The sequence below is a fragment of the Pteronotus mesoamericanus genome, unplaced genomic scaffold (assembly GCF_021234165.1).
Source record: "Pteronotus mesoamericanus isolate MK-2021 breed Mesoamerican mustached bat unplaced genomic scaffold, CSHL_Meso_final scaffold_85, whole genome shotgun sequence".
Taxonomy (NCBI): Eukaryota; Metazoa; Chordata; class Mammalia; order Chiroptera; family Mormoopidae; genus Pteronotus; species Pteronotus mesoamericanus.
This window is the reverse complement of record NW_026555329.1, coordinates 66644580-66705527: the sequence shown is the minus strand read 5'-3', so window position 1 is coordinate 66705527 and position 60948 is coordinate 66644580. Positions and strand designations below refer to the sequence as shown.

General features: G+C 40.4%; 1 protein-coding gene and 1 non-coding gene across 3 annotated transcripts; one reads left to right on the top strand and one right to left on the bottom strand.

The window, feature by feature from the left end:
• Positions 1 to 10446: 10446 nt before the first annotated feature.
• Positions 10447 to 10550, bottom strand: LOC129063563 (U6 spliceosomal RNA). Its single transcript, XR_008528355.1, has one exon. It is a non-coding gene; the product is annotated as a U6 spliceosomal RNA (small nuclear RNA).
• Positions 10551 to 16035: 5485 nt separating this feature from the next.
• On the top strand, positions 16036 to 55628 carry CEP41 (centrosomal protein 41). 2 transcript variants are annotated; one of them, XM_054564579.1, is made up of 12 exons: positions 16042 to 16132; positions 23025 to 23159; positions 26854 to 26917; positions 39296 to 39343; positions 43549 to 43610; positions 44575 to 44644; positions 49981 to 50125; positions 51591 to 51742; positions 52127 to 52194; positions 53264 to 53378; positions 54014 to 54229; positions 54886 to 55628. In XM_054564579.1, the coding sequence occupies exons 2-12, from the start codon at positions 23145 to 23147 to the stop codon at positions 55020 to 55022; spliced, it is 1092 nt and encodes a 363-aa protein (XP_054420554.1). In that variant the 5' UTR covers positions 16042 to 16132; positions 23025 to 23144; the 3' UTR covers positions 55023 to 55628. The 2 variants fall into 2 exon arrangements, with proteins under 2 accessions (XP_054420552.1, XP_054420554.1); XM_054564577.1 differs by lacking the exon at positions 23025 to 23159 and having other exon boundaries at positions 16036 to 16132.
• Positions 55629 to 60948: the final 5320 nt, after the last annotated feature.

Sequence of the window (60948 nt, the reverse complement as noted above, 5' to 3'; positions counted from 1 at the left end):
ACAATATTCAAGACTGTGATTCTGCTAAAAGGATAAATACATATGTGAATAGAATGGAATTGAAAATGCAGAAAAATCAATTGTGATTAATTGATTTTTGACAATGGTGTCGAGGCAATTCAGTGAAAAAAATATATAGTCCTTTCAACTAATGTTGGTGGGATAACTGTATACCCACCTACTAAAGAATGAAGTTGGACCCTTACTTCATACTATATACATAATACCTACTCACATACATATTGCATGCTATATACAAAATGGACCAAAAGCCTAACTGTATGAACTAAAACTATAAAACACTTAGAAGAAAATATAGGGGTAAATCTTCATGAATTTAGGTTAGGCGTAATTTCTTGGACATGACACCAAAGGCACAAGCAACCAAAGGAAAAAACAGGTCAGTTGAACTTCATCAAAATAAAAAACTTCTGTGCTTCATAGTATACTGTTTTTAAGAAAGTAAACACATACATACACACACACACACACACACACACACACAGAAAGGGAGAAAGAATTTGCAAATCACAAAGGTCTAGTATCTAGAATATATAAACTAACACTTGCAGCTCAGCAATAAGAAGACAAATAACCTAATTTTTACATTGGCAAGGGACTTTAGTACATACTTCTATAAAGATTTTCAAATGACCCATAAGCACATGAAAAGAGGCTCAACATCATTAGCTATCAAGGAAATGAAAATCAGCAGCCACGATGAGACCCCATTTCACACACAGTATGATAGCACTAATACAAAGTGCAGGGTAACTAGCATCAGCAAGGATGTGGAGGAGGTGGAATCCTCCTACATTGCTGGTGGGAATGTCAAATGGTACAGCCCCTTTGGAAAACAGTTTGGCAGTTCCTCAAAGAGTTCAATGTAAAGTTACCATGTAACCAACCATTCTACCCCTAGGTATATATCAAAAAGAACTGAAAACATGTTCACAAAAAAACTTATACACCAATGTTCATACCAGCATTATTGATAATAGCCAGAAGGTTTTTAAAAACCCAAGTATCCATCAACTGATGAATAGATAAACAAAATGGGGCATACCCATCCAATGGAATACTATTCTGCCATAAAAAGAGATGAAGCACTGATGCATGCCACAATATGGATGAACTTTAAAAACATTATGTTAAGCGAATGAAGCTAGACACAAAAAGTGGCATGTGGTATGATTCCATGTATATGCATGGAATATGCAATATTCATAACAGGCAAATTCAGAGACAAAAAGCAGATTATTGTTTACCAGGGGTGGGGTAGGAGGGATATAGGAGTGGCTACTGATGCATATGGGGCTTCTTTTTGGGGTGATGAAGTGTTTTGGAATTATACAGTGATAGTGGCACATGCTTGTGCTTATACTAAAATCCTCTGAATTGTACACCCCAAAAGGATGAATTTTATGATATGTGAATTGTATCTCAAAAAAGAGATACACTACTGATAATATTCACATTAATACTTTTTTGGATCTCTCTACATTTATATGTAATATGTGATATTTTAAGCAAAATGACATATTACTAAACATACTCTTTGAAACCTTTTTGAGTCGCCTTGCCATTTCTTTAAGTTTCATTTCATCTAATACTCAATCCATATTCAAATTTCTCCATTGGTTTAAAAATGTTTTTTTACACTTATTTTGCCCAAATCAATATCCAGTCCAGGATCATATATTACATCTTGTTTTCTGCTGCTGCTGTTGGGGTTTTTGCTTATTTTTTATTTTTCTTAAAAAAAAAATAATGTGTAGCTGACATACAATATTACATTAGTTTCAGATGCACAACTTAGTGCTTTGACATTTACATACCTTGCAATGCGATCACCACAGTAAGTCCAGTTATACATCTTGCTTTGGTGTCCCTTAAGTCTCATTTTTAGTTTAAGTATAGTTTCCATACAATCATATATTAGCTATATTAGTTTCAGGTGTACAATATGGTAATTTAACATTTTTATACCTTACAATGTGACCACTCCACTAATTCTAGTGTCATCTATCACCGTGCGAACTTATCTATGTAATATCGTTGACCATGTTGCCCTTCACCTTTTTATCTGCCCATCCCCGTCTTGACTGGTGACCATCCCTTTGATCTCTGTTTCTATGAGCCTATTTTTCTTTTGTTTGTTTGTTTTTCCCTTTTTTCCATAACACTGACTTTCAAAGAAGCCAGGTCAGTTGTCTTGCAGAATATGTTGCCCTCTGAATTTGGATGCTTCCTCATGATACTGTTTAGTTCATTACTCTACCTCTTAATTTTCCTATAAAATAAAGTTATATCTAAACCATTGAATACATATTCAAGTTAAATATATTTAACGAGGGCATGTCACTGGTGAAAGAACAAAGCCAGGCCCATTTGCTCTTGTGGCACCATTGGCCCAGCAGGCCGATGACCTTGTTAAACACGGCTGTCATTTTACTCTTCTGAGCATGTCCTCAGGACTGGAAATTACTGGAAGCAAGGACAGAACTAACCGCTCCCTAGAGCCGCAGGCAGAAGACGACAGGGAGCAAACTGCAGCCTGTGTTACACGCCCCAACTGCCCAGGGGCCTCACAGCAGCAGCCCCCACCCGGACCCTGTTTTAATCCAATTATAATCCAATAAAAGCTTTAAGCCCCCACCCCTCCTTGCCAGTGTATCGCTCCACACCATGCCCCTCTCCTTCCTTGGAGAGTGAATAAAAACTTTATTCTCTATATTTCTTCTTTTTGTCACTAACCACCTGAACGATAGCTTGTACTGTATATACTATATTGCGTCACAACAGGGGACATATGATGTCTGGTTGACTCTCTCTAAGTAACACTAAGATCGATCCCAGGATATGAGACACAGCGGCCTGACCCTTGTATGGTTTTCTACCTTGTCACTGGGAAGCTACCTGAGGTGTGCTGCTTTGGCACTATCAAGTATCAGCTCCCTGACAACCGTTCATCAAACATTCATCAAAATACACAGTTTTTAAACCAACCGAAGCACCTTGTCTGGAGAAGTATTTTCTTTAGTTTCCAAATGATTGTTTTCCTCATTGTATAATTCTTTCTACCTTTATTTGCTGGTGTTCTCCTGGCAGAGTTTTTTCAACAACTAGGGCTATTTGCTTCCCCTGAAATACAATTCCCGCTAGAAAGGGAGGATAAGAAATTCCTCTTATTGAGTTACAAATTTTCAGGGCTTTTTTTTTTTTTTTTTTTAAGAGTTCACCAATGCTGTCTTCACTCTCTCTACTTTCTGTGGATCTTCCTTTCAGCCTGAAAATTGTGGTCAAGGCTTTTTTCCAGCCCAGGATGGATCCATTCCCATTTAATTTAGCCCTGAACTTTTTCTAAAACTCAGAAACAGCCCATTAAGACAAAGCACCCCACAGAACACTCATAGGACTACCAGAATCATTAGTTGAGGCCTTAAACGGAAATTGTTTAAGCAATCATTTCAAAAAGACTAATGCAACCAAGTGGAGGCTGGTCTCCTCCTCCTTCCATTCTAATTGAAGCCAAGCCTTTGTCAGACTCACCTCAACTCTGACCTTGTTCTCTGAAAGGAATGTTCCTAGTCCCTGACCTTTGGATGTGATTACTAAGGTAAAGAAGCATGTCAACAAAGAATCATGGTACGGGAAGATGAGAACTGTGTCCAGAGCAGAGTCCAGATTCCTGAAAAAGAAGGTAAGTCCCGAGGAACAAACCGCACGACAGCACCAACTGTGGGCCCAAGGTTCTTTTCCTCTACAAGGAAGGCATAAGCCTGAAGCAAGATGGGCTCAAATCAGGAGGAGCTGTGGCTTTGTCTCAGCCCTGCTGAGGGAGGGTGCAAACAGAGGGGATCAGAACCTCGGGGCAGGCTCAGTGAGAGCTGGGAGAATGAGCACCTCAGCATCCCCTGGGGTGTATGAACTGACTGATGTATAAACCAGAACACCATGCATTCATATACAAAGAGGACACTCCTTGCCAAATGGACCAGATGTTCATGTTGACTGGTCAGCGCATTCTCTCCTGTTGGAAAATCTACATGGAAAGCCAAATTATAATCAAGAGGTTGTTTGTGAGCATAAAATCAGAACAAAGGGAGGGAATTGGATGAGCTCTGTGGCATCCATAGGGATATAGGGTGGACTGCATATTTGTGTCGATGGTCAAAAAAAACAACTCCTTCCCTCGACAGGCCTGAAGACATAATGACAAATGTTTGTTCCTTGGCTCCCCTTTTCAGCACTCCCTGCAGACCACCCTCCCCCCATCCTGCTCACATATTCTTTCTTCAGCTGTTAAGGCCATTGATTTGGTTACAGCTTTCCTCCACATTCCGTCATGCCTTGATTACATTTCCAGGCACTGCTACATCCTGTTTCTTAGGATGACATTTGCAGACATTTAATCCCATCTACTGAGTGTAGATTTCACTAGTTTAACAATCACAAGATAATATTTCTTTATCAGTTGGAGGGATACCTCACCATTGTACCCTGTGACCTGATACATTAGGTAGAAGGAGGGGGGAATAGTTGAAATGACCGGTGTGATCAAGGGAAAGATTCCCACTGTTTTGGTCTCCCATGTGCCTTCATGAGCACCGTCACAGAATTAGATTCATCTGACAAATATTTATTGTGCGTATCCCATATGCCAGGCCCTAGGCACTAGGAACACAAAGAGTGAGATACAGTAGTGAAGGAAGCAGGCGAGGGGATCAGCCCGCACAGCACAGCATGGTAGCCCCAGGGGGCTGTGGACACACGTAGAAAAAACACCCCCCAGAAGTCTGGGATGGGGGTAGGGGCTGGTTAGGGAAGGCTCCCAAAAGGGGTGATTTTCATCTTTACTTCAAAGGGTGAGTAGAAGGCAGCCAGGTGAAGAGCAGGAAGACAACTTTCCTCACAGAAAGGAGAGCAGGCACAGAGACACGGAGGCAAGAGGCAACATGGCTTCCGCACTGTGTTTCAGAATGTCCAGAGACGTAGCTGAGACGGTAGGCAAAGAACAGAATTTCAAAGGTTTTGTGTGTCATGCTAAAGAATATAGATTTTGACCAGAAGACTATGGAGAATCACTGAAGAGTTCTAAAGTCTACTTTGTCTAAAATTAATATAGCCAGTCCAGCTTTTGCTTAGTTTTTATTGTGGTAAAATATACATAACATGAATGTATGTATTCATGTTTTAAACATTTCTTAGGATATGTATACCATATTTTGTTTATTCATTCATCAGTTGATGAACACTTGGGGTATTTCTACCTTTTAGCTAGTGTGAATAATGCTGCTATGAATATTGGTATACAAGTTTCTGTTTGAGTTCCTGTTTTCAATTCTCATGGATATACTCATATTTAGGAATGGTAAGTCAATGATTATGTTTTTTGAGAAACCACTAAACCGTTTTCCATAGCATCAGCGCCATTTACATCCCTGCTAGCAATGTACAAGGGTTCCAGTTTCTCCATATCTTCACCAATACTTTGTTTCTGTTTTTACATAACAGCCATTCTACTGTGTATGGAATGGTTGCTTATTGTAGTTTTGATTTGCATTTCTCTAGTGAGCATCTATTCGTGGGATTATTGGCCATTTGTATATCTTCTTTGGAAAACTTACTATTTAAGTCCTTTGCAAGTTATTCAAATTAGGTTTTTAGTTGTTGGATTTTAGGAGTTCTATATATAGTCTTGATATCAATTCCATATCAGATATATGATTTACAAATATTTTCTCCCATTCTGCAGGTTATGTTTTCATTCTCTTGATAGTGTCCCTCAAAACACAAATGTTTTTAATTTTGATGAAGTCCAATTTATTATTATTTGAGCTTTGATGTTACATTTAAGAAATAACTGCCGAGCAGGATGTCTGCTTCTAGGGGTTTGTTTAAATCACACTTTCTTCCCCTTTAAGGCTCTTTAGTTGATACAACACTTACTCTGAGCTGATGCTTCGGAGGGGCAGCGGCAAGCTCCAAAGAGGGTGCCCTGTATTTTTCACAAAGTCGGGCTAATACAACTTTTATAAGTTTACAAATTTCAGGACGGCCTGCTCTGGTTTTCCTTCATTGAAACCTTAGCACCCCAGTTGGATGAAGACCCAGGTGTGGATTCTGAACCCCATTTGCCACTAAAGAGGAAACAGCACCGGAGCTGAGCCACCTTCACAGCAGAGCAGCTTGAGGAACTGGAACGTGCTTTTGAGAGAACCCACTACCCTGACATTTATACCAGGGAGGAATTGGCACCGGGGGCAAAGCTCATCGAGGCGCCAGCACAGCTCTGGTTTAGCAACTGCTCTACGAGATGGAGGCAGCAAGCTGGGGCCAAGCAACTGATGGGTTTCAACCCTCTCAGTATGGGTGGGGAGGGGACTCCCTCCCACTTGCCAACATACCAGCTGTTGGAGACCTGGTACCCGTCCACCTCTACCCTATGAAGTATGGAGGAAAGAAGCCATGATGACATTGTTGCTGTTTGTATGTTAATGACATGACATCAGGTTGTCATGAACGTACCAGTCACATTTCAGAAACATAGTTTGTTCTGGGACATATCTGAATCTCTCTAGATAAATTGTGTTGTAATATGATCTTATTTCAGGATTTGAAAACAAAACAATGAAGCCAAACAACCTTTGTTTTAAAAAAATTTGTGATTTGCTTTTCTTTTGTTAACATTTTACTTCTACATTTGTACCCCAGTGTGCAATTTACTGAAGTTCTATGATGGGTGCTAAGTGCAGTAATAATTGAGGGAAGGTAAACTTTGATAAAGTCCCTGTTGGTTGGCACAGAGAGGTGAATGGGATAAATAAGACAAATCATTTTGGTTTATAAAAGATTGCATTCCAGGCCTTTGAAACTATGCTACTGCACTAATATTTAGGTGCTTTGAAAGTGTATTTACTAAAGAAATTTGAGACCTGCAACTCTTACATCAGTTAATTCTTACATTCATAAATAACATTCACTACCCACATAGATTTGTCAGCATTGTTAATGTGATTTATGAATTTCTATTTTGGGTGAGTTTGCCATGAAAGGATATAAGTTATGTACTTGCACACACATGCAGAAATATTCGCATGTTAAGAAATGCAGTTGGAGATGAACATTTGGTCTGATCTGTAGATACTCCTGATGGCTTGGTGATTGTGGACTTTTGCACTGAACTTCCTGTGCTGGTCTGCAAAGGAGCTTGATGGTTGACCACCTTCTTCATTGCAGCCGTGTCAGATCACGGCCGCACTGCTGTTGACAGACCTCGGCCGCTTCCCCGGAGGCCTTCACACCGAAGCACTCCTTCTTTGAGCCGGAAAGCAGCTCTGCCCGCTGTGTCCCCGGCACCAGGCATGGATTTGCCAGCTATACAGTTTTGGGCCTCCCTCTGGGCCCTCCAACCCCATGAACCCCACCGTTGGCAGTGGCCTTCACCTCAGTCAGTCCCATGTTTCCGGACAGATGATTTGCTGTGTACCAGGCCAAGTAGTCAATTCCCTGGAGCAGTGGTATAATGAATTGCCAAGTTTAAACCATAATGTATTCTTCTATATAAGCCCCATGACTTCAGTTTCCTAGTTTCCTTTCTCTCCAAACTTCTATGGACTGTATCAAAAGTTGTACCTTAGACTTGAAATTCAAGTGATTTGTCATGTAATCATGAAGATTTTATGTTGATACACAGTTGTCAAGGTGTTTGTCATCTCTACACGTAGTTCTGGAATTTGGGTAAGAAACACGCATTTTTTTTTGTTAAAGGTATTAGGTGAGCTGAGAGGGTTGTGAGCAAAAACAACCAATAAAACACCAGATTTTATAAAACAATTGACAGGAAGCAAACAAATTGTGTGGGGGAAGGCCCAGCCAATGACTACAGAACTCTAGGATAAATCAGTCATAAATGCAAGAATACGGAGAATTACTGCTCTTTGGGAATGTAGAGATATTTGAGTGTTGTAATTGTTTTTCTGATTTGCACTGGACTATGAGATTTTCTTGAGAGATGAATAAATTGCCTTGATAATTGCAAAAAAAGGAAGAAAGAAAGAAAGCATTGCCAGTTTCAATATCATGAAGTTTTCCCCCTACATTTTTTCTAAGAGTTCCACAGTTTTCTCTCTTACATTTAGGTTTTTGATCCACTTTGAGTTCATGTAGTGTATGAACTCAAACACTATATTTTGAATATAATGTAATGTTCAACCTCATTATTTCATGTGTGTATATCCAGTTTTCCCAACACCATTTGTTGAACAGAATTTCCTCTCCCTCACCCAGCTCTCTTTCATTTAGTGTTTGCAGTTTTTTACATTCATTTACTTTAAACCAATCAGTAGTTTTATGTGTAAAGTATATTTCTTATAGATAACAAATAGTTGTTTTTTTCTTTATCCAGTCTGACAATTGTTAACTTCTAATTGAGGTGTTTATATTGGGAGTTGGTGAAATTTTTCCATAAAGGAACAGATAGTAAACATTTTAGGTTTTGTAAGTCACCCAGCCTCTGTGGCCCTGCTCAGTTCCACCACCGGAGTGAGAAAGAAGCCACAGACAATGCATACATTAACGGGTACGGCTATGTTCCAATAAAACTTTTTTTTAGCTTAAAACAACTATTCTAGCCCTGGCCAGTGTGGCTCAGTTGGCTGGAGCGTTATCCCACAACCAAAAGACGCAGATTCAATCCCTGGTCCGGGCACATATGGGAGGTAACCAAATGGCACTTCTTGCTTGCATTGATGCTTTTCTCTCTCCCTTCCTCTCCCTCTAGAAAAGCAATGAAAAATGTCCTTGGGTGAGGATTTGAAAAATATGTATTTCATTATTTTTCACAATTCTTTCAATTGAGACTCAGCTGGCTGCTCCCTTACTTTGTTTTTTCTTTTTCTAAAATTGAGATAAAATCGATATATAACATTATATTAGTTTCATATGTATACATAATGATTCAGTTCCAATAAAACTTACTTTACAAAAACCGACTGCAGTCTAGATTTGAGCTGAGAGCCATAATTTATGCCCCTGGTTTAGACCATTTATATTTGACTATTGATATGGTTTAATTTAACCTGAACATCTTGCTATTCATTTTCTATTTGTCCTATTTAGTCTTTATTCCTTTTTTCCCCTGCCTTGTTGGAATAACTGAGTATTTCTATTAATCCATTTTATCTCTGCTATTTGCTTATTAGTTATGACTCTTTCTTAAAGTGGTGGCTCTAGGGTTTATGATATACATACTAAATTTATTATAGTCTACCTTGAAATAATTTTCCACTTCATATATGGTTTAGAAACCTTACAACAGTCACCTCAATTTCCTCTCCTAACCTTTGTGATCCTGTTGTCATGCATTTTAATTCTATGTGTTATAAATTCCATAACACATTATTATTATTTGTACTGACACAGTATATTTTCTTTTAAAGAGAATAAAATAAAAAGAAAATATCTCTTATATTTGCCCTCATTTTATCATTTTCATTGCTCTTCATTTGTATATGTCAAAATTTCCACTGGTATCATACTTTTTCTGCCATAAAGAACTTCCTTTAACATTTTGTGTACTGAGGACTTATTGGCAGTGAATTCCTTCCATCTCTGTTTATTTGAAAAAGCCTGTATAACGATCATTTTTAAAGGATATTTACGCTCTGAGGGTGGAGGGATGCAGCCAAAAAAGAGAGAGAGGAAGAACTCATGGACATGGACAACAGTGTGGCGACTGGCAGGAAGGGGAATGGGTGAAGATGGAAGAGGGTAATGGGGGGGGGAAGGTAATGGAAAAAAATACAATTAAACAATAACGTAGCCCAGGCCAGCACGGCTCAGGAAAGCGAAAGGGCATCGTCCCGCAAAGCAAAAGGTTGCCGGCTCAATTCCCGCTTCCCGGACAGGGCCTATGCCTGGGGTGCAGGTTGAATCCCCGTTGGGGCACATGTGAGAGGCAACCAATCGAGGTTTCTTTCTCACATCAATGTTTGTCTCCCTTTCTTTCTCCCTCCCTCCCCCTCTCTCTAAAAACAAATAATTTTTAAAAATAATGTGGAAAAATTTTAAAAATAAAATATAAAAAGAAGAAAAAGATATTTACACTGACTATAAAATTCTTTTTTTATATATATAGCTGTCTGACAATGTAATATATGATTAAGTTGATATTTCAAATAAATGGGTAAAATAAGGTTTATTCAACAAATAAGGTGCATGGACCACTCTTACTTGAAATAAAACCAATATAGAACCCTATTTCACACATTATACAAGGAATATTCAGATGAGTTAAAAATCAGTATGTAGAATCTAAGGAGTTTTAGAAAAAACTAAAATTAATATTTTTCATGACCTCAGGTAAAATATTCAAAGCCAGAAGCTATAAAGTAAATATTGACAATATGACTATATTAAACATTTAACTATATAGGAATATACAAAAACATGGAACGCGTCACGAATTTGCGTGTCATCCTCGCACAGGGTCCCTGCGCATCTCTGTGTCGTCCCAATTTTAGTGTATGTGCTGTGGAAGCGGGCGCTGGCTATAAAATTCTTAAGGTGACATATCCTTTCCTTTCCACACGTAAAAAGTGTCCCTTCATTGTCTTCTGCTTTGTACAGTTATTGTCAAAAAGTTTGCTGTAACTTTCTTCTTGCATATATAATGTTTCTTTTTTCTTTGTCTGCTTTCATGATTTTTCTCAAAAAAGAGAAATTCTTGGTTTTCAGCCGATTGACTATGATGAATGCATAGGTATCTTTTATTTTGATTTTCTTTGGATTTGGTTATTTAAGCTATTTGAAGTTCTCTGAACTTCTCAGATCTGTAGTTTGCTGTCATTCATTAATTTTGGAAAATTCTTGGTCATTATATCTTTCAGTGTTTCTTCTGCCCCATTCTCTGTCTTCTCCTTAATTATTTCCCCATGGTTTAAAATTCTAGCTTCTGTTCCCTTCTCCCCCACCCTTTTCCTTTTGGGTTTCATTTTGGATAATGTCTAATGCACCTTCTCCAATTTCACAGATATTTCATTAGCAGAAGCTAGTCTTCTGGTGATTCTATTACAAGGATTCCTCTTCTTTGACATTGTATTTTTAAAATCACCTTTCCTTTTTATAGTTTCCCATCTATCCTCCAAAAATGCTCCATATATTCATGCATACCTTTCCACTAGATCTTTTAATATATTAGTCATAATTATTTAGAAGTCCCTACCTGACGTGTCCTTACTGCTGAGATACAGTCCTATTCATTGCTTTGTCTCTTCATAATAAGCCACCCTCCGCTCCCTCTCATTTTTCTTTCTTTTTCTATTGTCGTAATTTTTTAGTGAATCCTGGACATTCTGAGTAGAAGCCAATGGAGACTGAGGTAAACAATATATATGCCTGGAAACAGTTATGCCTCTTCTTCTGCTAGGCTATTATTCCTTTAGGAATTAGTGAAATTTTAGCTGACTTTTTTCTTACCCACTTCGACGGTATTTGCCTTTCCTTCTGTGCTCTGCCATACGCAAAACAGTTTGTGTGTCTCTACCCCCCTCAGTAGGGCTTGACCCTTTTTGTGACTTGGTTACGTCCTCTCAGCTCTCTGAAGGATTCAAGAAAACTTAGGATTTTGTAGACTACCCATTTTTCCTAATTGGCAGGATGGGAGTAATCTCTCTTGCAGCTTGCTACGTCCCAAGTGGAAGCAGAGTTCCCGTTGCTTTTACCATGGGTGTGATCTTGATTATTTAAAAGTCACAAAGGACAGGAATTATAGTTGCAGAATCTAGCACAGGACTTGCAAGTTAGGGGCCTACAGATTTCACATGAAAACCTACATTTCTAGATTATTTTGAGAAAAGCGAGCATCTGCCACACTTGAGCCACATGCACTGGCCTTTTCACAGGGCAAGGGCTCTTCCGCTGTCCAGTGCGCCCAGAATGACACAGTTGCCTCCCAACACTGGCTCCCCCTCCATCCCCCTGGGGCAGACCCAGGTTGGCTACTCAGTGTCTCCTTGAAACTGGGTCTGTGACAGCACTGTTCTACGCCAGAAGCAGAATGTGGCATGTGACAATAGAATGCCCTGGGCTCGATCGTAGATGGTCAAGGACATCTCTGATCTCTCTGGGAGGGAACATCATACGCCTTTTCTACCACAGCGAGGAGTCCCATGTGGCTCTCAAAAGTGGCTGCAGAACCGCACATGTGGGTATTACAACCCCATTCACTAAGCAACCAGAACACGATTCCTTTGTTTCACCAGAAAGCAGTGTGCCCTGTGATAGTCCCAAAGAAATCCTGCGAGGTAGGTGTTAGTCCCCTGGGAAGGGCTGCAGGGACTGCTGGGGCCGTGGGCCCAGGCCCCGTACTTCACGTCTGGCCTGAGCCAGCCGCGGGCGGACGAGGGTCAGCCCTCTGCTCACAGGCTGGCGTGCTCCTCCCCCGGCCACATTCCACCACCAGGTAGAAAGCCACCAAATTGTTACCAGAACTGCAGGGACTTTATCACAGGATGAGGCCTGTGGATCCGTGGGTTCACTGCCTCAGCTGCTGTTCCATTTCTGGGGTATAGAGGAAGGACCCCAGGATTGAACTGAATCAGGTAGAATTGTTTCCTTAAGCGCCTGGAAGTGTATGTCATTTAGGGAACGAAGGTAAATGAAACCAAGGAAGGGGGCCGAGGCCCATATTCCTGAAGCATCTTGAGGCAGGTCTGAGGGGAGAGTCCTGGGCTCTGATCGGGAAACCAGGCTGAGAGCTAAGCACGGGGGATGGAGAGCCCACTGGATGACTGCTGGACAAGGAGATGGATTCAGGGTAAAGAAGGGGCCGAAGGGTTTTAGGCTCAGAAGACCAGACGACTTAACACCTTACTGCCCACTGACAAAGCTCAGCAGCACCTAAAACACTAACTACCCTTAAACCAGTCACACTTACCTATCTGGGATACCCACCAACTCTGCCAAAACTAAAAGCTTTTGGAACATGTACAGAGTTAAAACGAAGACATCAAGCAAATGGAAGTTCACAAGAGCACTTCTAACTTCACGAACAATAAGATTAATCAGTGGAAGTAGGAACTTTGAAAGAAAAGAATCAGAACTTCTTCTCTTACAAACAAAGCTTGAACCTCTTAGCAATTACAACTCTGATTGCAATGATCTTACTCAAGTGCTTGGAGAGTCATTTACTGCCAAGAACAGGCGAACTGCACTTCAAATAGTGAAATTACACAGAATCCAGCTCAGGTCTAAATCGGCCCAGACAAATGCCACACACAATTTTCAGGCTTAAGTCAGAATCAGGTTTTTTATTTCTTAGGGGGTGAATGTTTTTATTAAGGTGTAAAATTAATTCATAGTCACTGAAGAAAATCTGCAAAACACACAAAGTGTAAAGAATAAAACAAATATTCATATTGTGTAATCCAGAGATGGTTTACATTTTAAATATTTTTAAAACTCTTTTTTGTATGGATACCTGCTTTTCCCTCACAAATCAGGATTTTGTTAAATTAAAAATTGTTTCCAGCCCTTTCCATTTACTGTATCAGGAACAGTTCTCCATTGCCTTAATTATTCCTTAAAACACACTTCTTAATATTATGTCATAATAGTGCATTGTATGGATATGCCATCATTTATTTTAATCATTTTTAAACTGATGGTCAATTAAGTTGTTTCAACTTTTTATCATTTTAAATAAAATTCTAGTAAATGTCTGGCTGTAATCTTTATGCATGTCTCTGATTATTTCCTTAGGAGAAACCCTCAGAATATTAAGATATGAGAGCTGCTCCATACTCACTTTCAAATTACTTTTCAAAATGGTCACACTTCTTTTTATTCACATTAACAATGTATGAGCATGGCACTGAGCATTATCATTAAAAAAAGAGAGAAAACAAAAAACCTTTGTCCATTTGTTAATTGAAAAATGGGATCCAGCTGTTTGGTTTTGTATTTCTTTCATTTTTAGTTGGACATTCCTTCATATGCGTATCGAGTGTTTTTCTTCTATAAATTATCTTTTTGTGCCATTTACTGTTTTTCATATTTGGGGTAAGCAACTTGCTTTAATTTTGATGCAGTTTTGCTCTAGCAGGACCCAAAGGGAGTCCTAAAAAGAAACTCATGATGCTAAAAAGCCTTTTGATTTAGAGCTCTAAGCTTTCCAAAGTTTCCATTGAGGCAAAATGTAAAGGAAATGTAGGGCGATTTCTCTAGAGCACAGTCTCTAAAGGTGTGGCCTTTGGACTCTGTGCTTCCAGAGGCAAGGGATGGGGGCTGGGGACCATGTGTTTACAGATTTCGAAACCCCACCCCAGGCAACAGAGTGGACATCTCTGACAGCTGTACCCAAGGACCCATATTTCTGTCATCTCCACGTATGTTTCATTGTTCTTGAACTTGATTAATGAATTATCACTCATCTACTCCATCCCCCAAGATAGAAAAATTATTGTGATTCCATTCCTTACATCCCTACCTTTTCTCATGAATACAATAACTTAATTTTACCAACAAATGTCTTTAAATCTCTTTTCCTCTCCTCACCACCTCTTAGTTCCTTATTATCTTCCTCTCTGCTTTCCCTTTCTCCTGTTTATTCTACCCATAACCTCTATCATCACCCCATCCTCACAGTGCACAGGATAAGGGTAAACATACATTCTAAGCTGTAATGTGCCTGGAAGTTTCTGCTTGCTATGCAAAATGTTCTAGATAAAATCCTCCCCACCGCTCCCTCCCCAGTTTTTGGCAGCCTCGAAACTATTCTTTATTCTAGTGGAGGGGTGAGAAACTAGAGATTTTTAGAGAAGACTGGCGAACACTACTAGGGAAGTTCAGGCAAAACTCAGTGAGCAGCCTCGAAAGTGCAAGAGATAGCTGTGTCCAGCATAAGATCCTGGAGGTCAACCAGCTCTGACAACCCTCAGGGTGCACTGCTGAAATGAAATGTCTGAGAAGACAGGGCCTGCGAGGCCATGTTGCCGAACGGGTCATCTGCACATACTCTCAAATATGTATGCTGTTATTCACAAGCAGAGAGCCAGGAATACCAGCGAGTAACCTTTCTTAGTCCCTGGAAAAACAACTTAGAGCAAAGAACAAAGGGTTACTGTGTTGTTCCTCCCATGTAAAAGGAAACAATAATTTTGATGGATTTGGTGGGACATTTTGGAGCCAAGTCAAACTGTGTGTGTGATTGTTTTGTAAAGGTGCTAGGACTTAATTTTCAGATCTGGAATAAGAACAGGTGGTGGCTGATGGCAGGAGTCACAATGGTTGCCATGACAACGGGATTGGGTTTTAGTCATCCTCCCATCCTCCACAAAACCTTCTGCAGCTTTTCCCATAAGGTGCTTATTAAATATTTGTTAAATGAATGATGAATCACGGAATGGTGTACGCACTTTGCAATTAAGGCTGCCGTTCTCTAGCTAGCTAAAAGCTTTTAAGGCAACGCTAATGACTGTATTTACACACGATATTTTGCATAATTTGCATATTAACTTAACCTGAAAATAATAAATTACAGATTCCCATCCCTGCTGAAAAATCCTCTCCCATGTCTGTTCCCTATGGTGGAAGAAGTAGTCCAGATGTTTAAAATAGTCTTAAGGGGTGGGGGTAGTAGTGTTTGTGTGTGCGCGCGCTCCCTGTATCGTATTTGTTCCTCTACATTTGCTAGAACACTTGTTTGCCGAACCGCCACCACCACCCCCCTCCCAGCTTTCCAGCCCCTTCCCCCTTCGGGGATCTGCGCAGCTGTCCACGCGCAGGCGCCAGTCTGCCCCTCCCCCGCGCCCCTCTTCCCGCGCTCAAGTTAGAGCCAGTGGGGCCCAGCGGAGAGCACAAAAGGCCTCGTCCGCCAGCGTCCCGCGTTGCCCTTGGCAACCATTGAGCCGACTCGCACTCTACCGTGACCCTGCGAAGAGGGAGTAAACGGGGCCTCCATTGGCTGGCCGGAGAAGGCAGGCCAATCGGAGAAGAGGTTGTAGGGAGGCGACTGAGCGAAATTGTGGGGGTAGGAAGCTAGGGTTAGAGGCAGCCGGTGAGGCTAGAACCTTGAGCGTGGTCGGTTGGAGCAAATATGTCTGTCCGGAGGCACATTGGGAATCCTGAGGTGAGGGTCAGGTCCGGATCGGAGAGGCGGAGGGGGCGGGCGAACCGGAAAAGGCTCCACGTGGGCAGGGAAGAGCAGCCGGCCACTTCCGCCGCCCGGAAGGCGGGAAGCGGCCGACGTGAGGAGGGGTCTGGCGGGAGGAAGGAGGAGGGGCGGGCCTGGGGGATGCGGAGCGCTGTCTGCCATCCTGTGCTGAGGGGCCACCGGCGCCCACGTACACACTGTACGGCGGAATTTGTCGCCCAGAGGAGCGAAGTGCATAAAGACACAGTCCCTTCCCACAAACGGCTTATAGTCTAGGAGTGGCAGATACGAAATAAGTAACATACTACTGAAGTCCCCAAACACTAAAGGAACCAAACAGAAAAGAGCCATCATTTCTTAGTATGGGGGTACAGAAAAAAACAGGAATAAGCAGACCAAGCCTTTGGGAAAGGACGCAAAATATGACATTAGTTTTATTCCCTCCCCATTGGACTGTTTCCTTTATTGTATGTTCCTCACCCCCAGTGTCCTGCTGCATTTGTGTTTATTTAATTTCCTCTAGTGCTTATAGCCCGCCCCCCTACCCTGCCACCTTGGAGTAGATGCAAGAAACAAAGAAAGCCAAGGCCTTTGCCCTTCAATAAGTTCAGTCTAGTGAGGAAAACTTGTGGACAGAATTGGAATGCAGTGTGGTCGGGAACACGACGTTAAGAGGGTACAGAGGAAAAAGAGGAGTCAACTTAGGGAGAGGATGGCCCTGGAGGTGACCTGAAATGGCAAGTCTAGGAGCCACACAAAGAAGCACCATGGACAGGACAGCCGGAGTCACGCTAGGGAGGTGTGAAAGGCAGGAGCGAAGTCTGGAAGGGCCTTTTGAGCCTTGCCCAAACTCCCGGCTTCTCTCCCGAACAGGAGGTGCACACTGTTTCGGCTCATGACGGATGCCTGGGAGCCGTGTTGAGGACATTGTGAGGCCGAGTTTAGGCTCTGCGGCAGAGTGCCCCGGGGGGTAACGGTCTCTACCGTGGACGGGTGGAGCGTGGCAAACTGCCTCGTCTTTATCTTGGCTGCTCTTCAGAACTCAAGAAACGTTTGAGGAGGTTTATTAAGTCAGAAGTGACATGGTCAGATTTGCATGTTAGGCACATGGTTGAGACACTTTGTGGAGAACGGGTTTGAGGAGCCCAAGACGGGGGATAGGGAAATTGGTTGGGTGGTTATTATGTTGCAGACCTAGACTGAGCCCACAGAACAGGGTTAGAATTGAGAACTCTTTAGCGGGTAAAATCATCAAGACTTCAGGATTAGCTTGGAGAAGTGAGAGAGTGATGGGTGACTTAGATTCCCAGCTTGGGTTACTAGTCGCTAGTGCTGATGCCATGCTAATGAAATCAGGAATATGGGTGAAAGAACTGGGAGGAGCAGGGGTGTGTGGTTATACATTTGTCTCCTAAATGAAGGTGTCCAGCTTATGCTCTTGTTTTACTGGAGCACAGTTTCCTGAGTGTCTTGAGAAAGAGTGCATAAAAAATAAATAAATAAATAAATATTTTTATGTATGTTGAAAATGCTAGGCATGTCTAAAAATATTATTACTTTACCTTCATATTTAGTTGCCTGAGTGTTTGGTTGAGTATAGAATTCTTGGATGGAAATCATTAGCATTTTAGAAACATTGTTTTGTAGTCTTCTGGTACCCAGTGCTGCTGTGGAAAAGTCCAAAGCCATTCTGTTCCTTCGTATGTGACTTAATTTTTCCTTCCTGGAAGCTTGTAGAATCTTCTCTCTGTCCCAAGTGTTAAGATCTTTCACAAAGATAGCCCTTGCTCTGAGTCTATCTTCACCTATGTGGGTGGGCGCAAAGAACTCAAGTTTTTTTTGTTCTGTAATATTTTCTTGAATTATTTTGTTGTTGAGTTTCCTCCCTTCCATTTTCTCCATCCTCTTTTTTAAATTCATTGTCCTGATGTTGCATCTATATAACTGGCTCTCTAATTTTTTAAAAGTTTATCTCCTGTTTGCCACATCTTTGTCATTTTGCTTTTTGGGGGAGATTTGTGTAACTTTATCTTCCAATCTTCCTACTGAGCTTTTAATTTCTGCCATCATGTTTTTAATTTGCAAGAGCTCTGCTGTAGACTCTGATGTCCTTTTTAAAAACTTTTATTCTGAAATAAATATAGATTCTCAGGAATTTGCAAAAATAGTACAAAGTAGTCCCATATCCAGTTTCATCCAGTTTCTCCCAATCATAATATTTTACATAAGTATAGTATAATATCAAACCAGAAAAGTGGCATTTATACTTTGTATGTATAGTTCTAGGCCTTTTTATCATGTGTAGATTTCATATAATCAAGATTTGCACATGTGTAGTTTTTGCAATCAAGATACAGAACTATTCTATCACTACAATATCCCCTGGCAACCACTAATGTGTTCTCCATTTCTGCAATTTTGTTATTTTGAGAATATTACATAAATGGAATCAAGCAGTATGTGACCTTTTGAGATTGGCTTTTCCTCACCAGGATAATGCATCCAAGTTGTTGCCTGTAGCAATAGTTCATTCCTTTTCGTTGCTGATCAGTGTTTTGTGGTATGGATATATAACAGTTTGTTTAACCATTCAACTGTTGTGGCATATTTGATTGCTTTCAGTTTTGGGCTATTACAAATAAAGATATGAACTTTGGGGTACAGTTATTTGTGTGATGTTAATTTTCACTTCTCTGGGATAGATGCCTAGGATTACAGGTGCTAGGTCGAATGTTAAGTTTACACTTAGGTTTTTTAGAAATTGTCTCAATATATACAAAAACAGTATATACTACATACCATAGTCTAACTATGGAGTAGGCTATATCATCTAGGTTTGTGTAGGTACACTGTACAATGTTTGCACAATGATGGAATCACCTAACTATGCATTTCTCAGAATATACACTCGTCGTTAAATGCATGTGCCTGTACAAATTTTTGTGTGGATGTGTGTTTTCATTTCTCTAATAGTGTTTCTAAATATTTTTTCCCCTACATAGTCTCCATTTTCCCCAAATTGCTGTTTTTCTTTTTGATTTGTTAGAGATATTTGTATTAGAAAGCTTGAGCTGCCATAACAAAATAACACAAATTGGATGGCTTACACAACAGACATTTTTTCTCATAGTTTGAGAGACTGGAAAGGTCAATATCAAAGCGCCAGGCAGTTCGGTTTCTGGTGAGAGCTCTCTCCTGGCTTACAGATGTGTGCACATAACCTCTTCTTTCTGTGCAGGTGTGGAAAAGGAACAGGCCCTTTGGTGTCTCTTTTTATAAGAACACTAATCCTATTGGACTTGTGCCCCACCCTTATGACCTCATTTAACTTTAATTACCTCCTAAAGGCCCTGTCTCCAAATACGGTAACCTTGGGGATCGGGGCTTCAATATATGACTTTTGGGGGACATAATTCAGTCTATAGCAATGTTCTCAGGCTTCTTTTATTTCTGAATTGTTAGTTTATGTTTTCATGTAGGAGACTTAAAAATGTGATTGGGATCTTCACATGCTTGGGAGGGGCTTGGCGATGATGAGCTTAATGGCAGAAAGCTTTCACTGAGCCACGATTGGAGGCCTCCCTCCCCCGGGGCCCCTCCATCTCTTTTCTCTCAGGGTGTCCCTGTACCTCAGAGCAGCCCGCTCTCCTGAGAGTAAAAGCCTGGTTGAATTCCTGGAGGAATCAGGACCAGGGGCCAAATCTCAACACTAGTATGCATCATTTACTTAATCCCCCCACTTTCAGAAATGTCTTTCAACCTTTCCCTGTGCCTGGAGCCCCCCTCCCCCCCGCCCCCGCAAGCCAGAAATCCTTTCCAGGGAATAGATGTATAGATATGTGCCATGGTGGGGGAGAGGCAGTCACCCCACGGCAGAGCAGGGAGAAGGTTTTAGAGATTCAGTTGCTTCTTACTCAGTTTTCAACCAGCCTTCCTTGTTTCAGCTACTGTTCTGTCCTCCTTTGGAGGTGCCAGGGGCTGTCAATTCCTAAGCCTTTTAAGAATTGTTTTTGGCTTTCCGTTTGACTTTGAGTCCATTGAGTCATTTTCACTTGTTGGTGTGCTTTCTAGATTTCAGAAATCTATTGCTGTCACTTCTCCCATTCTCTTGTGTTTTGGGCATTAGGTCCTTAAAATAATGTCCTTCCAATGGGGTTTTACTGAGGCTCTGGGAGTAAGTGAAATTAGACATACTTGTTCAATGTGCTGTCTTCAGCCAGTAGATAATGGTCTGTAATTCTTTTATTTGCTTGTTTATTTCTGGCACACTTACAGGAACAGAAGAGGGTCCTTGTTTGCATTGTCACACTGCCTGGCACACCGCAGTTGTTCCTTAAATATTTGTTGAATGAGTAAATGAATATATATCTGAGCTGGGAGAGCCGGGAGATGTCAAGGATGGTGTTCACTATTGAGAAATCAGCAGCCTATAAATGGAATTAAACCTAAATGTTTGGTCCACAGAGAACCTATAGATTAAAAATCCTGGGCAACCCAGGATCCTGGGTCAGGGTTGTTTTTTGAAATCAGTAGAATTGGACCAGATTAAAACGCCCATTAAAGAAAAATGTTCTCCTTTAAAAGATCTATTTTAAATGTGAGATTGCCTTAAATGAGGCTTTCAAAATTCACACCCATTCCCTTCATTTTATGGACTTCCTCTCTATAAGGGAAGTGAGTAGAAAAATTCTGAACAAAATGTATAATAGTATTTTTTTAAAATCTTTTAAATGTAAATCTTACCACACATGTTGCAATGGAAATGTGAACAACTGTGTGAGTTCCATTTTAAGAAAGGTGGGAAGTCAGAAAAGCTCGTTCATTTTTTTAGTGATTTGTGATTCAATCTCATTTTTTTGGTGATTTTCTTTTAGAAAAATCCCACTGTCGACTTCCCATTTTCTCCTTTCTTCTCCCACAGCCGTGTAATCACAGACCCAGTCTTACTTGCGCATGTTAGCACTCTGCTAAAATACTCCTTTGATTGTATGGCTCACAGCTCAGTATTTTCATGGCTCATTGTCTTCAGGGCCTAGTCCCTTCAGGGTTCTGCACTTGGAGTCTTCCTATCCACGTGGTCTTACCACGGGGTTCCATGCACCCGTGGTTCTTTTCAGGAGGTTATAAGCTCCTTTGAAAGTGTGGTGAAAGCCAAGGACCCTTCCCCCAGAAATTTGTATGTTAGTTTCATAGGACCCATGGACCTCCTAAAACCCATCTGTGGACCCCATATTCAGAACTCTTGCCCAAATGAGGCTGCAATGGAGTGTTTAAGAGTTGAAGTTCTGAGCCAAACTGCCCATTTTAAATCCGGCTTCCACCACTCTTAGAAGCTCAGTAACCTCGGTAAGTCATTCTCCCTCCCTTTTCCTCCATTTCCTAATATGTAAGATGAAGATAATAATATTTACCTCACAGGTGGTTATGAAGATTAAATAAGATAATGGAGGTAAATGCTTAGAGAGTGCCTGACAACATAGTTAAGTGCTCAGTAAATGTTAGCAGCAATTACCTTTGTTATTGTTGCTGTTGTTCTTGGACTTTCTCCAGCAAATAGAACAGCAAATTTGCTGTTCTTTACACATGCTTTTAAAGATGTTTTGCTATTAAAATTTTCTCCATGTGGAATACTTTTCCCATCCTTTTCCCCCATCTTTTTCTCCATAGAAGTTCAACCCTTAAAACACAGCCCCAGTGCTATTTCCTGCATGAATTCGCCCTTTTCACCCCCAAGTGTGTGAGCTCTTTCTTTGTTCCACATTCCTGGAGTCCTCAGCGTCTGTGCTGCTCACGCGGCACTAGCAGGCACCCTGCATGTGTGTGGCTCAGGCCTCAGAACCACCTTCCCACTTAGCAGCCCTTACTGCTGTCACACTAGGGCAAGGCCTGGTAACAGCTACAGACGTCTCGTAGGAGGAGTGAGGAGTGTGAAAGGTGCAAAGTGCTGGGACAGTCCGGCCGGAGAGCGATTTCTATCAGCCTGGAGCCTCCGGAGGGGTCTTCCTGGAAGATGAGTTTGTGCTGGGGCGTGAAAGCCGAGCGGAAGTTAAGGAGCTGGGAGGGAGTGGCTGATCAGGGCATTGCCTTTTGACCGTCCTGAGGTGGAAGCTCTCACAGGGGTCTTTGGCATTTTTGGTTGCCCTCAAAGAGCCTGTAACAATACCACGAACATGAACCACACCTTCTCTCTCCTGATGAGAACTTGGTCTGGTCCCCCTATCTTCTATCTTTATCTTAAATACAGTGTTTCCAAAGCTGGCCCTTCCACCTGGGCTCTGGGCCTCACCCTCTCCCACTCCCTGTTTCCATCCATACTTTCCTGCCTCATTTTCAAACCCCTCTTACCTAGTCCATGAGCCTATAAACATCTTCAAACCTCTCCTTTCTTACAAAACAGAAATAACAACAAAAACCATTCCTTAGCAACCCTCATGGGGAAAGAAAAAGAAGAGACCATCTGGCTACTGTCGACTTCTTCCCCGCGTCCCCTCGGGTCTCCTCAACCTGCTCTCTCCGCTTCTGCTCCTGTCAGTTTCTGTATCCGCATCCACCAGGGTCATCGGCAGCGTCCCGCTTTACGCAGTCCAGCTCCGTGTTTCCATTGTTCTCTTACTGGACCTGCATTTTTGTTCGCTGAGTTGGCAGCACCTATCTCCGATGACCACTCCTTTCTTCCTGAAACTCTAATTTTCATGACCCACTTTCTCCTGGCCTCTTGTGAGTCTCATCCATGACACCTTTCTCCACCTGACCTTAAATGGTGGGGTTTTCCTTCTGAGGCTACACACTCTCTGGCAGCGGTTTGTCCATTCCAGTGGCTTCCCCTGCTGCCCCTTTGCTGACAGCCCCCAATTCTTGTTTTTTCCAGCCCAGGCCTCTCCTGATCTCCAGACCCAAATAGCCAGCGCACCGCTTCCATTTTGGATAACCCACAGCCAGCTCAAATTCAGCCTGCTCCACACCCTCCTGGGACACATCCTGTTTTTCCATGTATGCTTCCTCTGTAAGTCCCTTTTGGGGGGAATGGTACCACTGTCCTCCCCCTGTTCCACTAGTCAGTTTCAAATCATTGATTTTACTTCTTAAAGATTTCTTGAAACTGTCTCTTCCTCCTCACCTCCACTGCTGCTTCCTTAGAACCGCAGATCCTCTTAGCACAACTACCTCTTCTCTTTGTATCTCCATTCTTTTTTTTTTATTATTGATTTGAAAGAGAGAAAGAAACAGCAATGTGTTGCTCCACTTATTTATGCATTTGTGCATCCATTGGTTGATTCTCTTATGTGTCCTGATCTGTGGTCACCTCACAGTCTTGGCTTGTGGGTGGGACACTCAATCAGTGAAGCTACACAGCCAAGGTACATGCGTCCATTCTTGACTATGATCCTAAAAGCTCCCCTGAGTGCTGCCAGAGCGATCTTTCTAAAACAGAAACATAATCCCATCACTCCTCCTGAAACTGTCTTCAGTGGCTTCCCATCACCCACACTAGGGTTTTTCAACTTCAGTACTATTGACATTTGGGGCCAGCTAATTCTTTGTTATGAGGACTTTCCTGTCATTGTAGGATGTTTAGTAGCATCCCTCACCTCTACTCACTAAGTGCCAGTAGCCCACCTACCACCCAGTTCTGACAACCTAAAATATCTCCAAACATTGACAATTGTCCCTTGGAGCGGGGAGGGGGGAAAAGTTGCCCTTGTTTGAGAACCAGTTATCTATACGATAAAATCCAGAGTTCTTAGCATGGATACAACACTGTTTAGCACCTCCTCCTCTCTGTCTCTCCAACCATATTGCCCCCTATGGTTGCCCTCAAAGAGCCTGTAATAATGCCACAGAAATGAACCTTCTCAGCTTCTCTGTCTAGCAGTTAGCAGGGACCTTGTGGCTCCCACCCACTACTCCTCTAGCTTGGCTAACTAGCCCGGGTCTCAGATTTCAGCTTAGAAGTCGCCCTCAGGAAATGGTTCTTGACTTTTTTCTTTGGTCTGATTTAGGGGCCAATCTTACAGGCCTCTGTTGTTGTATCCTCTGCTTCCCTCTCCTTGTTTATTGTGCAGCGTGTCTTCTCTCTGTTCACTCGTCTTCCTTTCCAGCATCAGTGAGAGCTGGATGGCTAAGACTTTTGTACCTCTGTGTTCTCAGCACAGTGGCTTGCTCCTAGAAGGCACCAATAAATGTCCCCTGAATGAATGGCTGGTGCCCAATAAGGCTTTGTTGAATGAATGGTTTTCCTTGAAACAGCTTCTTTTTCAGCTCTTTCACTTTCCACCATCCCATCGTGTTTATGTAATTGAAAAAAAAAAAAAGCCAGTTGGTCAGTAGGTCAAGAAACAGTCACCCCAAAGCAAGAATTTTAATGAAAAAAGTATGGCAGTTCCATAAAACCTACGGCGCTTTGCTCAGAGTAGAGCACAAATAATTTTACACTGTGGTTGGTACTAGAAAGTCAGGAACGAGAAGTTGGACCAAAATGGGAAAGAAACACTGCATTTTCCTACTGCGGCATATGGATTTCTCATTAGTCGGTGTAAGGGAAAACCAGGGCGGGGAGGGCTCCGTGGCTGCAGCTGTCCACACTCCCCCCATCATTCTGCTGCCACCACACCTGGTCCCCAGGGACGCCCTCACTTCTCAGCTATGTTGGCTTAGGTATGGACAAATCCCCTTGGTTCAGCGGAGACTAGCCTGGAATTTTTCAAAAGAAGCTTTGCTAGGCAACTATGGGAAAAACAAAATAAAAGTGAAAACAGGAAATAGCATATAGAAATTATAAAAATACAGAGAGCAAAATAGAAAAAAAGAAACTTTCTAGCCTAAGATAACTGAATTCTAGTATTAGCTGTTCCTGGCTCAATTTGCCAGACACGTGTTTTCCCTGTTTTTTGTGTTTTTTTTGTTTGTTTGTTTTATTTTTGCTGCAGTGTTATCTTGCTCTGGAGAAGACTTTGAATTAGTTTTTTTAATCTTTGAATATTTCCTTTCACTTAAGAATCTTAATCTTCATCTACATCTAGGAGGGAATTGAAATTGGCTTTAGAATCACTTTCTCTTCTAGGCAGCAGGTTACTGATCAGATGGAGAAACCTTTCTCTCGGGATAAAAAGACCCAGGGGTCCCCGACATACGTCTGAGGATCAGTGCTAAGCATCCATGGTGAAGGCTTTACTTACCTGGCATGAAATAAAAAGCATAAGTAATGTCAGTGAGTTTTTAAATAATACTAAAGGACCAACCTTTTTATTTTGAGATAGTTTTTTTCCTTTCTTTTTAGACATTAAAATAGCAGATGGCAGTTGTGAGTGGTTGACTAAGTGCCGTAGTTTCCTATGTTCTTCAAGAGCAAGTGATACAGTTTTCATGTTTGATGTTCTCATCTAAGGGACCACCAGGCAGTTGCTGTAATTCACTCCTCATTCTAGATATGCATTTCTTGAGTGAATATCAGTCAAGTTACCTACCTAGTACTAAGTCCTAGGTAAATACAAATTTGAGTAGGTTATTGTTCCTGCCTTCAAGGAAATCCTAGACTAGAAAAGAAGGTGGAGGTATAAACGATAGTACAGGGTGTCCATATTCTGGGAGCCAAGAAAGAAAAGAAACTACCTAATTCCACCTGGGACAGCTTATAGAGGAAGTGAAGTTTTGCCCAAAGACAGGCTGAGAAAAGGCATTGTAGGCAGACATTTGCTATGACTGAAGATCTGAATAAATGTGGCGCATTTTGGGGAACATTCAGGCAACTTCAGCCTGGGAACCTGTGGGTGAGTGGCAGAAGATGAAGCTGGAAAGTTGTTATCCAGTTTTAATTTGGTATACCTGTCACTGAACGTAAGGTTCTCATACTTGTAGGCCAGAAGACAGCCTACAGCTGTATTTTGTAGTGTCTTTATTCAGTAGCCTTCCCTCGCTTAATGGCTTTTGAAAATGCCACTAAAATTTCATATGGGTAAGTTGGATTGAGAATTCACTGCCAGAGTCCAGGACAAGGAAGACCCAACGCAGGCATTTTTGCTGACCATAAACTTACCCCAAACCCGTGATGTGCCCCAGCTGCACCGAGAGCCGAGCCGTCCTAACAGTGTCTGTGGAGCCTCAGACCCCCAGCCAGCAGCGGGGGAGGCGCACCAGTCCAGGCCCTGGCCTGACAACGTTCGGGCCCTGTGCTCAGGTCTGCGTCCATGCGCCACTTTTCTGTGGGAGAAGTGGATAAAAATCTAGAGGGACTCTAGAGAAGAGGGCCTGCACTCCACCATACAAAGTGAACCTGAAAGGGAGAACGAGAGAGCTGCCTTTAGCTATTTTAACTGATTTCTTGGGGCAGAGTAGGGGTGTCTATTTGGGTTTGCAGCAGTGGACTGGATGGAAATTAGTGACAAATTTTAGCTGAATGTCAGAAATAATTTTAAGAGCTTTTTTCCCAGTCCTTTTTTTTATACACTACTATGAAATTATTTTGACAAAAGATGGAAATGCTTTGAAAGAAACAAGATACCCATCTCCACCTGTAGAGATGCTATAGCAAACAATCCTATTTTGAAGGGATTGTTGGACTTTTTGAGGTCTCTCCATCTTAAAATTCAGTGAAATTTTAGCATTTGCTCAACTTTTTTAAGTGTCTGACCCTTTCCCCACTTTGCTACCCTTATTCTTACATTAACCCAATTTATTGTGAATTTCTAATTTTTTTTTAGTATCTGACCAAAAGGATACCACAAAACCCAAAATATCAGCATATCAAGTCAAGACTGGACACTGGTGAGTAAAGATTAGAAAATTAAACGTTTAAAATTCCATTAGCTAATATCGACAAGAAGCAGCATGTCATGTGTGGTAGAAATCACAGCTAAAACTTTCTCACCATCTTGGCTGATGTCTTTCTGGGCTCAGGGACTTATCTTTGAAACCTCTCTTCTGGATTATCAGTTAAAACTTCCATTCACATAATTAGCTTATTATAAATTAAGACAGTGATTATAACATTGTTCAATAAATTGCAGGGCTAAAGCTAATAAATAACAAGTGGTCAACCTCTATTTGGGGACACCTTAAGTATAGTCCTTTAAACTGGGAGTTATAGATTATACTTGTACATGTTTGTTCAATTTGGTATTTGCTGAATTCTGGCTACATGCAAAGTTATGGCCTATGGGACTGTACAGATGAGTGTGAATTGTGATTTTTGCAATCGAAGTGCTTAGATTCAAGTGGAGGCAGACAGACTTGAATGAGTAACTGAAATACCAGACAAAATTAAATTAGTGCTGCAATTCAGGTAAAATGAAATTTGAGTGCATTACTGCTGATTTCTATGCTGTTAACATTTTTCACCAGGCCCCTAGTGGATCTGCGGCCTTATGAGATTTTGGTTATTTATTTGTTTAGTTTTTTTCAAACTTTTAAAGCCTGCTGTGGAAAATCCATCCTATTAAGATGGCTTCACTAGTACGCTGGGGTACTGCATGCCTTTAGCAATACTGAATAATCCACCAGTTACCTGAAGACAACTAAGAAAATAAACTGGGATGTTGACTTCGTTTAAATCTTACTCATTTTGTCTTTGTCTTTCTCCAGGCTTCTTCAAAATAGTAATCTTCCACTATCAATGTTTCCTCACATGAAATAGCCTTATAAATGTTTTAAATGAACCACATTTGCAGATAATATTTCTGGGGACCTTTCTTTCAAACATTCCCATGCTGTACAGGTATTTATTCCCTTGCAAATATCCTGTTTGATGGGAGGTAAAAATATTACCTGTTTTTGAGCAGGAGGAAATTGTGGCGCAGAGATTATGTGATTTACTTGAAGTTAAGTAAAGAAGATAGAGCTAGGATTTTTATGCAGGATGAGGAAGTCCACGTCAAGAGGCCAGGTAAAAACGCCTGTGTACGTACATCTCCCGGTTCTGTGTACTGTCCTAATGCTTCCCGAGCCTCGCCCACCACAAACAACGTCAGCTCCTCAGACTCTACCTATGCCCCCTTTAATTGCGGCTGTGACCTGCCCTTCTGAAATAAGCTACTCTGTGAGGGAAGCGCTCTGATGACCAATGCCATATTTTCTCTGAGGAACCCAGATAACATTTTTAAAACTATTATAAAGGAATATATTTTTCTGGTACCTTCTTAAAGTTTTTAAAGTATATAGATTTGTCTATAGCTTCATAGTTTTGTCTCCTGGAAATTGAATTGGGATTTGTGAATGAAAATCCATTTCTCTTCCATTTCTCAATTCATAACCAAAGTTTGACTCAGTAAAATGGGACCTGAAATTAATTTCAGTTTTTTAAATTGAGATACTTATATCTTTTTTTTAATAATACATAGCAATTACCCATATCCTTTTATAACCTGACATTTTTAAGGCAGTGTTTTGCCAATTACACTCTTTTATTTTTTTAATTTTTAAAAAGATTTTATTTATTTATTTTTAGAGAGAGGGGAAGGGAGAAGGGGGGTGAGAAACATCGATGTGAGAGAGAAACGTTCATCGGCTGCCTCTCACCCGGATTAGGGACCGAACCCACAACCCAGGCATGTGCCCTGACTAGGAATCTAACTGGCAACCTTTCACTTTGGGGGATGATGCCCAACCAACTGAGCCACACTGGTCAGGGCTAAACTTTTTATTTTGAGATTATTATAGATTCACATGGTATTGTAAGAAATAATACGGAGAGATTCCATTTATGCTTTACCCAGTTTCCCACGATAACATCTTATGAAACAATACTGCAAAATCACAACCATGATATTGACATTGATGCATAGAGTCTAGATACCGAATATTTCCATCATCACAAGGATCCCGCCTGCTGCTCTTTTAAAGCCGTATCCTCTTTCTGCCCTCATCCCCCCCGTAACCCTGGCAATAACGAATCTGTTCTCCATGTCTATAATTCTGTCATTTCATAAATGTTATATAAATGGAATCAATCATATAGTATGCAACTTTCTGGAGTGACTTTTTCGCTCAGCATAATTCTCTGGAGATCGAACCAAGTTGTTGCATGGATTGGTAGTCTGTTCCTTTCCATTACTGAGTAGTTATGCCCTGGTATGCTACAGTCTAACCGGAGCTAGTTGAAGGGCATCTGGATTGTCGCCGCTTTTTGACTATTACAAGGAAAATTGCTGTATACATTTGTGTACAGATTTTTGTGGGAATATAAGTCTTTACTTCTCAGGGATAAATGCCCAGAAATACAGTTGCTGGGCCGTATGGTAGTTGCATTTGTGTTTTTTTAAGAAGCTGCCAAACTGTTTTCCGGAGAGGTTGGACCATTTTGTAGTCCCACCAGCAATGGGTGAGTGATCCCATTCCTCCGCATCCTCACCAGCATTTATTTGGTGGTATGGCCATTTTTTATTTTAGCCACTCTGACAAATACGTAGTAGCGTGTCATGCAGTTGTGATTTGCATTTCCCTAATGGCTAATGATCTTGAACATCTCTTCATGTGTTTATTTGCCATTTGTATATCTTCAGTGAAATAATCTGTTTCTGTCTTTTGTTCTAACTGAATTGTTTGCTTTTTCAATTGTTGAGTTTTGCATGTTCCTTATATATCCTAACCACTAGTCCTTTCTTGGATACATGGTTTGCAAATATTTTCTCCCACTCTGTAGCCTGTCTTTTCATCCTCCTATCAGGGTCTTTCAAAAAGCAAAAAATTTTAATTTTGATTAAGTCCAGTTTTAGTGTTTCCTCTTATGGATCGTGCTTTGTTGTCAAGTCTAAAAACTTTGTGCCTGGTCTATATCCCAAAGATCTTCTATCATAGTTTTTTTTGAAAAGTTTTATAGTTTTAAGTTTTACATTTAAGTCCATGATACATTTTGAGGTAATTTCTGTGTCAGATATGCGACTTACGTTGAGATTAACTTTTTGCTTATGGGTGTTCAGTTGCTCAAGCACCACTTGTGAAAAGATGACCCTTCCTCCATTGAACTGCATGTTCAACTTTGTCAAAAACCAGTTGGGCATATTTATGTGGATCTACTTCTGGGTTCTCCTTTCTGTTTCATTGATCTGTGTGTCTGTCCGTCTGCCAGCACCACACAGTCTTACTTACTGTAGCTGTATAGTAAATGGGATGCTTCAACTTGGTTAGACTGATTGCTCCCACTTTAGTTTTCTATCCATTTGGGGAGCATTAACATGTTATTACTGTGTCAAGTCTTCCAATTCATAAACATACTACGTCTCTCCATTTATTTAGATCTTTGTAGGTTTGTTTCATCGGCATTGTATAGTTTTCAGGATATAAGAACTGTACATTTTCTGTTAGATTTATACCTAAGTATTTCATTTTTTTGAGCAATTCTAAATAGCACTATATTTTAAATTTTGGTTTTGCTATTATATAGAAGCACAGCTTATTTTTGTATGTTTATTTTGTACCATGGACCTTGCTAAACTCACTTTTTAGGTACAGGAGGCATTTTGGCTTTGGGGAAGGGGTTTTTTGTAGGTTTCTTGGGCTTTCCTGTGTAGAGCTATGTAGACACCCATGCCATCAACAAAAAGGAACAGTTTTATTTCTTCCTTTTCAGGTTGTATGCCTTTTATTTTCTTTTATTGCCTTATTGTTTTGGCCAGAACTTCCAGAACTATGTCAAATGAAAGTAGAGAGTGAACATCCTTGTCTTTTTCCCAGCCTTAGCGGGAAAGTATTTACTCTTTCACCATTAAGTATAATATTAGCTATTATATCAGGTTGAGGAGGTCTCCTCCTATGGCTATTTTTCTGAGAGTTTCTAACATGAATGACTGTTGAATTTTATTAAATGCTTTTACTGCCTCAATTAATATAATCATGTGGGTTTTTTTCCTTTAACTTGTTAATATAGTGGATTTTCAAATACTGTACTAGTTTTGTATCTATGGAATAAACCTGACTTAGTCATGGTATATAATTCTTGTTATGTATCGCTAAATTCTATTTATTATTTCATGAAAGGTTTTTGTGTCTGTATTCATGAGAGTCACTGGTTTCAGGGGCGTCCATCTGTGTGGCCTGCAGACCACATGCAGCCCCGAATGGCTGTGAATGCAGCCCAGCACAAAATCATAAATTTACTTAAACATTATGAGATTTGTGTGTGTGTGTGTGTATATGATTATGTGTCACAACATATGTAATGTGTGGCCCAAGACAACTCTCCTTCTTCCAGTGTGGCCCAGAGACGCCAAAAGGCTGGACGCCCTGGATGGGTTTTTTTTATTTTGTTTGTTTGATTGACTTTATCTGGTTTTTGTATTAGGGTAATACTGGCCTCATGAAATTAATTGGGAAGTGTTTTTTCCTTTTCTATTTTTCTGGAAGAGTTGTGTATTATTGGTGTTAATTCTTTTCTTAAATGTTTGGAAGCATTCTCCAGTAAAACTATCTGAACCTGGAGATTTCTTTTTTGAGAGTTTTAAAATTTTGAATTCAATTTTTTAATAGTTATGGGGATATTTTAATTATTTGTCTCATAATTGGATGAGTTGCCGTAGTTTGTGTTTTTTGAGGAATTACTACATTTATCTAAGCTTTCAAATTTATTGTGTGTAGAGTCGTTTTTAGTGTTCTCTCATTACCCTTCTAATGGCTGTTGTGTCTGAAGCGGTAGCCCATTTCATTCCTGATTTGGATAATTTGTGTCTTTTCTCTCTCTTTTTTCTTTTCTTCACTACAGTTTGTCCAGTTTATTGACCCTGTCAAAGAACCAGCTGTTGGTTTCATCAATTTTCTCTATTGCTTTTATGTTTTAAATTTCATTGATTTTTGCTTTTGTCTTTATTATTTCCTTCTTCTGCTTACTTTGATTTTATTTTACTCTTCTGTTTCTAGATTCTTGGGGTGGGAGCTTAGATTATTGATTTAAAACTTTTCCTCTTTTTTTTATCCACATAATTAGTCCTATAAATTTCTCTCTGCACTGCTTAAGTGAATCCCACAAATATTGATACGTCATATTTTAATTTTTGTTCAGGTCAATGTATCTCTTTATTTTCTTAAGACTTTCCCTTTGGCCCATGGATATCTAGAAGTATGCTATTTAGTGTGTGAGTATTTGGAGATATTCCTGTTAAGTTTCTGTTATTGCTCAATTTCTATTATTGATTTCAAGTTTGATTTCATTGTGGTTGGAGAATGCACTCTATGTATTTCAGTCTTTAAAATGTACTGATACTCATTTTATTATGCAAGATATGGTCTATCTTGGTATATGTGCAGTGGGCATTTGAAAGAATGTATGTACCCATACTTTCGATTATTGTATTCTTTCTTCTTTCCTAATGTTCTGAGATTCCTTTTTGTTCTTTCCTTTTCTAACTAAAGGACTTCCTTTAGATTTTCTTTCTTTAGCTGGTGACAGATTCTCTTATTTTTCCTTCATGTGAGAATGTCTTGATTTCCTTTTGTTCCTGAAGGGTATTTTCTCTGGGTGTAGGATTCTGGGTTGGCAATTCTTTTCTTTCAGCACTTGAAAAATATTGCTCCCACTTCCTCCTGGCCACCATGATTTCTGATAAGAAATTTGCTGTTATTTGAACTGTTTTTCCCATATAAGTAAGGTGTCATTTTTTCCCTCTTGATGCTGTCAAGATTTTTTTTTTTTTAGTTTTCAGAAGTTTAATTATGATGTGTCTTGGTTTGGATTTCTTTGGGCTTGTCCTGTTTGGCATTTACTATGTTACTCAGTTTCTGTGTAAATCTCTAGGTTCATGTCACCAGATTTGGGACGTTTTCAGCCATTATATCTTTGAGTGCTTTTCAGCCCCACCCTCTTTCTTCTCTTCCTGGTACTTTGATGGCATCTCGTCATGGCCCAGCACAGATGGAGACTGAAGCTTCCCACCTGGCCTTTGCTGGCGAGCGAGGCCACAGCATTTATGTGGGGTTTGGCTGAATAAGGCAGGTGAAGTCTGATGGTTTTCTGTCTCGCTAGGTTGCTCCTTTCCTGGTACTTTGGCTCAAGACAGTAAGCTTTTGATGGGGATTTTTTTTTTCTGTTTGTTTATTGTTATTCTGTGTTGCTAGCTTCTTCAGCTCCAAGTCTAGGGTATATGAGGCAAAATAAATAAATAAATGCGCAAACACCTAGGTAGCTCAATTATCATATCATTCCTTGTCTCCTGAGGTTTTTAGCCAGTCTGTCTTCCTCTTTCCACCTATCAGAGTCTTCTTATTTTTTTAAAATATATAATGTTCAAGGTTTTTAAATCAATCTTCTTTTTCTAATTGGTGTGTTATTTTCTTAAATTGAGACATAATTTATATACCATAAAATTTACCCTTTAAAGTGTACAGTTCAGAGATTTTTAGTACATTCACTAGGTTGCAAAAACATCACCACTCTCTAGTTGCAGAACATTTTTATCACCCCATAAAGAAACTCCTTACCCAGTAACAATCACTTCCCATTGCTTCCTTTTATCGGTCACTGATAACCATTAATCAACTTTCAGGATCTATGAATTTACCTGTATCAAATATTTCCTGTAAATAGAATCATACAATATATGGTCTTTTTTGCCTTGAAAACCACTCAGCATAGGTTTTCAAGGTTCATTGTTGTTGTATCAGTGATTTATTACTTTCTATTGCCAAATAGCATTCTTTCGTATAGATATTCCACATTTTGTTTATCTACTCATGAGTTAATGGGCATTTGATTTGTTTACACTGTTGGCCATAATGCTGCGGTAAACATTAGTATACAAGTTTTGTGTGAACATACGCTTTCAGTTTTCTTGGTTATATACCAAGCAGTTGAATAGTTGGTCATATGTTAACTCGGTGTTTAATTTTTTGAGGAACTGCCAAACTGTTTTCCAAAGCAGCCATACCACTTTACATTCCCACCAGCAATGTAGAAGGGGTCTATTTTCTCCACATCCTCAACAATGCTTTTTATTGTCCATCATTTTTATTATAGCCATCATTGTGGGTGTGAAGTGGTATATCATTGTGGCTTTGGTTTGCATTTTCCTAATGACTAATGATATTGAGCACCTTTTTATGTGTTTATTGGCATTTGTATATCTCCTATGGAGAAATGGTTATTCAGATCATTGGCTTGTTTTTTTAATTAGGTTATTTTTCTCTTTATTGTTGAGTTATAAGTGTTCTTTTATATACTCTGGATACTAGACCCTTATCAGAAACATGATTTGCAATGTTTTCTCCCATTTTGTAGGTTGTCCAGGGGTTTTGTTGTACTTAGCTGGAGGAGTAGAGAAAAAAATACCCGCCTCGTCTTCCCAGAAGTAGAGGTCTTCCAAACTGATTTTTATTCACTTTGAAAGGGCCAAAGTGTGGTTCATTGCTGAAAACTCAAAGATTATTTTAAAGTCATTGTGGGAGAGAAATCTTATTCTAGTTGTTCAGTTTCTTTTGTTGTTTCAAATTAAATTATTTAAAAACCAATTTAGAGGAAAGATTTTATGTTAACTTTTTCTATGCATTTTTATGACTTACCTCCCTGTGTGTTCAGTACAGTGGCCTATGTGCTATATGCCAAGAGACAGGTCCCTTCAGCCCTCTGGGTAGCCATCAGGGCCCGAGACAATGCAAACCTGTGTTCTGGCCAGATATTACTGCTTGTGAGTGCGCCATAAGGTGAAAAGGGTGAGGAGCCCTGGTTAAGAAAACACAAGAGCAGGAGAGTAAAGAGTTCCCATATGTGGTATGTTTTTAAGCTCTGCTGTCAGAGCAGTAGAAGTAGGTATAGGAATGAGTGAACATTTCTCATTTCTAGGCTAAATAGATGGGTCTTTAATCTTTTCCTACTAAACAGTGAGTAATTCAGAGTTAATCACAAGAAATCAAGAATTTCGTGGTAACTCCTATGTTCACCCAAGTCACCTTCCACTGAGTTCTTCAAAAACTGATAGATACCTTCTTCCCCGGTACAGATTATTTTTTATTTCTTTACTTCTGATTCTACTTCTCTTACAAACTCAAATACCAATGTATAGCCGTGGCTAGAAATATCAGAATTATTTTGAACTTCGAATACTTCCTTTGTCCCATAGGTGCCTGGGTGTGTCTTACCGGCTGCCCAGCGTTGCCAGACTGCGCCGTGATGGATTATGCGTCTGATGCAACCCCCGGCGGCATTTGTTCAGTTTCCACCACAGGGCGCTTGTCCGCTCTCAAGCACCCTCTCTGGGTTTCCGTTCTGCAGCACCGCAGGCTGATTAAGGAACACTTTCCAAACCACTCTCTCCCTTTGTTAGTCTCCTGCACTCTTTCATTGCCTATATTATCCTCTCATTTCACTCAATTTTCAGTCTAATTTCAAATTTCTTTAGCTTGCTGAAATCCTGTAGACTCCCTCCACTCAGTCTTTTCTAGCCTTATTTTTTTAATTCACCTTACTTTTATTATCTCAACACAAACTAGTCATTTTCTTTTTCCTTTAGTCTTTACTTTTCCTGAATTTTTGTTAATAGCCTTGATCTTTAGCAGTCAAACTCATTACAGACTAGGTACTCTTCATTTTTTTCAGTATTTAATTCTGTTTCTTATGTCAAAGGAAGAAATGTATGTGAAAGCCTTTTACAAACCAGAAAGCACTATACACTCGTATAACTTATTGAGATTAACAAAGGACCACTGTGCCTCTTTTCACGCTTTCTGCTCCTTCTGAGCCAAAAGAACTTCTCCATAGAGGAGGGGAATATTGAAGAAAAATAAAGCAATGGAGTTGTCTCTTAGCAACCGAGTCCGTGCCTTATAAATCTTACTTTAGATTACTGCTGCTCAAAATCACTTGCTTTTCTTACTAGCTTAGTACAAATAATGTTATTAAATTATAGGAAAACAAAGGAAAAAATCTACTGAATGAGTCACTCAATTCATCGACTGTGCTCTATCTTTGCATAACGCTATTTATATAGTTAGGTTGTGTCTTTCTCTTGATTCAAATTGTAAAACTTTTCTTTCTTTCTTTCTTTTTTTTTTTTTTTTTTGCAACTTGAGTTATAAACTATGCCAAAGCTAATTACTATTTTATACATTTCTAGGTTACCCGGCTCCCAAACAAAGTATCCTATAGCTGGTATATAATGTATGCTGTGTTAAATCAGCTTGCACATAGCTTAAAGAAAAGAAGGTGTAGAAAAACTCAAATCAAATTGGGGTCTGATTATTTGTATTACAAAAATAACTCATTATGAGGATTCTTCAGTTAGCAGATTTTCACTGAGCAAATATTTTTGAGTGCCTCCTGTGCTAGATAATGGAAGGGATAAAGATACCCTGAGTGTGTGTGTGTGTGTGTGTGTGTGTGTAAATAACCTTGGGCTTGCCAGATAATAAACTAGGTAAGACTTGCACACAAATAAGGCAGAACAACGATAAATGCCTTGTGAGTGGTAAGCCAAGCACTGTAGAAGTTCAGAGGACAGGAAGGTCACTCCAGCTGGGTGAACTATTATGATTACGTGGACAAGATGACATGTTAGAGAACCCAAGACTAACAGATTTTGTCAAGTTTAGTAATTACGGCAAGATTGAAGAGGTAGGTTAGATGTCAGTGTCTTCAGCACTAGAGCAAGCAGTTTAAATTTTAGCCAGTAAGCAACGGGGAGCCACTGACTTCTTTTTCAAAGTCTTGTCTAGGAAAATTTATCTCACAAGAATGTGTAGTTTTAATTTTTTTAAAAAATTGGTTCATTTGTAGTCCTTTAGGCTCCATACTTTTGTATAAAACAGATGTGTTTATAAATTAGTCAATTACAGAATTGATTCATTTCTAGTCTCTTTAAAAAGGTATGCAAAAAACTATTTTCAGATGAAATTAAATCTGGTAAGATAAGCTGCTCTGTTAAGATATAAGCATTATATAAAGTGGGGCAAAAACACTGCTATTCATTCTTTCTAAAATCACTTTTAGGGAGTTTTGTGTCGATTGGTCAGCCAGGCTGCTGTCTCACTTCTTCCATTAAATTGGTGCAGAAATCCTCCATGTTCTTTTTTTCTCCCTACTTGGATAGAATGAATATCTTTGGTGAAAAGAGCTTCTTATCTATAGCCCTCTTAAATTCGTTCTCAATTTTGCCAGATAGTTGTATACGTGTGCAAAAGGCTCTGTTTCCCTGCCTCCCCCTTCAGGGGAAAAACGAACGGTGGGAGGAAGGCCTGCCGGCCTGCTGTCAAGGCGCTGCTGGTACCAAGACGCAGTGTCGCGCGAATACTCTGAAAATGTTGATAATTGATAGAGAAATGAATGTTTTACCCTTTGTTAGTGGAAATGCCATGCTTTAATAACAAAGACTATATCATCAAGTTGGCTATTGTTTTTTCCATGCATAGTATGCTTCAGGGAATTTAGAGCATAAAATGCTTCCCACCTGCTACTATTAAGGAAGTAACACTTCCTACATATTTACCTCACAGCGAAATCGTGTTTTTAAAACAGCACCACTAGAGAAGCAACGTGTTGCTGTGAGCCGCTTTGGATACTAGACAGTCGATAATACTAATCCTGGTTTAGTGACTCACTTGCTGTGTTGCTAGGCAAGTCAGTAATCTTTTTTTGTACCTCAGTTTCCCGATGAGGCTGTCTGCGGCTGCCCCAGCCAAAAGAAACTGCCATGTCAACAACATCCAACTGCCGGGGACTTGGGAACATGCAAATAAAAGCTAGTATGGAAAAGAAGAATAAGATTGTGGGCTGCTAAACAGCACCCTGTTTGCTTCTTCCCCCACTGCAGTGACCACCCCAAGTCCTCCCCCGAGTTCAGAGTCGCAGGTGCGGGGGCGGGGGGGTGTCTAGGAAGAAGTCATGGTTTCCACGCTGGAGATCTGGTCATGTCTCGAGTCAATTCCAGCCTGGAGAACCTAGAAAAGAGCATATTTGCTTCTAATCTTGGTCTTTGGTGCTTTGTGGACCTCTTCTAAGACATTCCCAGTGTCTCTTTTGAGAAGGCTCAGGCAGTTGTGTTTCTGAGCTTTTGGAAGGGTAGATTCTGGCTCTAGGACTACACACTGAGTCCTGATCTCAGACAATGTTTGTCTTCAGATGAAAAAAAAATTTTTTTTTAACTGAGTGGAATTTCATTCCATGATGAATTCATGGTAAAGATGTAATAATAACAAATGACATAGTTGTTTTTGAAAATGTATTTTGGGTTTCACAGCAAGACTTTTCTTTCTCTGCTTCTGACTTAAACATGAAGAAAAAAACAGAATAATCCTTAAAAGCAGCAGTTCATGCCATTAATTGAAAGCGTTTTTTTTATTTGAAGTTGGGACTGAAACTGATTAGCTCCTCTCAAGGCTTAAAGGTTAGGAGCACAATTTTAGAAATGAGAGATTATTTGGAATGTTTTCCCTCTTTTGCTATACCTTTTAGGTGCCAGATAGAGCTTGCTGTGTTGACTTGAATCAAACTGAAGCATGTCCAGTGAAAAATAATCACCTCTGGCTTGAGAACCAGACTGTAGTTCATTCAGAAACCAAAATGATCCCAGCCCAGTGTTAATGTACGAACACTCTCCAACCCGCCTTGGCTGGAGCCTGCTGTTGTAGAACCAGACTATAAAACATGAGGGCTGGGGACTCTCCACAGTGTGGGAATCTGCTGGTATTTCAGCAAATCAAATCCACGATGAATCCTAGTGGACAGACTGTGTGGTCTAGTTCAGGCTGCAACATCAGCACGAATAGTGGAAGGCCAAGTTTAGGAAAGAGGAAAACCACAAGACTGAGCGGAGAGGAAAGGGTTGCTTGGGTAGCCGCAATGGCACATTTTAGACATTTGAGAATCATTGCTTCTTTCTTTCTCCTCCTCTGCATCTTTTCCACAAAAGGATTATGGGAGATAAAAGGAGGAGGGAAGCCTTAACTCAAAAAGGGGGGAAAAGTACATAAAATGATCATCTGTACTGCCTGGAGCTTCTTAACTTTGTGTGTGCACCCCAACTTAACCAAAACATTTCCCAAGATTCCTCATCTTTTAATGATGCTGTATAATCCAAAAGATTATGACTATGTGTGGCCCATTTGCCTCCTGTAATTCTGTAAGAACAGGATAGGAAGACTTAGGGAATACTTGTACTCCATTTCTGTTTTCAGTGTTATAAATTTTCTTCTATTAAAAGCATATCTAAAACGCTTATTTTTTTTTTATAGGTAACAGTATGACTAAATACATTGAGAAGCTAGAAGAGATCAAAAGAAGTGAGTAACAGTATTGATGGGTTGGCATAATGGAACCCTGTAGTAGCTCTGTAAGTTAGTTATTCACAACCCCAACCATACTCTGCTGCCGACACACACACGGAGACCTATGGGAGTCTGCTGAGCCTGGCATGTGCCTAGAAAGATGCAGGGAACCCTGTACCATCCTGGTTCGCTGCTAGGACTGCAGCTTGTGGGTCAGGTTGTGCCTGGCTCAGCCCCCAGGGGAGATGTTAATGTTGGAACATAGAAAGAGCGGCAAGAACCTGAGCTTCTGGTCTCATTGTGCCCTGGTCTTCGTGGCCTTTTTCAAGGTACTTACTATTTTTAGTTTTCTTATTTTCTCCATAGCAGAGGTAGGAGTAATAATCTCTCTTTTATTTTATAACGTTCTTTTGAGTATAAATTAAACAGTATTCATGAAAGACTTAGAGATGTGAGAAAGCTTATTCTTAAAGTGACATTATGCATTATAAATTCATGGCAGTCTGCCTTCTTTTAATTAAAAATCATACTTCATTTACAGTCTTTTTAAAAACTAATCTTCTGCAAAGATATGCCACTAGTCATTGAGTGTATTGCTCTTGCACAAAATCATAATTTTTCAATCTGTGTCCAAAACAGATGTAAAATGTACACATCAAGGCCAGAATTAAAGAAGAAGCAGAAATATCTGTTTTCTAAGATGGATTTGCTTATATCTTCAGTTGGAGAATGCAGTGCTAGGGGAGTATTAGCTAATGGTAATAAAGAGGTACTTAGATAACAGTTCAGAATTTGGCTCTGGTAATCTTCTGGTAAACATCTTCCAGGAAGAGATTACTACAAACCCAGAAGTCATGAGAACGTTTGTTTATACACAAAAGGCCTTATACTTTAAATGATAATGTTTCTGTTCCTTTGACTTGCTGAGAAACCCCAGATAACAGATGTGGACTCTGGGGCAGCTTTCTGCTGACTCTGCTGTTTGCCTCATTGACCTCAAAGTGCGAAGGCTATAGCCATTTCTTTTTTAATGTGTAATGTCACAGTAGCCTTTTCTTCTTATATATTCCATTTTATACATTGTATTGCATTTTACAGGATATGGTTTAAGTATATTTTAAAATTTTAAACCATGAAAAGAAAGGCTTGTTTACTCACCTAGGCTGCATTGTTGTTCCCATTCATCCGTGGCAGGAAAATGCAGCTGGCCTGCTTCAGGTTCGGTCTGTGGTCTCTTTCACCTCCTATCCATTGGTAGCTCAGTGTGGAAGCTCATGTGCCCACAGCAAAATTTGTCCCACAGAAGTGTCTCATTCCACCCAGGTTGCTGAAACCTGTTTAAAACATTTCTTAAACACACAATGTGGTTTCTTTAATATCTAAACTTTAAATGGCGCTTATGTCCCCAAAGAAATACTTGTGGAATAGAGTCCTTGAAAACGCTTTCCTCTTTAGAAGCTCTGGGCTTCCTTTCAGACAGACAGGAGGTCCCTCTCACCTGGTTTCACACACTTTGTGCTGGTTCCCCGACCACAATTGCTTCAGATTCTGGTTTGAGATCTACCTTTTGGAAGCTATTTCCTTCTCTTTTCCCATTTTCTGTTGTAGGTTTTCTTTTGGGTCAAAGGGAGGAGAATATTGCCTTGTTTCGTGACACTCTAGACTCATCACTTTCCTCGGATTACCTTAGATGCCATGTCTTTTCTGTGAAATCACAAACCTCGTTCTGTTCCTTCCTTTGATTTGTCTTCCACTGTGAGCCCAACTTCCCTTTGCTAATAACTTGTTTAAACAGAACCCTGAAATCGCAGCATTCCTTTGTAACCTGAATATTCTTTCAACTCTGCCTGGGGAAAATAGACACTCTGTGTCTATTGACCGTTTACAAAGCCTATTCTTGGCTTCTGGTGGTTAGATGACACTAGTTGGACCCAGTGTGAAACATCCTAGATAGTTAGGTCTCTGTCCTTCCAGTAACTCGAGAGAGACAGACTTAGACTCCAGACTTACTGGAGAAGCAAAACTTGATAGCATATCTGAAACTAGGGGTGATTGTCTCCATCGCGGAGTCTGGGGGAAGCTACCGTAGCAGAAGCTCCATTCTTAAAGCTCTGTTCGCCCTTGCAAGGACAGGCTGACAGAGCCTTCCAAATCGTCCTTTTCTATAAACTTTAAAACTTACTGTCAAACGTCTAGTTTGATCTTTTTTATCTCTGAGTAATAATGTCAGAAAGTCCTAGCGATGGCTGTCCTTCTAAACCAGAACCAGGTATGTAGTAGAGTTGAGGCTCAAATGTGCAGCGGGTTTCTGGTCCTTGTGAGAGGACACTAGAAATGTCAATCATTAGAATATAGCAGAGCTGGGTTTTTGTTTGAGGTAATTGCTACTTAGTTAAAGGGGGATTTAATGTGTACATTTTGTACTTAGAATGTGAAGAATTGCAAAAGTATTTCAAACTATGTAACTATACCAAAGGAATATCAGTGGATAAATGGCACGGTGCAAACTGCTTGAAAGCTATTGACTGTTTTCATTGGTTGATTTATTGCCATTTTGATTTAAATAAATGACTTTTGGTGGCAATTGAGGGGAATACTTTAGTTATTCAGTTGCACTTTTTATAGCTTGTGCTCAGCCTGTTCGGGTCTGCATCCTGGTGGGTTTTAGAAGCTCCTTTGCATCTAGGTTTGTTTCCTTGTTCCTAAGAATTTTCTGAGAATAAGCTGTTCAAAGAATTTTCTTAGAATAAGCTGTTCTTAGAATTTTCTAGAAGTAATGGTCTCTTATTAGCCAAATTGCTCTCTTTAAGACATTTTAGAACAAAGAAGCTTTAATTCCCTGTAAGAAAGAGTCTTGATGTATTTACAAAGGCTAGTTTTTAAGGTAATATCATTTCCTGACTCTGAGTCATAAGGTGTTTGGTAAATCAAGCAAACATTGTCCTCCCAAAGTAACTATCCGGTCTGTGCTGGTTTTTAAGGAAAATTCGTGGAAATGATTAGAACACCAGGTAAACAGTCTTAAATACCTTAATCCTTTCCTTTGTTGCTAGGAGCCTTGGCTTATGAGACATTTATGCTGTGAAGTTCATAGTAATTATCCAGCCCACCTATAGTAATTCTGAAATAATGAAATAGTCTTTCAGGAGTCATGGGCTCCAGTATAAAAACCTACAAGGGGAGTAAAGGGTGAGAGTGGGAGGGAGTTTAATGCTGAAAACCTCAGAATTGGCAGCCATTTTCAGAAAAGTTTAAGGAAGATAACTTTTAACATGCCTCTATGGGACAGAGACTAGATAAAGTGAGATTGGCTAAACTTTTAAAAAAGAGTTTATTGTGATATGAAGAATTAGTAACACAAACAATTGCAGAAATCCCCTCATTGGAGGAATGATGTCTCAGAACTGTAAAGATAGCACAGAATAAATATTGATGTTTTAGGTTGATTTCCATTTTTTTAATTGTAAAAACACATACCAGAAAATGTATTCCCTTCACCATTTTAAGCGTACAGTTCGGTTATGTTAAGTGTATTCCCATTGTTGTACAATAGATCACCAGAGCTTTTTCACCTTGCAAAACTGAGTAGGTTGCTTTTTATTGGAGTGAAGTTGAAGAGAGACCGACACAAAAGATTACCATGACCAGGCATAGCTTTGTGCTCAGCATTGTGCCTGAGGGGAAAAGTGTTGTCCTGTCTCTAGCATAGTCCATCACCTCAGGAATATAATCGTTCTCATTTCAAGGCAGGGTTAGAGTAGTAGGGTGTCAATGTCTTATCAGCCGGGGCCACCCAGCTTCTGGGTCTCTGTCCTTGTTTTAAAAATGCAGACATTTTTCTCTGCTTTGTTTTGAAAAGGATTTAGAGTAGCTTACAAAAATGCAGTACAATATGGCCAAAGTAGAGAGAGCATAGTAAAAGGAAAATGGTAGACTCATAAAAGACAGGCAAGGGATAAAGTCTCTAGACACAAAGGGGTGGTCTGTATATTCACCTGTAGGCCTTTTACTGGCCAAAGCAAAGCGGGGAAATGAAGAGCAGATATAATACTGGCCACTTTTAATCTTGAGGATCTCATGAGGATCAAATGAGGTAACGCATGTAAAAGCATATAAATAACTTGAAAAATATACCACATAACTTGATGACTAGAAAGAAGGAATACCTCTAAGAAAGCAAAATAAACCTAGAAAAATATTTGTCCCATCCTGCTTTTCAGATTATAGATACAAAAAAGATGAACTTTTCAAGAGACTCAAAGTTACGACGTTTGCCCAGCTGGTAAGTTTAATGATCTTCCTTTGGAGTAAGACTCTAATTTGTGCTGCTTTATGTGGGCCCCTCTGAATTTGGCCCTAGGTGATACTTGCAGAGGGTGTTCTCCTGGTCCTTTATATTTCACCTGTGGGAAAATTAATTGGTGTAAGGTAAGTGTGTTCATTCGAGGATGGTGTGAAATTTTTCTCTTTCCTTTGATAAGAATTTTACAAAGTAAAATGTCCATTCTACTTTTAAATCATCACATTTGTGGTTTAGGTTTTTATTTTCTTGTTCATTTAATTTAATATTTAGAATCTCGAGTTCTGGACTCTGGGTTGCTTGGACATTTTTCTGTGTGTAAACCAGACAATATCCCTTCTATGACTGAGTTCTTCTGCCAAGTCTTTCATGGGCTATTTTGCTATTTTCTTCTTTCATTGAAAGTTATGGACCAAGTGTCTCTCTGGCCCCCAAACAAGGGTTCCATTCGTGTAATTCAAGATGAATCTTGGGTCTTAGGAGCTAAGTTGTAAAAAGTGCTTTAAAAACTATATGTAGGTATACAGTGTTATAATCAATATACTTGTAATTACACTTATATCTTCCTTGCATGAAGAATTGCTGATACAATTCTCTTATTGTAAGCATTACATTTTCAAGAAATAACATGTTATGTTGGGTCTAGAATATATATGGATGCAGTTTTAGACTCTTGTGTTTCTTGTCCTAAATTATCCCTTTGGCCTTTCAAGTTTATTGTGTAATGTTTTAAATGACTCTTTTCTTCTGGAATGATCATCTGCAGTGTAATTACCACTCCCAAAGTAAGGAGACCTGAGATTTAGTCTCTAGTTGGGGACACTGCCAATTTCTTAAAACAAGAGATCTTTGATGTTCCCTGTCTTTTGTAAAAAGACAGCCTTGCCTCTGTTTAAACACAAACGAACATACACACATCTACACATTTCATTCTTTTTTCTCTCAGGTCATCCAAGTTGCTTCTTTATCTGATCAAACACTGGAAGTGACAGCGGAGGAGATTCAAAGGCTGGAAGGTAATGAGAATTAAGGATGCGGAGCAGTAGACTGACCGTTTGGCTGCAGTACGGGCCCTCTGCTGCTCTGTTTCAGGGCGCTTGGGACTTGGGTGTCTCTATTTGTAATTAGATTGTTACTCTCTGAGAAATGCTCTCCTGTGCTTTAATTGTTAATTCCTATTTCTTTTAAAATGCCATCTGGGTTTCTGGCTCTAGCGTTTGTAGTTTTAAGTGTTTTAGATGTGTTTAATATACTAATTACTTTTTTTTTCCAACAAATATTTTTAGTGCTTTCTATGTATGTCCTGGCCACAGAATTAGGTGCTATGAAACTACAGTGATGAATAAAACATAGCTCTGCATACATGGAGTTTGTTGTCACATGTGTGCACGTGCACATGTATTTGTGTGTTGGGTGAGGAGAACGATAACAGAAACCCAAAACCACTAACGTGGCAGAAATCCATAATGGAAGACTGAAAGGAAGCCATCATTTGTTGTATATACTAGGTACTTCATACAAGTTTTCTTATTTAATTTTCTCACAAATTCGAGAAGGAAGCGACACTTTGCCGATGAGAAGCCCAAGCCCAGGGGTTCATTGACTTGCCGAACATAAAACAGCCAGTAAGGAATGGACCTAGAATACAACTCTCTGTGTCTCCCGTAGCAACCAGTGTCTTTGCTGTGGGGGTTCCCAGGGAGGGAAGGTGTTTTCCAGTCAGAAAACAGGTAGGCTTTCATAAAGCTTTCAAACCAGACTCTGCGGGCGAGGCATTGGCTGGCCGAGGAGCAGGCAGAGGCACGGAGAGGAACAGGCCCCCGGCGTGCCTGGGGAGTCACGTAATCCAGTCGGTCCGGCTGTGCACTGAGGGGGGAATAGGTGCCTGGTAGGAGATAAGGCCAGAAAGATACGTAGGCTCCAGATTTCTCTCCTTAGATACCGAGTCTTTAAAATAAGCCCTCTTAGTTGTAGTCTCGTGAAAGGAATACACAGAGTTAAGGTCTTTATTTTATCCTGAAGCACTCACTCATCAATGTGTGGCTGTTTATTGAAGGGGAATGTGTTTTGTTAAGGTTGATATAGGCCAGTAATTTGACTTCTGATTTCAAGACAAGTTTCTCAGGAAGTCTGAACACTGGGTTTGTGCAACTCAACTGTCATTTCCCTGGGCTTGTTTTTGTTAGCAAGGATAAAGAGAATCTGAAAAAGCCAGGAATTTATCTTTGACAGATGCCTCTCACACAGCAGAGAAAGAAGGGCTCTTTGTAACAGAGATAATTGAGTCTCCTCATACAAATACTCCCAATTTTAACCTGGTTATATAAGTACCTGGACTGGGTCTTTTAATTCATTATAGAGATTGCAGCACCAGGACATATAGGAACATGCAATTTTCTCTTTGGAGATAAATTTGCACAGCAAAATAGACTCTTGTAAAATAGGACACCATAATGTGTGAGTAATATTAGTGTTTTTCTAGTGCTCTACACAGAATAATAACTCACTCAGGAATGCCTGTAGAACAGATTGTATCTGTTTGCATACCGGCTATCTTTGAAGGATTACAAAATCACCTTTTATAATGTTTATTGTTTTTTCCTGACTTAAAAGTATATTTTTAGAAAATTAGAAAACTACAAAAAAATAAATAAAGAAGAAAACTAAAATAACTAATAATCCCTGTTAACATTTTGGTCTGTTCCCCCCTATCTAACTCCCACCCAAATCCATACTTTTTGTGCATAGCTTTATTATTACTCTGTTTTCAATTAACATGGCATCATGCATACTTTCCTGTGTCATTAAATAGACTTCCAAAGCTTCAGTGTAAAGGCCATGCAGTCATATCATGTCCATTTCTGGACATACCATAATTAATTAGTCTCATTGCTGGGGCATTACAGTTTGTCTAATTTTTCACTCTTACAAAGTCATGCTGCATGTAAATACATAAGTGTTTGTGCAGTTCCGATTATTTCCTGAAGATAAATCGTTGCAGATGGACAAAGGGTAAAACAATTTTGAAACATTCAGTGTTGATTCCACGTTATTTCCTGAATGGTTCTACCCTTCCGTGTTCCCGCCGCGTTTCTCCCCATCCTAGCCAATACTAAGTAATTATCATTTTTATAAATATTTGCTAGTTTGGTAGATGAAGAATGGTATGTAATGGTTTTATTTTGAATGTCTCTCATAGTGAGAGTGAGCTGTGTGTGGAGGGGGGAGTTCATTGATCATGTATGTGTATTTCTTCTTTTGAGGACATTACAGGTCCTTTCTCATTTGTTTTCTAATGGAATCTTCATCTTTTACTTATTGATTTATGAAAGCTTTATGATTATAATTATATAATAGTTTTTTGCTTTGGAAACCAACACAGCCTTGGAAATAAATGAGAAAACAATCTTTATTTGATAATTTGGAACAATTTCCAAGCTGTATTATTAAATAAAAATAAAACAACAAAACAACGTGTAGAGCAGTATGAATGGCATTCTTCTGTACATGTAAAAAGGGGAAGAAATAAAATACATGCAAAAGTATGCAGTTGTTTTATTTCTGGAAGGAGATGTAAATACGGGAAGCTGGTACCGCTGAGGGACGAGGCCTGAGGGCTATGGGTCTGGAATCAGAAGGAGGCTTTATTTCCACATTGTCTTTTTTGCATTTTTAACTTGTATACATTATTCTTTTTCAATTAAAGAGCTAGTTAATTAAAAACGACAACAACTGTGAATTAAGTATATTAACCTTTTCTCATCCATATATGTTACAGATTTTTTTTTCCTACCTTATTATTCATTCACCTTTTAATTTTCTTTGTGTTGGCTTTTGACATATATGAGGTTTGCATTTTTTACATGATTATATCTTTTAGCCTTTCTTGTTGTGTTTTGTTTTATTGTTTTAGACTCATAAATTCTATAATAAGATAAAGTATTTACCTTTATTTTCTTCTATTAGCTTACTTGTTATTTTTTTTTAATACCAATCCTTTTGTTAAATATTTTGGTATATGATATTAGGGGGTTATCTAAATTTGATTTTTCTAGATAGTTGACAGATGATTCCAACACTCTTTATTCAGTAGTTCTCCATTTATCAACTGATTTGTGATGCTACCTTTAATATATATTAGCTTTGTATATGTATTCTAGGATTTTTTTCTGCATTCTCTATTGTAGTCTGTTGTTCTGATTGTAGTTCTACGTTGCTTTGATTATTTACTTTTTCAATATATGTTACTATTTGATGAGTCAGCTTCTCCAAATTTTTATATGTATGTTTAAATTCTTTTGCTCTTTTTAAACATAAAGTAAAAATCCTTTTAAACTTTTTTTTGAAAAAGTACCATTGGGATTTGTATTAAGGCTAAAAATTAAATTAAATTTGGAAAGGATTAACATCATTTAACTTTTAGTCACCCAGTCAGGAACATGCAAAGTATTTTGCTCACTTTATTCAGGTCTTTAGTGTCTCTAAAATTTTTATATGATCTCTGAAGAACTTAGAAGTTTTTATAGGACCTTAACATTTCTTAATACGTTTATTTTCTAGGAGAATATATTGTATATCTGTAATTGTTACTGTAAATGATATCTTCATATTATTTTCTAATTGATGTATAGGAAAAATATTTTGTTAGTATTTTTAAAATCTAACCACATATTTATTTTCTTTATGGGATTTTCCTGAAGTTTCTCAGTATGTTATATTATATGCAAATTAAGACCTCATTTCTATTTCTTTTCTAGTTATACCAGTTAGAACAGCAAATTCTCATACTTTTTTGTATCAGTCTCCCTTCACACTATAAAATTTATTATATATATAAACTTTATAGTGTATAAAAGTTATTGAGGACCTCAGGGAGTTTTGGCTTATGTAAATTAAACCTGTTAATATTTAGGGCATTAAAAATTTACACTGAGAACTTAAAAAATATTTACTTACTATTTCACTTAAAAATAACAATATTAAACCCATTGCAAATAGAAATAGCATATTTTTATGCAAAATAGCTACATTGCTAAAACAAAAAAAAATTTACTGAGAATGGAACTATTTTACTTTTTTATAAGTCTTGGTGTCTACCTGAATAAAGACCTAAATAAAGTTAATAGAAGACAGCGATTCTCCTATTTTCTGCATTCAGTATTGCAGTGTGCCCTTTGGGCTGAAGCATATGAAAATCTGGCCTCACGCAGACCTGTGGTCATACAAGGGTAGAGTGTTTTAATAGCCCTCTCAGTTACTGTGGAAGTTTTTCTTTGATACGACACCAAAGCCTGACGACTGATAGTTTCCTAAAGGTTAGTTGTAATGTGGAATCTGAAATCATATCGATGAACTTTTCATACTCTGTTTCATTAAAACTCACTGGGCTTGTCTTACACTTTGAATGAACCTTTTATCCATCTATGATCGTATGCCATCATACACTGGCTGTGTGAAAATTACTGGTTCACTGAGTTATGAAGATCTTCCCAATGTTGACAAATTTCATTACACAGTATCAAAAAAAAATCACATTGATCAATTTCACCGCCTATCTTATCAGAAAAGACATTAAGTCTAGGGAAACAGTCAAGCTCCTGATGGCACAGTTTCCAAATTTATGATTTTTGTTCAAAATTTAATCATTGCAACAAATGCCGTCAGTCGTTTTCCTTCAAAGGACAAGTTCCCTTTTTCATTTAGATCATTTTTGGGGAAAATGTCTGCCAACTACACAAGTCTAGGTAACCAGAGTTTTTCTCAGCTTTTCTTCCAATTAAAAATGGTGTTCATGGCAAAAGCAGCAATAATCGCACTAATGCCTTTTCTTGAGACAACCATGGATCTTGGCTATGTAGCAAACTGGCCATGTGCAATTCCCCATTTCATTACACAGAATATTAAAAAGATGTGTACTTATGGGTGAGATTTAATAAAACTATTCATTATCACTGCATCGTCAGAGACATTTTTTAGTGGGACTGCCATATTAACTACGACTGCGGGTTGGTGAAAGCAGAATGATTACTAATGCAACTTGACGCCCCTATTGAGGCACTGGCAGTTGTATCCACCATTCTGTTTGCACCATCAGGGCAAATATCAACACAGTAACAAAGACAAAGAATATCTTAGCCTTATTATGAAAATAGTTTTCACCTGGCAGATCCCCTGAAGGGGCCCCGGGGACCCCAGTGTCCAAAGACATTTTGAGAACCCATATACTAGAATTTATAGAACAATTTATGTAAGGTAATGGGAGTTCCTTTTCTTGACCTAATTTCAGTGACGCTTCCTGACAAATACAAAGTCTACAATCGAACGTACTTATTTCTTTGTTTGCAAATTTTAGACAACGATTCTGCGACTTCAGACCCTGATGCTGAAATCACTGCCAGGACCAATGGGAAGGGGAGCCCCGGCGAGCAGTCGCCAAGCCCCGTCCAGTTCATAAATTGCGTGGGAGCAGGGGACTCCAGCCGCTCGACGCTCCAGAGGTACTCAAATCAGATTCGTGCTTTCACTGCATCTTACCTTCCTATTAGTCTAAAGACCGATTTCAGAGGCTTAATTACCTTAGAACCCGATTGGCGGCAGTGAAGTCTGACATTTTCACCTGTCTAAATGCCACCTCCTGAATCTCTTCCAAGCATTCGTGGTCAGTGAATATAAGAATCTATTGATACGACAGCATTAATTTTCACCCCTCACTTCCATTCTTCTCAGCCTTCCTGTATGCACGTTTGCGTTGGGACCTAGCTTTACAACTACTGCCTTTTGACTTAGAGAGCATGATTTTCTGCACCTTTTCTGTCTGCTGCAGCATCTAATTATCCTGACCGGAATCAGAAGAAAAACAGAGTGTCACACACAGTGCTCTGATATCAAATAGGTGCAAAGAAGAGTGAGAGCAGCCTTTGGGGTCAATTCTCCAGCTGCATGTGGCTGGTCCTTATTCCATACACTATGATGCAACATGTTCTCACAAATATGAACTGTTCATTATAAGACAGTGCTAATTTTCAGCACATACCCATCCCTTCTACTTGGTAAAATAGTTCAATTAGGGAAAGAATTGCTATCATCTATACCACTATTATTATTTTGTAACTACTTTTGTGCAAGAACTCTAAAATTTCATTCAAAACAAGATCGACTGAGACTTCCATTGAAGACAGTTTCTCCTCCTTTGGTTCAACAGATACGCACTATATAGTTATAGTGTTTATCACATTTAAATGCAAAATTTGATTTGCTGTGATGGGAGAGGAACTATACTACATGCCAGTCGGTGGTTTGGCGTATATGTCTTCATATTTGCCTAGGAAAGTAATCTTCCTCTCACAGAGACATTTCACTACTTGCCATTCTGTTCATAACATCCACTCTTCTTATTCCTTTGATTCATGCTTGAACCACATTTTGCCTATAATATTAATGTGGCAACCAATTTTAGTGATTTTTATGACCTTAGAAATAGAACTGTCTCATTTTCCTCCTAGCTTTTCCCGTGTCTGATTATATGAGTGTCTCCAAATCTAAAAGCCTCTTCAACCTCAACATTGTAACCTATAAAATGGAAGTACAGATAACTACTGAAAAAATTAAGGTTCAAATCCATATTGGACAGGTCACTGTATGAACATATGAAAACATTGTTGCTACTTTATGTTACACAGAATACACATAGAAATGTCTCTATTTTTCCTGTCCTGACAATCTTATTCCTTCTCCAAATGCCTCTGAAAGTATGGACCTGTGGGTCCCTCCCTGGGGTCAGTGAGACAGAATAGGAGTCCATAGGATCTTGTTCAGAGGCAGAACTGAGACCCTCTATCCATTTTCCTTTATCTTTGAAGTGTCTTTTGAAAAGACACTGAGCACTCTCTCACTATTCTGAAGAAATCCGTCTGACCTTTAGCCACCTGACCAGTGTCTGCTGACCTACTTTTCTACCCGCAGCGTCATCAGTGGTGTTGGGGAACTGGATCTAGACAAAGGGCTAGTGAAGAAAGCAGAGCCCAGCACCAAAGACAAACCTTATCCTGACTGCCCCTTCCTGCTGCTAGATGTGCGCGATAGAGATTCTTACCAGCAGTGCCACATTGTTGGAGGTAAGAGAGAGGCAGCTTTATACTGCCTCACTCCCAAGAACAGAGCCTGGTCTTGCAGCCCAGCAGCCTGAACCACATCCTATGGTCAGCAGTTAAGGAGGCACAGCCTGATTTGACGTGTGAACCTGAGTGCTGGCTTCTCCGTGAGGCTCTGAGACAGACTGGTGACATTCTCAGATGGCTCCGGGGCCCCGTGCTAAATGTCAGAAACAGTCAAGTGAAGCTTCATATTTTGCTCATGGTGTCCTGTTTCTCTTCTTCCACAAAACTATTGTTGATTTTGTAAATATATTTCTTTTAAACTCTTAGACTTTAAACTAACCGGGGATCGGGGCCAAGTTGTACTAGGAGAGCTACAAACTTCCTAATTTTCCTTTCTTACAGCTTACAGTTACCCAATTGCAACTCTGTCTAGAACAATGAACCCTTATTCAAATGATATTCTTGAATATGTATCCTTTGTTGCATTTTAAGGAGTTGGGTGATAGTGAGGATTATAAGAATCAAACGTATCATGAATCATGCTCCTAATGAGAAAACTCTGTGAAGGACTTTTGATAATAATTAGCTTATTAGCATATTTTAGAATTTGGATCCACAGCTGTTATTGAGTATGCTGACTGTGATGGCAGACGCTTCCAGGCCATACTGCGCTGGGCCAAAGAACATCAGGTTAAAGGTCATGACCCATTAAGAGTTAGTCCTAAGACTTCACCCCAGAAAGCTTTCCCAAGTAAAACTTACAAAGTGAATTTTCTTCCTTCTACTTTAACTTTTTTTCGTAAAATGTTAAGTTTTTTACTCATAAAAAATCAGACAAGTAGAAAATAATTTAAATATTGAAATACATAAGAAAGAGAATTGAAATCTTCAATAATCACCCATTTGAACAGTTCTTATTACATTTTTGTATATTTTATGCCAGACTGTCTTCTACATATTTTTGAATAAAGCAGAAATCATACTGTATATGTAGTTTAGTATCTTGCTTTTCCCCCACTTGATATTACAATGTATTTTCTCATAGTAACACAGCTCTTTATAAACTCCCTTTTTGATGCATTGTAAATATCTTCAGATTTACTGTAATTTACTCAACTTTTTATCTCTATTGTTCTTTTAGGTGATTCCCCCCTTGTTTTAACTATTATAAACACGGCTGCATTAGAACACATTGGACATAAAAGTTTTTCTATTTCCTTGCCTCTAACATGGAGCTTGTAATACTTACTCTCCAGGGTCGTCGTGATGATAACAGAGCTAATGGGTTATATAGTGTATAACTATGCTGTCTTGGGCCACGGTGATACTAATTTATAAAAGAAAAGAATACCAGCTTGTGTGGTTTCTACGACGGAAAGAAATCTAGTAACTGCTGGTGTGATGGGTAAAGAGAGGGGTGTCTGATGTTTCCCAGAATCCAGAAAGGTGAACTCGGACAGTTCTGTGTTCCCTGGGGGTATCTTATAGTCTAGGAGCACAGACACAGTGTGGTCGAACCTTAACTCCCCTAACTCTTAGAAAAATGCCCACGGCAAGATCATCATTCTTTACGATGACGATGAGAGGCTTGCCAGCCAGGCGGCCACCACCATGTGCGAGCGAGGATTTGAAAACCTCTTCATGCTTTCCGGAGGTGAGCGGAGCTGCGTTCTGCTTAGGACTTTAAAGACTGATGTTTGGATTCACAATCCTGCAACTGCACTTCACCTCCTTTTTGCTCAGAGTGGTCAGAATTCAGTACAGGTACACCTCAGAGATGCTGCAGAGCACCACAGCAAAGCAAGTATTACAGTAAAGCAAGTCATAATCTTTTGCTGGGGGAGGGTCTCATCTTCAATCTGCAACAACAACAAAAAAAATCTGTGAAATGCAATGAAGCGCAGCGCAATAAAATGAGGTCTGCTGGTGTTTTGGAGAGAAAACCATGCTGGCTGGAGGGAGGCAGGAGTTGTGTGAAACTTTTGTTAGCTTTATCAGCACATGTTTTAAATTCCTGAGATACTGACTTTGCATCAGGGCTCTGTAAGAAAGCCTTGATGTTAAAGACTTAAGCAGAAGGATTTCTGGTGGAATGCTTACAATCCCACATAACAAGCAACATTTTCTGGTGTAATTTACTTAATGGCAAAACAGTTAAGAAAGATTGCACGTCCTCGTGTTGGCCTCAACTTGGAGACCAAAGATTAGGAGACATGCAGGCCCTTTGTCTGATGTTGCCTTGGTCTCCCAATGTTAATGCTGCTTTTTCTGATGATCTTCCATGCCTAGGTCTGAAAGTCTTAGCTCAGAAATTTCCAGAAGGACTGATTACGGGTTCCCTGCCAGCATCTTGCCAACAAGCCCTTCCTCCTGGTTCTGCCCGGAAACGATCCAGCCCTAAAATGCCACCCCCACCAGCTGAGAATAAGTGGAGATTTACCCCAGAAGACCTAAAAAAGATAGAGTATTACCTGGAAGAGGATCAGGGTCCTGCAGACAATCCCAGTAAGATATTTTGAGATCGTGTTTTCTGTAGAGCTTGAGATTTATAGTTTTGAACATCACCTCATTATATGAAAAGTTTGATCCCTTATAATAATACATTCAGAGTCTTAAAATATTTGAGGGAGGTGGTACAGGTATGGTGCAGGGAGTGGGGGCAAGTGTTGGTGATCCCAGATTGTGGCAAAAATTAGGCATTGTGCACAGACAAAGAGAAGAGAATTTACCAAAGTGGATGTATCTCAGGCAGAGTTGAGAGGCTCCTTCTTGGAAAGTTTTCATTTCTTTCTCTTGCTCTTAGGCCCCTTTAGACCACTTCTGGCCTTTCCTTTGTCCACCAATTCCTCTTCTCGAGCCGCTAATCCCTCGTGCCCCCTTCTCTACCCAGAAGGAAGGTGGGACAGGCTGGGTTGACTAGGAACAATGAAGAAGACAGAAAAGCTGTCGGGTTTTCTTTCCTGCCTGCCCCTTCCCTCACCTTTAAGTTGATCTCAAGGATAAACAGGTTTTAGCCTTAAGTATTCAATAAATGCTGAATAGGACTTTATTAGTTTAAAAGTGGCTATAGCGTTAAAACTTCATTAGCTTAAAAGTGTACTTGGCAGATTGTCCCCGGGATCATTCCTGCAGCTCAGCTCCCTTCTTCCTTGTCCCCTCAGGCCGGCTGAGTCAAGCTAACACCTCCGGAAGAGACTCCAAGGTTCCCAGCGCCCGCAGCAGTCAGAGCCTGCCTGCTGGGGGCCCCGCCGGCCACCCGAACCCCCGCAGCCACCTGCAAGGCAAACCCTGGAAGTAAAGACTTTGTCTGTCTTAGTCAAATAAATATTTTCTCTCCTTTCGGAACCCCTGAGCAGTTCCCCAGTTGGTCATTTCCAGGAACTGCTGCAGAGGAAAGACCCGTGACATATGTGACAAGCCCTGTTCCCTCTCCTGTCCCCAGCCCCTCTCTGTGTCCAACTCGGGAAGGGCCTGTACACAAACCAGAGGCAGGACAGGCTCTAGTGTCCTCCCTATTACATTTACAAAATGTTTGTCTCTGAAACTGAGTAGGAAGAAAAAGTCTCATTTTGGGGGGCTTTAATGTTTTTTAATAAGGTCCACCTTGTTTTGGTCTGTAGCCCGTGTTGTTTTGTAAATACTTCAGTCACATCTGGTGTGTTCTTCCCAACCAGTTCTTTTTCACTCACATTCTTGGTTTTATGAAGGTTCCCCAGGTAGGCTTTGCCGCCTGAGAAGCCAGGCCTGGGGGTGCAGGTGATTCCAATTTTCACCCTCCCCAGCGGCCCCCTGGTGTGGGCCCACCGGCTGACGCGCTCTTCCCAGCACACGATACCGGTCTGTCAGAGTTTGGAGGCTGGCAAGACTCAGTAGATCAGCTCTCAGACTTCCTGAACATTCCTCCTCACCGGCTGTCTTGTGGAGCCAGCACCAGAGGTGACACGTGCCCCGCTGCGCAGAAAAGCCCCGTCTGTTGCACAGGGCCGCAGAGAGCCGCCGGAGCCCCCGGAGCTGTCCCTCCTCGGGGTGTCAGCTACGAATGTCCATTACCCAGCTCGGGTCCCTCTACCTTACATGGGCAGAAATCATGGCTGCTTGAAAACACCAGCTTCAGGTGGGCCAATGAAGACACGCAGGTGAGGACGGCTCCGCTTGCTGTCGGAGCCGACAGCCCCTTCAGCCTCACTTAAAATGCAGTATTAGTCTAACTGAGTAATTAGTGCAATTTCCTGCTTACTTTTCATTCTCATGACTGAGCTGTGATTACGAGGTTGTGATTATAGATTCTGGTTTGGGCCAGGATTTTGAATCAGCATTAATTGAATTGCCAGATGACTGACATTCATTCCATTTAATTGGGGGAACAAAAGACCTCAGGTAAGGATGAAGAACTCTGAAATCCTCAGGAAAAGGAAAAGAGCCTTGTTAATTTTTATGGTCTGTGATCTGTAGCTGTGATAAGGAACTGAGGAATAAATTGTGCTCTTTGTCATGGCAACCACCTTCTGAAAAGCCAACTGAAAATTGCCTGTCCTTAGGTGGTTACCACTGCTGGGTAAGATTTGCCGTAACGGCACTCTTTTCTCGCCACCAGAAAAAACGAAAAAGTACCACAATATTTCTAGCACGGGGGGCTGTGTTTTTAAGAGAAGTAAAGGTAATAAATATCTCATAGAGACGTATGGAAAAATAACGTTCAGATTCAGCCCAGCTCTGTTTTAGTATGTTTATTCCTCTCTACTTGATTTCCAAAGTACAACATTTTCCGATGCTTTAGAAATCAAACAGACCAGCGACATTGTTCAGATGTCAAGCCGTGCCCAGTTTTCCACAAGATTCAAGAATCTTGTATAAAATTCAGCCAATGTACACATAGCTTTAATGAGGAGCCTGTCATGTTTCCCCATAAATTTATTGCCTGAGAACTTAGTTCAGCCTTTTGCTAATGCCAAAATGCTCTGACTTTTTATTTTCTTTACAACATAAATTTTTTAAAATGCAAATTTTCCACACTCAACTTTCCCCTAGCACAGACAAGATTTTCAGCCATTTTGACACATATACATTTTTAAGGAAAAAAAAATCTTTTCTCTGTAACAAAGTTCTGGTTGTGCCATTTTCAAGTTGACTAGTCAGGAGTTTAGATTTCCCCACTCGATTCTATTTTGAGAGTAAATGGTAGGCCCCCTTTCTTCCCTTTCTGCATCGCCATCACCAAATGACACCCGAGTGTTAGAAACTACTGTATATATGTGGAAAGTCAGGTTAGCCAAACCGATTGGAATTGCTGTGCAGTTAGCTGAGCATTCTGGCGGGTTGAGTGTATTTATATATCTTTCTCCATAGTGCTTTGCCCTGTTGGTGAGGATTTCCAATAACTACTCAAAGACCTGTACTGATTCCGCACTTCGGGTGTTAAATGTCCCTCGCAGAGTTTTTACATTGCTTTGAATATTCGACCTGACTCATTTCTTCATTAGATTAATTGACCTGTGTTATTTAAGTGATCAGTGATACTTTGTGCTATTATGAACGTTGAAGATTAAAGCACATAGTTATTAATTTGTTGTTTGCCATTCATATGCTGGGATCTGCCAACTTCTCTCTTCCTCTCTGGTGATTTGGGTGAGCTATGTGAGACTGGGGTGATTTGAAAGTGTCTCTTTTTGCTGCCTCTCTCAGGAAGGCAGCGTGTTTTCTTTGTATAAATAAATCAGGAAATCGTTCCGATTAGGGCGAGGGACCTTAGTTCTCTCGTCCAGAAGGCCTGGGTTTCACGCTCAGGTGGGGACTAATTGCCACCTTAAACCATTATAGCAGGATCCTGTTGACAGTGTTTCAGGGGATGACGAGATGCCCTTGCCTTGTGACCCCTTAAATGGAACGTGCCTTATCAATGTACAGTTACAGCTCCATCTGCTTAGCAGTGACGGCCAAAGTCTAAATACTGCGTCCAGTGCTCTGAAGGAGTATGTATTTAAGAAAGAACGGCAGGGAGCACAGGGAGGGGCACGGAGGCTGGGCATGGGGAGGGAGCGGAAGCTACAGTACCCATTCGAAAACAAAAAGAACATCTTGGGCTGTAATAATGTCAGGTTTAATCTACTGAAAGGTAAGGAACGATTCAAATGACCTTAAAGTCATTTTATTTTTTACCTTGAGTGGAAAACCAGAACCAACACAATCATACTGGACTCGGTGTAAATCAGAATGAAAAGAGAACAAATAATGTTCATTAGTTGCTGAGGGATTTTTCCTATGGTGCTGTTGAGACCAAAAAATTCTTAAGACTTGAGACTACTCACCAGAACACAGAACAAAACAAAAACCGCCTTTTCTCTAATTCCCTTATGGAATGTAAGTGAAATCAGAGTCCTCGTCTAGGAAGAAATATGTAGGTAATTTTTCTTGTTTGATTTTGGTTTCTGTCATGTTATATAGGGGTTATAGATTCTGTCTTTTATGTTATCTGACTTTTTTAAGAGGGATAATTAATTTTTGTCCACCTGGATTTAAATCCACAGCTCCCTTCTTGCTCTACTCTGAAGGTAATCATTCAGAACTTTCCTTTCCCTGCTTCCGAAATGTTCTCAGTGTCATTAATGTGCCTTTATTTTCTTCACAATTCTTTCTAAGAATTAACTCCCATAATACTTTTCTATTTTTTTCCCAAGAAACATAAGAAACATGGATTCTATGGTAATTCATCAGTTTAATTATGTGAGCATGATGACATGCTTACTTGCAGTTCAATTACTTTTTTGATTAACAAATATATTTTCCCTGTAAAAACAGTAAATAAGACACGCTGTGCTTCCGAAGTGTTCAGAATGCATTCGCTAGTAACACTTTCCCACAATCGTAGTAATTACTGAAATTGTCTATTGTGGTGTTCTTAAATTGGTACACAAGTCAATTACAGTGTAAGATATGTAACAAATTTCTCCGCGTTGAATTATGACAGAGCAGGATTCAGTGCATGGCTTTACGTGTGTTTACAAAATGATGCTGGTCACACCAGGGTCGCCTGCCCCTGGAGGGAGGTCTCTCCGATGCTGAGCCTCGTTGTTCCAAATGCAGGCGCAGACTCCTTTCGCCTGCGTGGCGTCCTGGGGCCCCTGGTAAAGTGTGGGGCAGACAGAGGTCACTTACCAAATGCTCTCACCTGATGGGCTACATCTTTTTAACTATTTGAAATTTTATTTTGACTTTAAGCTCCTAGAGGGTGAAAATCACCAACGATATGACAGTGGCCCGTAATAAGGCTGTGTGACTAAATGAACTGAACCTGTCGAAACTGAGGTCTGGGATGTCATGCCCATCGCCGTGGCTCCGCGCTGGTTCGCCATTCTGGACGCCTGGAAAGCTCTTTCTTTTATCCCCTTGCGCTCCGCCCTGCTCTTGCGGGAGAGGCCTCCACCGCGCTGCGGTGTCCAGGTCAGCGCTGCAGGCGGCGCCGGGAGCTGCTGGGGCCTCGTGGGGGCCCTGGCCGTCCGCAGTCCGCCAGGCCTGTGTTCACGCGTCCCGTGGGGCTGAAAGGAGCCTTCAGAATTCACCAAGTACAGCTTGTGCTCCGTCCCCACCTGAGAGTGGGTGGTTGTCTCTTTTCTTTCCAGTCCTGAAGATTTCCCGGTAACAACACTGGCAAGCGTTTGTAGAGCGCTTCCTGGGTGCTGGGCGGTGTGTCCAGATTCTCGGCTTTATGTTCTGCCTCATGAGGCGGGTGCCCTTGTTTTCAGGGGAGGAGACCGAGGGTCGAGTGGAGATGAAGCACCTGGCCCAGGGCCCCTCAGCTACAAGGCTGAGAGGCCGGGATCCAGCTCGAGGACTGTGGCTCCGCGGCGAGGTCCATCGGCCCCTCCGCTCCGTTGCGCCCACGCGGGGCGCGCGCAGCCGCGCTGAGCCTCGGCGGCGCCTTCAGTTCACCCACGGAAATGTGATTGGCCTGGCTGTCGCCGGCCTCCTCGTCACCCGGGATTTCAGGGACTGAACCGTCTGCTCCCGGGACTATGTAATGCCGCACCTCTGCGGTCCGTGTCTGGGGACCTGTCTCGAAGACGGGTGTCCCAAGGCGCCTGGGGTTGGGTTGGTTTCTCAGCGAACTCCTACGGAGGTATCACTTAAGAATGAGTTACAGACTTTTCATTAGATCGTAGGAAAAAAGTAGGCTGTTTTCCCCAAGAGGTTGAACTATTCATTCAATAAACCATACTGATATGATTTGTGTCTGGTCTTTTCTCTCCTTTGTGGTGATGTTTCTGATTTAGGCTGAGGCAGAAATTGCGTGAATTGGCCCAGGGCCTCCGGCCGGGGAGGGAGGAGGTCGGCGACCCCCTGTGCCTCGTGGGCGTTCGCAGCGGTCGGTTCCGCTGCGCTCGCCTGAAACGCAGCCGAGCGCCGCCGCTGCGGTCAGGCAGAGGGCTTTTAATTTTCTCCGTTTGGCGAGAAACACTCGGCAGCCTCGGTCCCTGGGGCTGTTAGAGGATGCTCACAGTTTGAGTTCCCAATTTAATGCGGATCCTGAAAGCTTTGGGGAGAATTCCTTACCCTTTTGGCAGCTTTTCCAGAGTTGTCGGGAGCTCTGTGCTTTTTTTCTCGGAGCTCTTCCTTCATCCGGCCAATTTGACTGTTGTAGTTGTCATACCAGTTTCCTGAAAGTAGCATCTGGGTCTTTCGGGGTTCACAGAGTGATGTTTCTGTCTTTAAAGTCCCCAGAGCGAGAGTCGCCCACATCTTCGAATCCACCTAGTCCCACTCACCCTTGCACAACAGTTGCTGAGATGATGGATAGCCCTGCACTGGATGAGGGACCAGTGAGGTCATAGCTGGACTGTATTCAACGACATTTCAATTTTAACTTCAGGCCAAAGCCAGAAAGCTAGACGTGGAAGGGACCACCCGAAGGATTCTCATGGACGACTGGCGGCCCACAGGCCATATAAAATGGTCTAAGAAAAAAGTAAAATGCATTCATTGAAAAATAAGGATTTTTGAAAAGCCCTGGAGACTAGACATAATCTATTAGTGTAGTCAATTCCCCAGATTGCTACAGGAACAGAATCTGAGCAGAAAGGGCACTTGGTGATTTTCATCCGGCACCGTTGGAGTGCTTAGGGAGTGGTCCCCAGCAGGGACCTGAGCAACCTCTTCCTGATAGAAACACTGCTGCTTCCAGCTCTATCTGGACTGTAAATTTTTCCAAAAATAAGACACGTTGTTCTGGG

Coding starts and splice junctions, on each gene's coding strand:
- CEP41 (XM_054564577.1), top strand. CDS start 16,100: ATGTCTGTCCGGAGGCACATTGGGAATCCTGAG. Junction 39,344..43,548: donor GCTAGAAGAGATCAAAAGAA/GTGAGTAACAGT, acceptor CCTGCTTTTCAG/ATTATAGATACAAAAAAGAT. Junction 43,611..44,574: donor TTACGACGTTTGCCCAGCTG/GTAAGTTTAATG, acceptor TTTTTCTCTCAG/GTCATCCAAGTTGCTTCTTT.